The following is a 70,818-nucleotide window of genomic DNA, read 5'->3' as shown; positions in this document are numbered from 1 at the left end:
GTTCCTTTGCCACTTTGGTGGCTCTCCCTGTTACTTCATTTCTGAACAGTAGCAGGGGTTTATATTCTTGTGGAAAGACTGAAAAATCCACAGCTGCCAACAGCTTGGGGCATGTCAAAGCACAAAACAAGAACACACAAACCCCAGGCAGAATTTATTTCCCTTTCTCCATGTGTATTCTCTGCCCTCCTGCATCACTTAGAGTGAAAACCCAGTAATTTCTGTACTCCCCAACTGATTTGCCATTAAAAACATCACTATCAGCAGTTGAATAAATGCCTTTGGGGAATTAAATCTCACAGTGCCTAATTTCTGATGGATTTCTGCACTTCTCAGCCACACCCCACAGGAATTGAGCCGTTTAACATTTACCAACCCCGTTGGCAGCAGCCATTTGGACAATCAGTTCCACTGCAGACTTATTGAGGTACCTCCCATCACCTCCAACCACCAGAGAGGCTCCTTGGCGATCTCTTAGGTCTATGGAAAAAAATATACTCTGGATAAAATTCTGCAAATAGTTCAGCTTGGATTCAAAGTAAAAGGTCTTCCTCCGTAATCCGCTGGTTCCCGGTTTCTGGTCGCTGTAAGGAGCTGTTGGCACCGTCAGCAGAGGCAGGGGAGCGTCTTCCATGTCCATTTTTCACACAAGTGCATTTAAAAAGTAAAATATGGCAAAATTAACCCCCAGCCTTGGCACAGCAATGGCCCACCTATGAGACAGGAGTTCAGGGGAGCTGCTGAACACCCAAAAATAGCTCCTTGCACCTTCTGTAACCAAAGCCGTGTCCTCGCACTTGCGGTGGGGGATCAATGTCACGGAGAACGCACAATTCCACGCTGCTGGCCCTCACTGCAAGGCTGGGAAAGGATTCCTGTCTTCTCTGTCATCTCCTGGTTGCCACAGGCACTGCTCCCGGCCATCCCATGGAGCTCAGCAGTGTCAATCCGTGTGGATCTCCCTCGGACAGGGAGGTGGGAGCACCCCAGCCCCGCTCGGATGCGCCGCTCTGGCGTTTTCCCAGATCTGCAGGGCAATGCCAGGCCCGGCTGCACGCTGGGGCTCCGGAGGAAAACTTCCAGCAGGATTCTGCTGCAGCTATTTTGCAAAGTCTGGTGAGTTAAAGGTCACTCTTAAAATGGAAGGGAACAGATCCGTTACCTCCCGTTTGCTCATGCGACTCCTGCCCTACAACCTGACTTCCCACAGGCTCCCTCAAACACAGGGAGATCTTCCAGCAGGAACAGCGGGTCAGCCTTTGGCTGGAAAGCCTCATGAGCCTCAACTGAACACCCGCAGCAAGTCTCACCCAGATTAAAACCACAAAAAACTATCAAATGTTTGGGAAAGCTGCATCCCATAACGCTGTTCATTGTGGGAAAGCCTAAGTGCAAACAGAAGAGACTCAGATATCAAGAAACTTCTGTGAAGCCTCATCTTCCCAAGCATGGGGAAGGTCAATGAAGGAAGGGAAGATTGTGGACTCCCCATCCCTGGAAATGTTCAAGGTCAGGGTAAACAGAGCTTGGAGCAACCAGGAATAGTGGAAGGTGTCCCTGCTCATGGCAGGGGGTGGAATAGGATGGGTTTTAGGGTCCCTTCCCACCCAAATCTTTCCAAGATTCTAAATCAGCCTTTTCTCCAAGCCTCTTTAGCAATGCTCAAAGTCCTCTGCCTGAGCTGCTGGAAACAATTTATAGATATTACTGGAGCAATTAAAGAGCTTGGTAATGACTCTGTGTCCTGCTATTAAAAGCAGAAAAAGGAGATGTGCACACAGCTGAATTGTGACAGGTATGAAGGCGCTCAGGGACTCTTTCCTGCCATGCTGATTCTGTCATTGCTCCAATAATTGCTGTATTTTCTTCCAAGGGAGATCACAGAATCATAAAGGTTGGAAAAGTCCTCTGAGATAATCCAGATAAACCCTGCCAAGGCCATCACTATCCATGTCCCCAAGATCCTGATTTATCCACCAGCACATTAAAATGGAGTTGGATGATCTGTGTGAACCAACACATCTTTTGCCCCAACAGTGAGACCGCCTGGGATACACAGCCAGGAACAACTGGTTTGGGTTTTATCCACCCACACTATTCCAGCATCCTGCAGCTCTCTTTATTCCCATGCAAAGGCCCAGGTTTCCCTCTAGTGGCACAGAACCCAAAATCCAGCTCCCAAAATTACACCTGGCAGGAAAAGGCCTAAGCAAGCTCTTTCCCTTCTTGCTGCCCTGGGAAATGCCATGGCATTAAGTGACAGGAGGAGGGTACAGGACACCCACCAGCTCCTGTGACTGCACATGAATTTACTGGCAGGGAAAAGGCCTAGGGAGCGTTGGAATTAGTGTGTGATTCAGTGCATGTTGAGTAGACAGAGGAATTAAACTAAATTAATCATTAATGCAATGTTTATGTACATAAAGTGAAACACATTCTGTTATTAAATGAAATATAAAATAGTGCATAAAAGGCACAGGGACAGACACACCAACACTCTTGGGGTGTTCACCTACTCCCAGGGCTTTCCTGCAACACCTGCACCACCACTTGGGACAAACTGAATCACCAATAACTGGCCAACCAGGACTGGTCAGGGGCTGGGGATCACACGGCTGTCAGAGCACCCAGAGGTGCAAAATGTCACCAAAGGTGGGTGCTGAGCACATTTGCACTGGGGCAAGGTCATCTCATCTGTGACGTGGGAGGCGTTGCTGGGGTGACTGATCATTACCAATCACTCAGCAGGCCAGAGCTGGTGCAGGATCAACTGCACCCAGGTTTCCTCCTGGAAGTTGATAAAACTTATTCTTGGAATCTTTTTCTCCAGGTAAGCCCTGCCAGTACATAATTAGCCTTGCAGCTGGAAGTGCTTCCCTACAATCTGCTGGACATCTCCCTCGCTTGTGGTTTAAGCTGAGCTGACACAGCAAGCGAAGAGATCATAATCCTCTTCCTGACAACTCCTCACTGAAAAATCCTTTAGCATTAGGCTCTGAGTGCCCTCTCTGCTACAGCAAACAGCCCCAATCTCCTGAGCTTTTCCTTGTGTTCCTGAGTCCCTTATTCCCCATGGCAGGTGGAGGCTGGTGAGGGAATCTCCCTCCCCCAACAGCCAACCTGGCACAGACAGGGATATTTGCTAACCCAGCTCCCCTTTTCCTGACCTGCACTGAAACATACAAGAACTATGAACTAAACTATTGATTTTAATGATAGAAAGACAAACAAGACTATTCTGAGAGGGCTTGAATTCAGTAAAACATTGCAGAGCCACAGCTCCAACCTTGGCTTAATTAACCCACCATGGAAAGGCCAGACTGAACAGTAATTCCCTGTTCCCATCCTCTGCTACACTCTTGGGTCAGGCTTCTCCAAGCTCCAGGATGCCCTCTCCTCCTCTTCTCCTTTCCTTCCCATTCCTCCCGCAGGTCTCTGTCCCAGTTCTGAGGGCAGATAAAGCCAATGTCCCCTCTGGGGCTGTGTTTAGCTGCAGGGATTTTTGACAGCAAGCAGCTGGTGACAGGCATCTCCTTCTGCTCCTTTTCTGTACTCAGTCAAGAAGACACTCAGCACAGAATGGGCAACAAATGGAGTAAAAACACTTTACACTTCATCTGTGACTCTCCTATAAGACAGAATCCCATTCCCTTCACTCCTGCCCTCAAGAAAGGTCCAGAGTCGGTGCTGTCCCTGCATGTTGGCCATAAGAGGGTGCCAAGAGCCCTGGAAAAGCCCCCTGAGCAGCTGCCAAAACCTGGCACTTTCTGCCGAGGATGACTCTGGTCCAGGCAGCCACTGCATTTGAAAATGCCAGGACAAGTGGAGCCCAAGAAAAAGAAACAGACTGCAAGTGTGTTATTAGTCATACAAGGAGTGCTGCCCCCACTGCAAAACGCTCTGTTTCTATTAAGAATTTGAGTTTGGAAGTCACTGTAGAGATTCCAGAGGGACAAAAAGATACTTGGCACCATCTCAAGTGCACTCACGTATGAATCATTCCGGAATTAAGAGACACTGTTCTGTTCCTCCCACAGCTGGAGAGAAAAGTTGGGTGGCAGAGACAGGGTCTGGCAGGGCTGGGAATGAATCCCCATCTCCAGGTTTGTCCCCCCAGCAGGGGCTGAGCCTTCCTTTACCAGGGAAGTGCACACTAGCCAGCAGCATTGAGAAACTTTCTGTTCAAAGGTCAGCTCCTCAAAGCACACCCAAATCTGCATTTTATCTCTGCTGTCCTGCCCCTGCACCAGGAAAAGGGGAGGGATTCCAGCTGGATTTCCTCAGTGCTCCAGGATTTCTGGCCACAGCCTGCTGAGATAGAACCCCTGGCCCTGGATCCTCTTGGAAACCTGTACCTGAACCCAAAAAACACCTTCCACTATCCCACATTGCGGGACCAAGGTGTGGCCATGCAGAACAGCTCCGGGAAAAGTTTGAATATGCACAAAAAACAGACAGTAAAAATGGTCTAAAAAGGACTCACCTTGAGCATCAGGTGTGCTCTTTCACTCTGCTGTCTCCTGATTGTCCCTTTTATTAAACTTTCCTTCAACTTTTACAAAGAGTGAAGCTCGTTTTTCACAGAACCAAGGGCACAGTAAATTTGGGGAACAGCAGGTGACAATGGCACTGAATCAGCCTGGGGCTGGTTCTATGATCACACCTGGATTTACACTTTCTGTCATTTTGGACATAAAATTATTGCCCGGCCACGATTCTACTGCTCAGTGATGCTCCAACAGGACCCGTGAAGATCTTATTGGTGCCATTAAAGAGTCAGACTCACCCTGTGGCAATAATGCCAAGGAAAGCTGGCCCACAGACCAAAACAAAGCTGGTAGGCTACACTGGATGTCAAATGGGACTGGCAAATATTCTCCATTTCAGTTTACTTACAGAAACGCAAACTTAAAAATAAGAGAAACACCCCTTAATCTCACAACTACAAACGGAGCTGTTGCTAGTCAAAAAGAAAGACTTCACTGCAGCATACAAACCATTCCAGGTGGAGACAAAATTCAAACTCATTTTAGCATCCTTTCCTTTCACGTTGTAAAACTAAAGATCATCAGCTGTGGTGCTCAGGTCTCTCCCGTGGCTGGAGAGCACCATTCAATCAGATCTTAACACCCCGTGATCTTAGAGCATTCCTCAATCCCATCATAACCCCCAGCACCAGAAATGCACTTTTCCAGCACTTTTCTTGGCATTATTCAGCTTTTCTCAGGATGAGGCCACTGAGGTTTCCCCCAGACCTGGCTGCAATCATGAGATGTTCAAGAGTCCCAGCACTTGGACAAACCCACAGTTGCAGCAGACAAGTTTCCATGTGCTGTTCCTGTTCTGCAGGGCACTTTCTTACCAGGAATGAAGTTGTCCATCCTTCTCTTTGAAGGACAGGGAACTTTCAGTCACTTCATATTCACTACGAAGAAAGAGGATTTTCAGAGACTTTTACTCAACTACACTGTGGTAACCACCAGGGAACTGATACTTGCAATTACAGAAAAACCCCACAAACCAAGCATCCCTTAAGCACTCCAAAACAAGGCAAACACATCAAAATTTATTAAAATCCTGGTTTGCATTTGCTAAAGAAACCCTCTGGTTTTAGTCACCTCCTTTCTTGGGACCAGAGGATTTTGCTACTCGGGATTTTGGCAATGCAGTTCTTGCACTGCTTTCTTTAGGGCAGCACTGCTAAAATGTAGCAAATGTCTGGAATCAAGTTTCCAGGGGCTTTGCTCTGTAGATCAACCCCCTGGATCTCGGGTTACATAGCCAGGCTTTACCTGCTGCTCATTTACTACCCACATCTTCTTCCACACGTTTCTCTCCTCCACCTCCCATTTTCCCTGCCTTTTCAGAACATTTTCTGACTTGAGAGCCAATTCTGTCCTAGCACTTGGAATTCCCGTGGACAAAATGCTCCAAGGCAAGTTCCTGCTGGCAAGGGCAGCCCTTGGGACCCGCTGCTGCAGCTCTGGCAGCGAGCTCAGCTCTGCATGGACGTGAGGGACTGCACGAGCCAGGGCAGGATCCGAGACATTCCCGGCCCTCCACGCTTCCCAAAACACCTCATCAGAGCCCAGCACGGCTTTACCCCCAGGCCTCTGCTTCTGGGATGGAGCTGAAGTGTCAGCGATGGAGAACTCGGCGCTGGAATGCTGCCACATCCCACCAGGCCCTGGGTGCACACCCAAAAACCTGCACAAACTTTCACTTCGTCCCAGGGAACAAGTTTCCCAGGCTGCTTATTCACAGGGATCCGCAGGGATCCTGTTGTGTGTGAACTCAGGAATGCTGCGTATTCCAACTCCAACCCCTTCCTAGAACAAATTAATAAACCAATGCCTGCTGCTTTTCCATCAGGGAAGGCTGCTCTCTCCATCACTTTCAGAGGTGCACACAGCGTTCAGGGATGCTGGCAGATGGAATCAAAGTTGAACAGCTGCCACACATCACAAAAGACAAATTTCTACATGGCTTTTAAAAAATCCCAAACCAGTTCTTTGCTCCTTTATGCCCTAAGAAGGCAGCAATCCCAAATGATCGGCTTTTTTTCCAAAGAAGTTAAGATATTTACAGGCATTGGGGCACCTCAGAATTTGAAATAGCTTACTCTGAGGTTCTACCCTAAGCACCAAGCACCCTCAGCCCCTCTCTCCTTCATGGTCCATGAGGAAGAACGTTTGCTACTGGTGGTGGTGTCCCAGGGGAAGAGAATATTTGACATTTGGAAAAGAGCAGATGTAGGGAAAAGCCTCCCTTTGCAAACTCGACTTCAGCACACCTCTTCCGACCAACATCACATTCCCTGCTGGGATTGCCTTGGGCTACCAAGTGACAGGAGCAGGACGAACGCACGGAGGAATCCCCCAGCAGTGAGATGCACTCCAGTGCTGTGGAAGGGAGCGCTGCTCCCCCCCAACACCTCACCGCCTCCACGCTGTGCCCTTGCTTTGCGGTTTAGCTGGAAAAGCCAGGGACGGGCAGAAGGAAGAAGAAGGAAGTAGAGCAAAGTCGTGTTTGCTTCCATCCCTCCGCCCTCGCCAATATCCACCCGCTCCCGCAGGCAGCGAAAGGCTCCCGGGGGGCTTTTCCTACCTGCAGCGGGAGCTGTCCCCCGCCAGCCCCGTCAGCTCATCGGTCCCTCCCCGCGTTCCTTCCCCGCCGAGCGCCAGCGATTTCCGCCGCCGCTGCGCGGCCCCGCTGCCGGCGGCCGGGGAGGGCATCCCGGAGCCGCGGAGCGCCCGCTGCTCACCCCGTTGGCGGCGGCGATGCGGACGATGAGCTGGATGGCCTCCTTCATGTAGAAGCGGCCGTCGCCCCCCACCACGAGCGTGGCGTCCTGGCGCTCGGCGGGCGGCACGGTGGCCAGCGTGCTCTGGATGAAGTTCTCGCTGTAGTTGGCATTGCTCTGGAACACCGTCACCCGCTTGCGCAGCCCGCTGGTGCCCGGCTTCTGGTCGCCGTAGGGCTTCGTCTGCACGGTCACGATCCGCACCATGGCCGGCGCCGGGCGAGTTCCGGGAGCCGGGGGGCGACCGCGGCCGCCCGGCCCCGCCGCCGCCACCGCCCCTTAAAGGCACCGCCCGCGCTCCCGGCCGGGCACGCAGCGGCCGCAGGCGACAGCAGCCGTGTGCTGCTCTGCCCTGGCCTGCTCTGCCCTGCCCTGCTGGCACTGCCCCGCCCTGCCCTGTGCTGCCCATGCTGCCCTGCCACAGCCCCGAGCACCTCCGTGTCCTGCTGCTCTGCTCCATCCGAGCCACCGCCACGGAACTATGGAAAGGTTTAGGTTGGGAAAGAGCTTCAAGATTGCCAAGTCCAACCGTTCCCCAGCACTGCCAAGGCCACCACTGCCCCATGTCTCCAAGTGCCACACCCGCACGGCTTTGAAATCTCTCCAGGGATGGGGACGCCACCACTGTGCCAGGACCGGACACTTTCCCTGAGATCCAATTCAAACCTCCCCTGGCCCAGCCTGAGGCCGTTCCCTCTCCTCCTGTCCCTGTTCCCTGCCAGCAGAGCCTGACCCCCCCGGCTGCCCCCTCCTGTCAGGGACTTGTGCAGAGCCACAAGGTCCCCCTGGAGCCTCCTTTGCTCCAGGCTGAGCCACACCAGCTGCCCCTGGTGCTCCAGACCCTGCCTGTCCCTATGGCCACCAGCAGGATGTCCCCACAGGCCTTACAGACAGGCCCTGACCTCAAGTGACCACCCCACACAAGCAGGAGCCCCCCAGTGCTCCAGTAGCGGGGTCAGGGAAGGTCAGCATTAGCAGTGCCTTGAAGAAGCTGAATTTTGGCACAGCTCTAGTTCTCAAATGAATGGGAACGTTCCAGAAATTCAAATTACCTCTCACAGATATTTCTTCTCCTAAATGTCTCCCCTCCAAGAAAAGAAGCTGCTACCTCTGTTCATACCCCTGTTAAAAAGAGAAGCTGGAATTTTTCTGTCTTGGTGATACTTGGATTTGGAGCAAAATGGAAAAGACTCTGCACATACAACCAAGATCTCTAATCTCACCTCGTCCAGGGCAGGAAAGGTAGAACCTGCTATGGAGAGTTTGCCTACAAAGTCCCCGCTTAAAAAACTGCATCATGAAACCCTTCCTAGCAGCAGCAGGATCAGAAAATAAAGGAGGTTCTCTGTGTATTGCTGTGCCACGTTTTTTACCTGCAGCAAACCCAACTCTTTCCACGCGCAGCGATTTCTCAGCTAAGCCCTCCTCTCAGCTTTAACCATTCCTTTCCTAAAATTGTGAATTCCTGCCACATCTACAAAGGCTGATTTTACAAACAAAAGAAACCTAAATAATGCACTGCTCGGTTTGTAGTGTCTATTCCACACGGAGTGTCTCATTATTTCCCAACTCCTTCTTAGGCAAGGAGCTGGGAATTTCTGAGTTACCAACACCTTGCCTGAGGCAGCACTGGCAGAGCTCAGTCAGAGCTAAAAATCACCAAATATATTTTAGGGCCTCCACTTCTTTTAGACTGTTCTGAAAATGAAAATAATACCTGTGGTACTCGCTAAGGAAAAAATATGGAAAGCTAGAAGCTCCCCAGGAATCCTGCCCCAGCACCAATGGCTGCAGTGTGTAAATCAGAGCCCAGCTCTCATTTTGCCACTGACATTTACTTGCCCAGTGTAAGATGACAGCAGAGGAACAGCAGAGAGCAGCAGTTAGGGCAGATAAAAATAGCTTTGCAACACTACTTGCTGCCCTCACACATGAGCTCTCATACATTTCATGGCTATTTTAAACTCAAACAACTTTTTAAGCATCCAGTGGCCAGGGTGGCCACATTTTTTTCCACATTAACAGATATTTAGAGAAACCAGAAAAATAGAATCAGCTGAACGGTTTTAGTACCTCAAAGCTGGTTTTCCTTGCTGTTGCAGCCTAAACTTGGGGCACTTCAGTCTTCTTCTTTCAGCCACCTGGGAAGAATTAATTGCTGTTAACAGTCAAGAGCCCAAGACAAACCTCTGTTTTTCTCAAATGATGTTATTTCCCTATTGCATATGAAAAGGCAGACTTTATTGTATATAAAAGAGTATAAAACCAGGCAGTCATTACAGAACAAGTGGAAGATGAGGATTATCAGCAAATGACAAAAACAAAGGGAAAGAAACAAATCCTTTCTCAGGTGACAAAATCAAATGAGCCTCACCCCTTTACACTTCTCACATCCAAACCACAAGAATGTTTAATGAGGAACCCATTCAACAAAGTTTTTCCTCAGTCAGGCAGTTCCAGCCTGCGATGGAACTCCAACCCATGGTATGGAAAACAAGAGCAGATCTAGGGAGAGCAGCCTTTATGAAGCACAGTTCTATTACATCTGGATTACTGAACAGCACTCATTTTTATTGGGCCTCAGTGTTTTCGTGCCAAGATCATCAACAAGTATAAAGCCAGTATGCCAGCTTCTCGAGAAGGACAAGACTATAAATTGCCTAAAAGCTGCCTAAAGCCCTTCCTGGTTCAGCGTGGCTGCTCCCAAGCCTGGCACTGGCGGGTTTAACATACGAGGGAGTGCACACAGCTGTAAATCCACTCTTCCTGCTCCTTGAGGGGCATCATGTGCTGAGAGACCTGGCACAAGAGAAAGCAGAGGTGAAAGAGAGTTCTCTTTCTTGGAAAACTCTTACCCAATGTCCTGTGCAGGCAAAATGTTCAGTACTTGTAGCACTAAATGATAAACATTCATCAGATACACTGACAGCTGATATTTAAAAACTACTGTTGAACTTAACAGCAAAATATCCCTGAGGATTGAGCCTACAGTTTATACTGAATGAAGCAGAAATTCAAATTTAAAACCACCTTACAGGATGAGACTATGGATATCTAAAGTGTCAGCAGCAATTTAAATAGGGCCCAGCCTTGCCTGTGTCATGGGACTGCTCTGTTGACAACAGGTTTGAATGAATCCACCCTGGAAAGCTGGGAAATATAAAAGAGCTTGGATGCCTCTGCTTTTAAACAAAGAGAGTGTTTCCGAGGTGACAGGTTCTGCTGTGCTGGGAATGCAGCACAAAACACAAAAATCCTACTGCAACTCCTGGATCCCGCAGCAGGAAGGACATGGAGATTCCCAGTGGGAATCAGGGATGCAGCACTCGGCTGTGTTCCCATCACTCCCTCAGGAATAGCCAGGCTTAGCTCATTCTGTCTGCCCAGAGAAGGGGGATTTGCCCCTGGATCCCCTGGAATGTTCCAGGCCAGGCTGCACACTGGGGCTGGGAGCAGCCCGGGACAGTGGGAGGTGTCCCTGCCCGTGGCAGCGCTGGCACTGGATGAGCTTTAAGGTCCTTCCAAGTCCAAATCGTTCTGTGAGTCTTAGAGCCCTGAAATTCTCATGACAGAGGTGGAACTGCAAGAGCTTAAGGTCCCTTCCCAAAGAAACCCCATTGCACGACTCTGCAGCTTCTGGAGCCCTGGGTCCATGGAAATGCAGTTTCAGAGGAGCTCCGAGGAAATGGGTGTTTTGGGGAGAGCAGAGTGGCTGGAACAGAGGAACAGGAAAAGTCTCCTCGAGCAAGCCCTTGTGTCTCAGGGAGCGGGATCGGCTCGCTCCTAACGCACCTGGTGACTCCCAGAGCGGGGGATGGAAATGCAGCCCTGGTCCGAAAGAAACCCTGCCCGGGAAGGCGGGCTGGGATTGTGAGCTGGCTGCGGGAGCTCGCTGTTAAAGGCGATCTTTTGGCTGTAAAGGTGCGCCTTTGGCTCTGTGCGAAGCACCCGCCCGTAGCGCCCTTTGTGCTGCTGTCTCCTGATTTCCTTAAACTTTTATTAAACGATCCCTTTTCTTCAACTTTCCTTCAAATTCTACAAAGTGAAGCTCGTTTTGGCAGCTGCGCGTGCGCAGATGGCCGGGGGCGCGCGGATCAGTGCGCATGCGCGGACGCAGCACCGCTGATGCCTCCGCGGGCAGGGCCGCATCACAAATAGTCCCTCCTGGCGGATCACTCCGCCTGCGCATGCGCAGAGCCGCGGATCCCTCTGTTCCGAACGCTATTGGGATGTTGGCTTTTCGCATGTCCCGGAATTGTTATGGATGCATTGTGATGTTGTTTTTTTCATGTTCCTTAATGTGAGAAAAGCTTTGCCTGGGTTCTGTAATGTAACGCTGTAGAATGGCCGCAGTTTGTGTGGCCAGTTTGGTAAGGATGCGGGGGGGGGGGGGGTCTTCACATTCCTGGAAAACCTTATCAAAAGAAAAGAACCCGAAAGCAGACGGATTGAAGCCAAGGAAAAGATCAGGCTGATAAGATGATACTCAGCAACTCCAAAGAATTAATGAATGGTGCGTGACGGCGATGAATAGGAAATAAGCGATGGACTTTTAAAGCCGATCTTTTGGATGTAGAGTTGTGCCTTTGGCTCTCTGCCCAAGTTTGTGCTGTTGTCTCCTGATTGTCCCTTTTATTAAACTTTCCTTCAACTTTTACAAAGAGTGAAGCTCGTTTTTCACAGAACCAAGGGCACAGTAAATTTGGGGAACAGCAGGTGACAATGGCACTGAATCAGCCTGGGGCTGGTTCTATGATCACACCTGGATTTACACTTTCTGTCATTTTGGACATAAAATTATTGCCCGGCCACGATTCTACTGCTCAGTGATGCTCCAACAGGACCCGTGAAGATCTTATTGGTGCCATTAAAGAGTCAGACTCACCCTGTGGCAATAATGCCAAGGAAAGCTGGCCCACAGACCAGACAAAGCTGGTAGGCTACACTGGATGTCAAATGGGACTGGCAAATATTCTCCATTTCAGTTTACTTACAGAAACGCAAACTTAAAAATAAGAGAAACACCCCTTAATCTCACAACTACAAACTGAGCTGTTGCTAGTCAAAAAGAAAGACTTCACTGCAGCATACAAACCATTCCAGGTGGAGACAAAATTCAAACTCGTTTTAGCATCCTTTCCTTTCACGTTGTAAAACTAAAGATCATCAGCTGTGGTGCTCAGGTCTCTCCCGTGGCTGGAGAGCACCATTCAATCAGATCTTAACACCCCGTGATCTTAGAGCATTCCTCAATCCCATCGTAACCCCCAGCACCAGAAATGCACTTTTCCAGCACTTTTCTTGGCATTATTCAGCTTTTCTCAGGATGAGGCCACTGAGGTTTCCCCCAGACCTGGCTGCAATCATGAGATGTTCAAGAGTCCCAGCACTTGGACAAACCCACAGTTGCAGCAGACAAGTTTCCATGTGCTGTTCCTGTTCTGCAGGGCACTTTCTTACCAGGAATGAAGTTGTCCATCCTTCTCTTTGAAGGACAGGGAACTTTCAGTCACTTCATATTCACTACGAAGAAAGAGGATTTTCAGAGACTTTTACTCAACTACACTGTGGTAACCACCAGGGAACTGATACTTGCAATTACAGAGAAACCCCACAAACCAAGCATCCCTTAAGCACTCCAAAACAAGGCAAACACATCAAAATTTATTAAAATCCAGTGGTTTGCATTTGTTAAAGAAACCCTCTGGTTTTAGTCACCTTATTTCATGTGGTACTTAGAACTGCTTGCCTCAGTATAATAATCTGTCCCTTCCAGGAACACTGATCCAGGCTCTTCTGAAGTCCCAAGGAGCACAAGCACATCAGGAAGGTTTTTTAATGAAACAGACACAAACCCCTGAGTTCAGGAGAAGTAATTCTCAACTATGACCCAAGGAAGGAGAAGGAACAATAACAACAGACATAAACACAAAGTACCTTATGGAAGTCCCAGGCCATCCCTTCTTTTCAATCACAGAGCTGATCCTGCTGCCTGATTTGTAAGTGTGCCTGATGATGTTCTCAGAGCCATCCAGCACTGTGGCCTCTCCTTTATTAAGCACAGACCTGCAGACAGCCCTGCTCAGCCGGGAGCCCCCTGCCTCCAGAGAAAGGCTTTCATTCTGCCTTTGCACCTCTCTGCACACGTCAATGACAAAGGGCCACACCTGCAAGGGAGAATAGGAGTTTTAGCATCACTGCAGCTGTAGTTTTTCCCCTCAGATTTTCCCCCACAGCTCCTAAGTATTTTCTTATCTAAACTAGAGTTACCCAGATAGAAGTATTTTCTTGAATATTAAATATTCCAAACCTGAGAGCTGTGGCAGTCTCTTACACCAATGAAAGCTCAGGACAACTGGCATTTTTAGGCCATTCACAGTACACCTGACATGCAGTTCAACACAGCAAACCCTTCCTTGGACAGCAAAATGGCCAGGAATAAGGATGAAAAATGAATGTATTCCAGCGGCTGAAAGAAACCTTTCTCCTCTCCCTGTCACACTGTTGCTGTTTGTGCCACTTCACACAGATTTAACACCTCTGCAATGTTGCATTGAGCACTCTGGGAGTATCTTGGCTACATTTTATTCCTGGTGTAACAACCTGGAGTTTGCATTTTCTTAGACTCCGTCACAGCACCTCAGCTCCTTTCTAAAGCTGTTGGAATCCAGCAGAAATGATTTCTCAAGCTCTCTTTCAGTGCTCCCAAAACATCAATCTTCAATTATTTGAAATCAAGGAATTAAAGAGGCAAGTGAGAGACACAAGTTAACGGCTGGAGATTTTTAGTTTAATTACTGAAGCGTTTGGAGAGCTGTGCTGTCCTTTGGAAAGCAAAGGCTGGAGCCAGAACCCACAGCTGCAATAAGGCACAACACAGCTTCCTGAAATTCCTAACTGGAGAAAAACCTCCCCAAAATGCTCTTTCTTGGAGCAGGGCTCTCTCTTGTGGCTGAAATGCAGAAAAACAGCCTTGCAGGGGCTCTGCCAACCGCAGCAGCTCGGAGGAAAAGGCAAACTGCTCATCCTTAAATCCCTCACCACCATCCCAAGATTTTCACTGACAGACAACTGATATCTCTCATACTGACTATTTTTAGGTCTTCCTATATTTTATATAGTGACTACACTGACCCGTTTAACAAAGTTAAATACCATTATCACACTGTGATCCTAAAAAATCAGCTTTTCCTAGGAATTAAATTATTTATCTGCATATTTAATGCTTTAATTTTTTTCTCTTCATTAATGACATCCTCTTTCCTTAGAGAGAACTATTAACATCAGAAGTAATATTATTTCTATAAAAATAAAGAAGATAATAAAATAAAATCTGTAAGTGCACAGAAACATCGGAGAAATAATCCCTGGTCCTGTAAAGTGAACAGTGTGTGACCCAAACCCAAAAACTTTAATGAAGCATTAAAATTTCATGTTGAACACCTTCAGACACTGTTGTGAAAGGCAACAGTAACAGAAATAGTTCTGTCTGGAAACTAGGAATTTTAAATCATGTGGAAAAAAATTATCTTTGTCCACTTCTGTTGTGGTTAGGGCCACAAAAGTGACTTTTTTTAAGGAGAAAAAGTCCTGTATTTTCTACATTTGCTGACAGTCATGGTTTACCATCCTTATCCTCCTATCACTCCCCACCAGCAGAGTGCATGGATTCTTCCAACAGACAGAATCCAACATTCCTTCCTCTACAGCCCCACAAAATCCTGCTTTTCTCTAAAGCAAAGGAAAATTCCCTCTTTCAAGGATCCAAGTGCTATCTTAAGAATGAGGAGAATGACAGTGGCAGTGGATCCCTGCCCTCCTGCAATCAGTCTGTGGCAGACACAAAGAGTGCAGCAGAAAAATGTGCAGTGATTTTTGCTCTGTGACTCTCCTACCTCTGCCATTTCTAAGGCTTTGTTGTGGCCCAGGGACAACAAAGTGACCCAAAGGTCCCGAGGATCCCCATCCCGCTCATTGGCTTCCATGAGATTCAAATCCATCAATCCTTGTCTTGTTAGTTCATTTCTCTTCATCTCAAAATTCTTTGTTTCAAAGGAACAGAAAGAGCACTTCAAAGTCTCTTCTCTCTGCAAACACCTTTATCCTTCCAAAGGCAAAAATCCCACTCCTGTTAACAAGGTCTAAAAGATGGAGCCAGCTTGCAGCCTCGGGGTGGCCAATATCATTTGGGAAAGAATCTCCATGACCAGGCATATTCTGTTTGCAGAGCTTCCCTGTGGATTTGGGATAATGCCTACAAACAGCTGGCCCCTTGGATAACCCAGAAAAGGGGGAGATTTCAAAACACAAAGAGTTCATCTTGATTTCTTTTTTCTAAAAGTCTGGGGCTAAGCTTTGCAGAATGGGGTATTGTAGGAATGGGAAATGAAAATCAGCTGGAGACAGCACCTTTAAATGCTTCAGGTCCTTGATACAGAAGTGATTTACTTAGTTCCTAAAAAGCAATACAATTCCAGTAATCCTAACATCCCTCTCTAGAGAGAATATCATAGATCCACCACTCTAATGGCAGCAAACACATAATTGAAATGTCCTCGTGTCAGGGACTTTTAAAAATGGTTTTCTCATCTTCATAACAATGCTAAATCTTTACTATATATTATTAAAAAGGGATTACCAATTTAATAAATCTATCCAAGGCTACAAATGCTGTAATAAATGGCTTGAACTTTGGTGTCTGATGATATTCATGTGAACCCTTCCACTGATTGATGACCTGGTGAAACATTCCCCAGCTTTCTCCTCTTCCCTCTCTTATTTATTCACACATTTCCACCCCTCCTACTTGTGTGGAGATCAGAGGCATCACCCTGACAACACCATCAAGTGTGGAAAAGCACATGCAGGGGTGAAACAGAGGGGAAATTCAGTTATAGAAATGCATTTTTGTAGGAGTTTTCCATAAGTTAGGAAAAATTCTGATACCTCAGAAGTACTATTAATAGGGCTTGCCAGATCCAAAGTATTTTGGCCAACGTGCCACAACCTCCAAAGGAATGATGTCAAACCTGATATGTATTGTACAATGAGACACTGGCAACCCACCTAAACTCTGGATGCCATTTTATAGCACCAGATGCACACTAATTAAATGTCCCTCTCCACACTTTGTGAGATAAAAAAAGCAGCACCAGCCCAATCTGCACAAAGGAGATCGATTCAACAAATACCTGTGACAGTTTCCTTCCCCATATGATCCAGGATTACAAACCCTGTAGGTTTTGGCAGCTACAGAACAATTAGGAAGGGGAAGAATTCTCTCAGCAGAAGGTCAGTGCCACACACACCAGAATGAAGCAAAGCAAAGGACAGGAGACTGGAAAAAAAGAAAAAGAAAGGAGGAAGAGAACAATATCTACACATGTTCTTGGAATAGGCTACAGAATACCCAGTTCTATCCAGCTGGAAAATTAACTGATAGTCTTAATTAGTTTTAGGCCTAATTACTACAGTAATGAACTTACCCTTACACACAGCCCAGGCTTCCTGATCACACTTCTCCCCACTAGTCCTCAGCTCAAAGAAGTTGTATTCCTCCAGACTCAGGAGGCCATTCCCATCCAAATCAATTGTTTCAAATACATCCAACAAAGCAGCTCTGAGGGATGAAAAAGGCCAAACTATTTCCAAAGGCTTCCATTTCCTTTTACTGGCTCACAATATTGCCAAGAACTGTTCAGTCTATTTGAGAATATTCTCTACAAATAGTACTTTAGGAACATCCAGATTTAAAAAGCCACATTTTAGCTGGAAAAGAGATTTTTATAGAGGTTATCATGTTTGGGAATAAAACTCACCAGAATTCTTTGGTGAGAGCCAGCTCTCCATCTTCATCTCTCCACACCAGTTTGGCTTCTCCAGGAATTTGGGTTTTTACCTTCCTTAGCCTACAGCCAGTTGTAAAAGGGAGCAGCCAGTAAACCCCAGATCCAGGCTCCCCGCTCCATCCAAACATCTGCTCTTAAAGGAAGACAGAAAAGTTTGGAACAACTTCTCAAATGATGCTGTTCTTTGTTGCCAGTAATATTCATATAGACCAGATGAATTACTTGAAAACACTGGCAATGCTGGGTTCTCTCCTTAAAAAAAAAATTGGCTGTGTGATGCCATTTGAAGGTTAAGAAATAGTGAATCTCTTAGAATGAAATTTAGAAAAACATGCAGGAGAGAGATGAGGGGAGAAGGGGACAATAAGTTTGTGCTGCCTTATTTCTGCCACAGAATAAGAATATTCTGTGCACTATGAAGTTCAAATGGCAAGGAGAAAGAAAATAAAAGGAAATGTAAACAAATTTTGCCTTGGAAATGTTGTGTTTGAAGGTGAAGAAATACAACTGAGTTTCTACAGAGTAGCTGTAAATACACCCAGCAACTCATCAATACTGGGCACAGCTGGAATTCTTTCCAAACACATGGAATTCACACCCCCAGCATTAACACACACATGAAAAAATAACAATTAAACCAGAAATACACCAAAAATCTCTAACCTCTTTGTGTTGGAGTTCAGTAAAGATCACAAGCTGTAGATTCTCTTGGGATTCATTTTCCTTCAGAATAAACAAATCTGTATCCACTGACAACAAGCGACAAGATTTTCCTAAAAGGAAAAATATCCCCCAAAAATGCTTAATAATGACACAAAACTCTTTTTATTTGTGGGTCAAAATAGTTATTCCCATGGTATTTATTGATGCCTGCTGATGAAAAATGGGAAAAAAGAATCTATTCTATGCTATTGGGATTTCCTTCCTGTTTAGGCCAAGCAGATAAATTGTTCCAAGCCTTGTGATTGTCTCAAAGATAATGACTACTGTTAATAATTTTATCATTAAGAACTACTGATAAAATAGTTCTATCATTAAGGGTCAAGAATGCCAAGGAATGGCTACACAACACAAAAATTTGTTTCAAAAAAGCCAGCCCAGCTGACTTTAAAATAACTTTGGGGTCTAAAGGCTCCCATTTTATGGGATTAAAAAGGAAATAACCTACTTGGGGAAAAAAATAATTCCAATGTAGCAACTGGATGAAGCCCCATGGTAAATCACCAAGCCACCACCTCTTTTGAAGAGGAAAATGAAATAGAAACACACTAACCTTCTGCCTGGGCAATAGTTAAAGGTTTGATGGTGATACAAACTGCAGATCTTTGGGGTAAGTGCAGCCTGTACTTGTGACTGATGATTTCCCCATCTTCTTCCAGGTAGAAGCATCCTTTGGATTGTACACATTGCCATTCCTGGAAACCAAGCAAATATTAGGTGTTGTTTTCATTTTGGATGAAGATCAAAGTGCCTTCTCTGAAATATGAATTAATTTGGTTATTTAATAAACCCTGCCTAAAATGCACCACAACATACAGCATCAATATACTTTTATTAAAAACAAAACCCCAAATAGTCCTTCTTTGTAGTCAATTTTTGGAAAGTAACATTGCTTCACTTGTGAAAATGCCTGAAAAACACAGATTACCCCAATGCTCCAATAGTTGAAAATTAAATTGGAATTGCCACGAAGATTCTCATAATTATATTTGCAAACAGCTGGCAGCATGGACTAATTTAAACATAAATATTATATACTTTGCAACTCCCTTTCTGCTGTTCTTTGAAGGTTTGGATTCTTTTTTAAAACTTAAGATTTTGCTAAAGAAGTTCTAAAATACTTTCAAAGTAATTTGGCTGTGGAAAAGACAAAGATTTAATAAGTTATTTAAAATCAAGTGAGATGTCCAGTCCCTGGCAGACACTGCTATCCAAGTCCCTCCCCTCCTATAATCTCCCAGAATCTTTTCCTTGTGGGCACAACCTGCTGGAGAAGGTTTTAGGGATAATCCTTATGGAAGTGCAGCTACTTCTGGACCATGGAGCCAGAGATCAGCAGCCCCTGGTCACCTTTTATGGAGCAGAATAAACCTCATTAACAAATCCATCCAATAATTTTATACTCCTCTTTATCCATTAAACTGGATTTGTAGTGACAGGACGAGGAAAAAGGGGACCAATCATAAAAAATAATTAGGAAAGAAGTGAACAGAGACAAAACATTCCTGGGACTTAATGGTGAGGGTTAAATATGGAGCAACAGCTGGGGTTGTGTCAGTCAAAAAATGGATAATGGGAGCTGGGATTAACAGGGGGGTCAACATAAGTCAGCAACAGAATTCCAACATGGAGTTCAGCCTGTTGGGTCATTTCCACTACTACTCCTAAACTGTTTATTCCAATACTTCCAGGACTCCTGACTTCAGCTAAAAGGAGGTTTAAAAATGGAGGTTTTTTCTTAAAATTTGACACATTGGAAATAACTGGTTGTTTGCTGCAAGCTTAATACCTGCCAAAACTGTTGGACAAAAACCTTACCCATGTTTTAGGAAATCAAACCCTGTTATTCTGGCAGAGAGCATAAGGTGGTGCTAGAAGTCCTAGATTACCAAATTCCAAGCAGGTATGTAAAATTGGGAAGCTAAAAGAGGATTTCCTGGCTGGATTTTCCTCTGTCACTTCAAAGCAGAACAGAAGTTGTCAAAAAAGAGCCAAAGTGGGAAACATTTGTGTTAGAAATGTTAACTGGAAAGAAATGTGAGGCACTACCTGCTGCTGGCCACTGACACTGAAATTTAAGTTCTTATTGAAATTATAATATAAATTAATATATAAATATATTAATGCATAATTCCTAATAAAAAGCAATGATTGAGAGGAATTTTCTAAGGGTCTTTTAATTTAGACATTCACCATGTTCTGACTTCCACTGTTTTCCTCTGTCAGAAATGTAAAGTTGGTGTTGCTCCAACATCCTGAGGGCAGTATTTTCTTACTTGTACAAAAAGACAGGTGAACAGCAAAAAAAAAAATATTCTTGGATATAAGATGAATAAGAAGAATTTTTGGGTGCTGGATTCTGATTCACACCACAAATGAATCCCTGGGCATTTATTCACTGACTCTGGCAGAGCTTGCATTGTACAAAATAAAAGTTTTAAAAAAATTAATAGCTCTACTTACACCTTCCCATGTTTATTGATTGATTTCAGTTTTTGGATGATGCCAATCAATACTAATCAATATCTGCAGCTGCTTTTTTTTAGTCAGTTCTTACTGGCTTATATAAAGGAAAAAGAACCTGATCTTGGGTAAGTGTGTGCTGGTTTCATACACTCCACATCATGTTTGAACAAGGTGAGATTGCAGGTTAAATTGCATGGAGGTCCAGATACCTAAACAGACTGCCAAAAATCCCTGGGAGATGATGCTTTGAAATTTTAATATAGAACAAATGTCACTGTACAGCAATGGGGAAGACATAAAGGACTTCAGAGTTCAATAACAAACCCAGAGTTGTTATTTGAAACAAAAATGTAGCTCCTGAGGACAATCAGTTCTGTTTTCCAGCAGCACTTACACTGTGTGGTCAGAACCATTTGTTCCCTTCTATACAGGAGTCTCCAGGTGCACATTTTTAATGGATCCCAGCAGTTTCCAGTTAATGTTTTCTATTTCTACAGCTATTATTTTCTGTTGAAAGAAAACTAGGAAAGGTCCAGTCAAGAAAGGGAAAACAAAGGGAAAAAGATCAATATTAACACTCTACAAATATTGACTTAGCAAAGTGACTTTGGTGTCTCTCTCCCCCAGGAATTTATATTGAATGAGTGATTTATTTAAAAGAAAATACTGATAGGACATATTAGTCTAACTAAAAATCAATATTTTCAGGTTACAGCATGTATTTACCAAGCAATGCCCAAGAAACTGAATATGCTCACAGATCTGTTATTTATTTCCAATTACCTTTCATGCACAGGTTTATGATACACAATCTTTCAGACTACTTAAGCATTTAAAGTTCTCACCAACCTAATAAATTATTAAATTTTAAATTTCTCAAGAAGTCATTACATGTTTTCTCCAACAGTGGTTTCATTTATAAAAAACACATTTTGTTCTATGAAACCTTCACACCTGAAAAATTATTTCCAATAACTTGTTGTCAGCAAAACCAACAGTATATAAAAATGTTCATAATAATACCTATCAGGAAAGCTCTCAGTAGTTTATAGCTGCCCTTGACAAACTATTAATAAAACATAAGACACCATTTTTCTCTGATTTTTAGCTTATTTAAAATGCAATAACACAGGTGCCTAGAGGAAAACACCATCATTTCAGTGTGATACCTTCATTGTGTCAGGCTCAATAATGAGCTTTGTGTTCCTGTTGCTGCTGCTGGCACCCACAGTGACAGTGGTGGAGGTGGAAGCTTTGCCACTTTGAGCTGATGAAGGTCTTGAAGGAGCTCTGCTGTCACCTACAAACAGAGATATTTAATTACAGTTACATTATTACAACCCTCTCCTAGTGCTATTTATCATAAAGCTTGCATTTAGAAGCACAAAGAAAACTGGATGACAAGAACTCAGTCAGAGAACTTCCCTTCAGCACTCTCCTGTCACTTTTGCTCCTCTTTGGTATTGCCCAGATTTGAAGCAACTTGGAACAGCACAAACTACATCCTAATATTTCAGACTTGGTGCCTCTGCACTCTGTTCTCCATGGACTTTTTCCAGTTTGGGAAGGTTTGGAAGCAGCTTTGTAACTTCAGCAAGGACCTTAAACTCTCCTATTGATTGTGCTTGAAAAGCAGCCTCAAGAATTGAAACAAACACACAGTTCATTGATAAATGTTTAAGGTTTCATGTCTGATCTGGGAAGGAAATAAATAACTTGCCTATGTTGCAATATCTGAGCATTCACCTCCTCTCTTCCCTTTGGACTGTGTCACATCACAATCAACAAAATCCACCCTTAGGAATGTGAGAGCTTCATAGATGCAGCCATTTGAACATATTTTACTGACACATTGATGGGATTGCTACAGTAGAGATTATATTCATCACTAAAATCCTCACTAATCTGAGAAAAATTAAACAAAAACTCAACTGCTCATTGAGCCAGAGCTTCATCTCCAACAGAAAAAAAAATCAAATAGAAGAAATAGAAACACCATTAGCCAGTTTGTGATGGCTTTTCCTGGAGATCCTCGGGGATGCTTTGGACACCAGCACTGGGATCCCTTCAGAGGAATTCTCAGTTTCATTCCCAAACTGCTGCTGCCTCAAACTTCCAGCCTGTCCCTTGCAGCCTTGCAGCACTGCTCACTGGTGCTCAGCTACAGCTCACACAACTTGAGATAAAAAAAGAATATTTCACCTACCAGGTTCTTTTTCTCATGGTTTGAAGGAGTAAAATGTAGCATTAGAAAAGGAAAGGATGGGGCAGCAGAATTTTCTCTTCAAGACCAGCATTAATTTAAATTTTCATTAATAAGAACAACCACTCAAGTATCACAGTAAAATGTAGCCATGATTCAACAAGGAGGACCAAATATTGAATAAATACTAAGTGTGACTTTCAACTCTTTCTTTCTAGGTATTTGAAGACTGATTTTTAACATAGGATTCTTACCAGTTTTCCTCCAGTGAAACTATATTTATGTACAAATTTTTGTGGGCTGTTTTTTCAGTCCAAATTTAGAATCCTGGGGTAAGATCATCACTAACACTCGTATTGTCAATAACACTAGAACAAATTTCACTCTAGGCCTTACCTTGTTGTAGTCAAGTTTGCCACTGCAGTTAAAAGCAGCTTGTTTAGTAATGCTGGTCACTTCCTCCCAGGTCATTTTAGCACCTCTCTGCAAGAAAAAAACCAGCTCAGTTTGGGTTCCTAATCAAGAATCCTGGTCACCTACAGTGAAATTTGATAAACAAACAAAGAGTCTTTTAATATTCTTTCAGGAAAACTTATCTTGCAATAGATTTCAATGGATTTTCATTTGAATCATGAAAACAGAGGTCAAACCATTAGAAATTATGTCCTTACAATGCTACTAAACACTGAAGAGATAAATTGTATCAGTTTATGTAATTCTGTGCTGTCTTCTGGAAACCCACCACAAAAAACTTCCATAAAATGGGGAATCCCAGCTCTCAGGCATTCTTGCTTATCTTGTTTTACCATCTAATTTCCAAAATCTCTACTAATTAAAGATGGATAATTAAGTTTCTAGTGATACTCACAGTTGTAAGAATTTTATAAAGTTCATCATGGAAAATATATCCAGCTTTATCTGTGTCTATTTTTCCAAATGCTTCGAGCAGTTCATTTTTTGTAGCTGGCTTTTCTTTTTTTAAAATAGCACAAAAATCATCAAAATTCAGTGAAGTTGTTTGTGAAGTCCAGTATTTATTAATGGTGGTCTGAGAAGGATTTCTTCCAGCCTGCTGAAGTACTGCACAACAAAACACAATATTAAATATATATTCCAGCTGTTAGGAAAGGAGTTTTCTCCAAACATCTTTGAGTCACTTTCCATGTTCAGATTTTTTTAAAGCCAAATCACTCCAACAGAAAAGTGGGTCTGAAGGACAGTTTTGGTTATGATCTTAACCAAAATATCCATGAACTCAGACAGCCTCAAGTGTAAAATTCAGCCAAAATCCAGTGTCTTAATATCAAGAACATATTCTTTTTAAACCTGCACATTATTGGATCCTATTTCTATGAAGATCAACATCATCTTTGCACTTCCTTTGCTAAGAACTGAGATCTAGAATAGAATTCATCTGAGACAATATTTTGTGTCACACCTGTATATTTGAACATATCAATTCAAATTATACAACATGAATTTTAAAAGAAAAATGACACCACCAGGCAGCCAGTGCCACACATGCAACCAGTGCCATGGATGTTACACCTGGCATTCTCCAAAACGATTTTGCTGCATCTATTTGCCTCTTCAAGGTCTTTACTGAAAACATCCTTTCACCAGTTTTTACTGTGATGAAGGTATTACATTAAATGGAAATTAAATTCAAATTACATTCTATCTGAAATTAGAGGGATGCTTTTATGTCTTCCCAAATAATCAAGTATCTTAGGGAAGCACAGGAGATCCTCCATCTCTACCTGGGCTGGCATTTGATTTTGAGCCAGCTGAGCAGTGACCAAGCCTGTGCTGGGAACTGCTCAGGAGCATCTGTGAAATGAGGCGGTGGCATCGTTACAACGCTCAGTGGGAACTGTGTCAGCAGCAAACCAAACAAACAAACCAGGCACCTTTGTTGTTCATCCCTGCCTCAACACCAAGCACTAAATAAAGATCTGTGCCCTGTCACCTCTGCTGCAGGAGCCAGGAGAACAGAGCAGGGCTCACGTCTTTATCCAAGCCACGCCTGGGCATGGAGCAATGCTTTGGGGATTTCAGTGTCAAGGGCAGCCACGGAAGGGCTGTGACTCTGTGGGTTTGTTTCCATGGATAGCAGAGGTCCTTGGAATGTCAATACATGACTAGATTTAACAGATATCCTTCCAATATACAATCCTGTATTTTTGTATCTCCAGGGAGATCAGCACTTGCCACTCCCTACGTGCCTCCCAGCTTATATTTGTGAAAGTTCAATCAGACTGCACACCTTTTATTTAGATTTCTCTATGGTCTGATTCTGCTAAATCACTTCACTAATACATCAACAGAAGGAAGTGAAGCTACTATTCGTGGATAAGCAGAACTCCTACAAATAAAATTTCACAGGGCCAATCTCTCAGTGAGACTTTAGTTTAGAATATCAGCCAAACTTGATGAAGCAAGAGATGCTTAAACATTGGCACCACTCGTCTGAGAAATGCTAAAATTGACTTCAGATGAAATATAGGTCTCTAACTCTCAACAATTACAAATTCTAAAATAAATTCTTAAATGTCTCTGAAATGACTGGGAGTCTAAACAACTAACTGCCCTCTCTAAGATGACCTTGAAAGCAAATTGCCCAAACACTTGCTGTGTAGCCAAGCGGCATATGGATAGAGATGAAAGCCAAAGCATTTATTAAAGAGATGACATTTGTTCACACCACCCCTCTGTTAAAATCCAGATTATCCCAAACAATCATTAGGATGTCATCAAGGCCCTTTTATTGCAGCTGACAAAGCCTGGAGAGCACCAAGTCACAAGCTGTAGGAATGTCCTTGCTAATGGGTAGAATTTCATGTTCTCATGTAGGGAAAGAAGCTACAATCAGTGCAACAGAGAAGTGCACTCAGCTTTTACAGTGGTGGTTTCCATGAAAAACCTTTTCATAAAGAACAAAAATGCTCTAAGAAAAAGAAAAACCACCACCCAAACAGAGCACACAATCCTACAACTCCAAGAAGCTGCAAAGTTGAAATGGTATTTGCTTGAGAAATTTTTTCTGGGGGAGTGAAACCTCTTTCAAAACTGAAACAGGTTGTATTCATTACTCAGTCTTATCTTACTCCTTCCTTATCTTACCTGGTCACTAAGATATATTATTAAGAAACCAACTTCCATTTTTCAGGTGAATTTTTCTCACTCCCCTTGGAAATTCCTTAAGTTTTTAAAGCAAAGCCCCACAGCTTTCAGTATCTACCAGCACCCTTCTTTAGTGCAGCTGAAGCAGCCAGAGGTATTTTTTTCCTATGGTACTGCTGACAACACCACCACTTATACACAAATACAGTCTGGATGAAAAATAAGAACTTTGGATTCCAGTCTATGGAAGTGTCATTCAGCAGGAGATGAGATAAGGAGCAAGAATTCTTATGGAACACCAGTTGTGGTGATTTTCTGTGCCAGGGCAATGGCCCACTCTAAACTGAACTGAGACCCTTCATACTGGTGATTTACAGAAAAAAACCTCTGTCTGCTATTCCCACTTCCAGCAGGCATCCAAAACTACTCTCAATTCCTTAAACCACTTACTGAGTTCCTGCACTGGGATACTCTCACTGTAATCATCCCGTGTAAGAATTCAAGGGGAAAAGATCCAATCGTTACCTGAACTGAGTTGTTCCTTGGATTTAATATTTTCTAAGCTGCTTTTAAGACACTCAGGTAAGCTGCTCTGCAGTTCATGTAAAAAATGGCTTCTTCTGCATGCTGGGACTTCTTCCCTTGGGAATTTTCCGAGTGTGTAGCTTTCTGATTCCCAGGAATGCTGGCTATCCTGTGAGGGATACAATTCCAGTTAGAATTTGGAACTCTCTTAATAATTACTCTGTTTATCCTCTGAAACACAGACTAGCCCCAATTATCCAAATATCTACGTCATATTCTTTCTATCCTCTCAATCTGGGATGGCAATAATAATTATCTACACTTGTAGGTAAGGACCACGAGATCCACAAACAGAAATGAGCTTGAGCTCTACTTATGATTCACAGTTTATCCTTCATTGGCAGTAAAAAGTTTAATTTCACTGTATTTTATTTAGTTTCAGACATTTGATAATACAATTATTATATAATATAAAAATTATATAGTCTTGAATTCTGAAAGCATAAAAACACATTTTCACGTTATCTGTGAAACAAGGCTTTGCCATCCATATTTTCTCTTTTTACAACTCAACAAAACATATGGATAAGAATAAAATTGGTCAAAATTGAATCCCTTAATCTTCAAAAATGCCAAGTTAAGCACAGAATTCTATTTCTAAGTGTTACCTAAATATAAATAATAGAAATAAATGTGCATAAGACGTTAAAAATAAGTGTGCCTAAAACTCTGAGCAACTCAGGCCTTTTCAGTTCAAGGCCCATACAGTTATAAATGAATGGAAAAAACCAGAAACTCATCTTTTCCTCAATTATTAAAACAACTCAAAGAAGTAACTAATGCTGTTTGCTCACCAATGGTCAGCAAACTCTGACAGCAGCTTTCTGCTTCCACCAGGGGTGATTAAGGTTTTTAGAAGGCCATCACAGAGGGACACTAAATCCTGTTGTGCTCTTGCTTTAACAGCCTCTTGTATTATTTTACCCAGTGCTGACTTCAGGAAATATATTCCAGTATAACAAATGGAATATCTCAGGTTCAGCAACAACACTGGCCCAGGGTCCCCTTCAGGACTCATTGCATTTTTACTCAGGAGGCCTCAAACACTGGCACCTTGTTGAGTTATACAGGTCTTTCACACTTGGGAAAGGCAGATAATAATCGCTTATCAAGGATGAAGCACCCAATTTGTAACAGCCTGACACTTTAATATTACACAGGTACCAGAAGGACCCCACAGGGACCCCCTGACACAGTCTGGCTCCTGCAAACGGGTGTCACTATAATTAAGCACCAGTGTTACACACACCAAATGCAACTGAGGGTAAAGGCAAGGAGGAGAAGAAGAAATGTTCATTTTCCAGTAACCAGTTTATAAAATGTGAACTCTTGTTTGTACTCCTTGGGCTTCCCATTACTGAGAGATTTCTTATGTGGGCCAGGAAGTGCTGCCAATCCATCGCTGGGAAATCCAGTGAGCAATGGCTCAGTGACAGCACTGCCAGCAGCCCCATGGCTTACGCTGGCACATTTTACTGGAGAAATGACACTTTAGAAAAATAGACAGAGGGCAGCAATCCGGCCCAGGCTTCCAAACAGGGACAGAGTAGGTTTAGATTAGAGACTGGGAAGGAATTGTTCCCTGAGAGGGTGGGCAGGCCCTGGCACAGGGTGCCCAGAGCAGCTGGGGCTGCCCCTGGATCCCTGGCAGTGCCCAAGGCCAGGCTGGACATTGGGGCTGGGAGCAACCTGGGATAGTGGAAGGTGTCCCCGCCCGTGGAACTGGATGAGTTTTAAGGTCCCTTCCAAACCAAACCAGTGTCGTACTCTCAGCCCAGAGCACTCAGTGCCACGTCCAGTCCTTCCTTGGACACCTCCAGGGATGCCCTCCCTGGGCAGCCCCTTCCAATGTCTAATCACCCTTTCTGTGAAGAAACTCCTCCTGATGCCCAAAGGCAGACCCTCCGTGCCAACACTGACCTTCATGTCCGAGCCTCATCCACACACAACCCACATTCGCACAGGGAAGCTTCGCCCTGCTCCCACCTCGTTCACCTCAAACCAGGAAACTTGTCCCCACATGGATCTCATCACCTCCCTCCCCGCTGGCTGCACGGAGCTTCAAGGGCTAAATTTGCCACCCACCGTAAAAAAAAAAAAAAAAAAAAGAATTACAACCCCCTTCCCCCAGCCCTGAGGGGAATCAGCCCTCCCTCAGCCCTGCTCGGCGATCCCTGAGGGACTCCTGAGGCGCGTTTGGCCGCCCTGAACCCGCCGCCCGAAACCCCCGGCCCCGGCCCGGCTCCTACCGCGCCCAGCGGGATCCGACGAGCGCACAGCGACAGCGACACCGACACCGACACCGACACCGACACCGACACCGACACCGCTCTCGGCCCCGCCGGCCTCCCCGGCCCCGCCCCGGCCCGGCCCGCCCTCGGCGCCGTTTCCAGCCGGCGGCGTTTGGCGGGCGCACGGCGGGAGCTCTGAACGGGAGGCGGCGGGAACGGCTCCGGGATGTCGTAGGTGTCTGGGGAGCGGCGCAGCGCTGCTCTCCCTCTCCGTCCGCTCTCTCTCCCCTTCCTCTTCTCCCTCTCCCCTCTTCTTCCTCCTCTGTTCTCTTTCCTTCCCCTCTTCTCTTCCTTCCCTTCTCCTCTCTCTCCCCTCTCTTCTCCTCTCCCACCCCTCCCCTCACAGCAGCGGGTCGGTTCCCGCGGGCTTGGCGGGGCGCCGTGAGGGGAGCGCTTCTCCCGGCGGGCTGCGGCTCCCGAGCGCGTTCCGTGAGGGGAAGAGCGAGCCCAGAGTCGGCCCGGGGAGGGGAGGAGCGGCCAGCGAGGGGGCGGGATTTGTTTCCAAATGAAAACAGAGGCCGGGAAATGCTCGCCATGGTGGTTCCTGGGGCAGCGCTGCGGGCGCGGCTGGGTGGGCGGTGCTGCTGGGGGTGATCCTCTCTGTATTCTGCATTTCTGAGGGAGCGGGGGCAATTCTGTTCAGAGGTGCCCAGCGACAGGACAAGGATCAATGGCTGTAAACTAAAACACAACGAATTCCACCTCGACATCAAGAACAACTTCTGAACACTGAGGGTGGCAGAGCTGTGGAACAGCTGCCCAGGGAGGGCGCGGAGTCTCCGTCTCTGGAGACATTCCAAAGCCTGTGTCACCTGCTCCGGGTGACCCTGCCTTGGCAAGGGGCTTTGGACTGGATGATCTCTGGAGATCCCTTCCAACCCCAGTTATTCTGTGATTCTGTATCTCTGTACATCCCATGGATAACACCTGTGGGGCTGTGTGGAGAGGGGCAAGAAGAAGGATCACAGGGTGATTCAGCTTGGAAGGGACCACAGTGGGTCATCCAGTCCAGCCTTCTCAAGCAGGGTCATCCCCTGCACATGGCACAGGATTGCATCCAGGCAGTTCTGGAATATCTCCAGTGAGGGAGACTCCGCACCATCTCTGGACAATCTGTTCCAGTGCTCTGTCACTGCTCAGGAGAGAATTTCATCCTCATATCCAGGTGGAACTTCCTGGGCATCAGTTTCTGCCCATTGCATCTTGACCCATTGCTGGGCACCACCAGGCAGAGCCTGGTCCATCCTCTGACCCCTCCCTTGGCCATCACTGAAGGGATTGACAAAAAAAGCAGGTTTTGATATGAATTTGGGAAAGAGTGACTTCAACAGAGTTTGATGGCAAGGTTCACTCTATTGCTTACTACACAGATGGAGCATACACAGAAAAATGGGATCAGAATCAATTTAGAATGATTTACAGGGAGACCAGGGATGCAAAACGGTCAAGGGGACAATGAGGTGGATACAAAAGATCCAGTGCAAAAGAGTTTAGCAGCACTTAATCACTGCCTGATTTAATACTTCTAAAGTGATTCAACAGGATTTACTACAATTACAACAGCGACTAAATTATAGATTCACACACACACTCAGATGTGGGAAGGAATTACAGGCCTGTGGAGATGAGGGCATGACACCCCTGGTGCCCATTTTCCATCAGGCTGTATCTCTTCATATTGTCTCCAATGGGAATAAATCCTGCTCATTTTTCTCCTATATTTTGCAATGTATCAGGCAGTAAGTAATTAATCAAGTCATGTAAGTCTGGTGCTGCTCTTGTGTATCTCTGCTCATCATGGGCTTCTGGAGATCAATAAAGAAAGTTCTTTAACCCAATAAATATTGGGCACAAAATAATCACTGCAGGTTGCACATCTGGCTGTAAACATGTGCCATCATACTCTGCATGGTTAAGAAAATAAATTAAGCCTTGTCAGGCTAACTCAGGGGTAGGAAACTCTGGTTAAATACTCTCACCACATGTGCCTCATCTTTCTGCCTCCTTTTCTTGTTCCACTCTGGCATTTGGTTCTACACCACAGTCAAAGTGAGCCATAGAAAAAAAAAATAAACCAAACTAAAAGTGGTGCTCTTCATGTTGTTTCCTAAAATACTTTTCTTTGGATGTGTTTTTTCACCCCATTCTTCTTTTGGAAGATCTGAGAGACAACAATTTGGCCAACAGGGTTTTCATGTGAGTTGTCAGGATAAATTTGGTTTCAGGGATCCAAGCCAGGGTCTGTGTGTAGACTTAGAGCATAAATTTTAAATAATTCTGATTTAACTTCTCACATCATGGCTTTGGAAAGACAATCATTAAAAACAAGCCCCCAAGCAAGCCGGGCTGTTGGGTGACACGAGGCAAGGTTGACCTTCTAAATAAAGCTAAAATTGTGTCTTCCAATACAATATTCCAGTGCTTTCCAACGTTGAGGTGCTTGGAATGAGGCTCCATCTCTGTTCCCATAGTTCAGGGTGCTTGCAGAGAGAAATTTGGGCAGTTGCTGCTCTGTTGCTGTACACAATATTTGACAGACTTCGGAGAACGTAGCTTTGATCAGTGCACAACTTTCCCCCTAAGAAATGTTCTGTGTTTATAACTTAGTGGGATTTTCATGTAGTTTCTCATTTATTTCATCCTGCAGCTGTGCCAACTCCCGATCCTGCTTTCCTTTGGCTTTCAGCTTCTTTTGAAGTCTGTCATAAAAACTTCCATCAGAACATGCCTTAGTGTGACATGCAAATGCATTGGCCCCCAGAGCATCCTTCCAGTGTGGATGCATTAATAAATGGAATATTTCTCTGCTGCCATGAGCTGGAATGTGTAATGGAGTCAGGATTCCTTGAGCAATATGGGGTTCTCTTTAAAAAAGAAATACATTGTAAAGAATTCCATCAAACTGTTACAGCTTTGGCTGCCCTTTGGCCAGAATTTCAGAGGCATTTTTAATTTAAATGTTACCTGTTTACTTGGCTTTCTTAAGATAGGATATTTCTTTTCTCTATTTTGTAATAGAGATAGCTGTAAACCAGTTTTCATGTAAGACCCTTGGCTGAGTTACATATCAAAGATGTGTTTCCATTCTATTTTCCCAATCCTTTAATTTACAGTTTTGGAATAGCAACATAAATTTTAAAAGGATGTGTTTGGAATGAGGTCATCTAAATTCCTTACAAGGCAAAACATTCTTTCTCTGAGATGAAAACTGAACTAAGTTCTTGAAATATGATGTATATTCCAAACCCTGTTTAATTCAATGTAATATATATGTTTCTTGGGGACTGTTCTTAAAAAGATTTTTTTTTTCTCATCGTTTTATATCATGCTTTAAACTATTGTTAAGATTTAGGAATGTGCTTAAAAGTTTCAGTTGTCTCTGGGAAAAATAGTCTTAATTTATGTTGACCTTTCTTTCCTTGGAGCATTTAGCCTGCATTCAATAAAATGTTGATGACTGCTCTTTAGAAGACAGCTGTACCATATAAAGTATTATAAATATTCAGCTTTCCTCTTCCAGTGTTGCCATTAACAGCTGGGCATCCAGTTCAGAGGAGCAGATTTTGCAGAGAGAGCTTGGCATGTTCCTGAATCAGGAGAGGGAAGAAGGGAAGCAAAGAGTTTCTTATGGTTTGGGGACCTGTAAAGACATAGAGCATCTGTTCCCCAGTTAAGTCATAGTCTGGTAGCACTGAATCATGTTAAGAGCTAAAATGATGGGCAAAACTACTTTTTTCACCTTGGCTGTACCTGTCTTAAATGTCTTAAACATTATTTCTACTAAAGGCAAAATAATTTCAAGCCTTGCTCAGAAGGTATGTAAATGAAAATGCTTTTGTGGGGGGTTTTGTTGTTTATAGTTTTATGAAGAAAAAGATAAATACTCAGCATGATTTCACTTCAGTGCCTTGATTTTATCTCTGGTATAAAATGGAGAATCAGATTTTCTTAGGCAAACACTTTGTCCTTCTAAACAAGCAACATTCGTGGTGCAGGGAATGGATTTGCTTTGGATGCCATCAGTTTTCCTGTGTAAATGTGAAAGCAAAAAAGAAACTGTCTTTAACATTATCAATTATAGACCTTACTAACAGAAATCTTTGTGCCTAGATGACCATAAAACCTGTCCATATTTTTCTCTTGCAGGGTTAAGAGAGCATTAAATTTGGACACAGTTAAAAAAGATAACGTACGTATTTTTTGGTGTATGGAGCCATTTGGGCTGTATAAATATATATGTATGTGTGTGTATCTATATCTGTGTGCAAAAATAAATGTGGATATAAACAATCTATTTCATTTTAGCTGCCTTTAAATTGTTACAGATTGGATGTTGTCTGGGCAAATCTTAAAGCACAAAATTACTGCTGCAAATATTAGTATAAAATTTATTGTATTTCATTTGTCACAGAGCTGCCTGGCTTTAAGTAATGTACATCTGCATGAATCACTTGAAAAATGTGCGTATTGTTATTGCCATCACTATTTACCCAAGAACTGAATGAGTTAAGATCCTTGCTGAAATCATTTATTAGAAATTAGCTCCATTATCCTGGGAAGCAAATGTTCTGCCATGGAATTGTACATGTGACAATATGGAATTATGATAATGCTGTAATCTGCATATTATAAACTGCAAAATTGAAATGCAAACATTAAAGGCATTTTTATGTCAGGGCTGTAATTACCTCCCTCAGCTAATCTGGCATAATGAATCAATAAACTACTAACGCTGCCATAAATTTCACCGCAGTTATCACAATAAAAATAAAATTGTACTGTTGCTATTATTTTTTGTAAATGCAGCTCCAGCATCCTCCCAGCCACCAGCATGTCGTGACATATGTCAGTTTATTATCTCTTCACAGTGGGTGTTGCTGCAGCCAGCAGTGCACAGGAGCTTGGGAGGATGGCAGGGTGGAAAGGAAGGAAAATTTTGGAAAAGTACAAAGAGCAAGAGCTGGCCAGCAAACGAGCTCCCAATAAATCTCCATGCCTGTGTGATTTTGAAGAGGGTTTTTTAATACGCAGAGTGTATTTAGAGGCCTCACTGGTATTAAACAAGGTAGAAATTTGCCATTTCAAAATTTTCTAGATACTTATTTTTTTGAAATTTAAACAGAGATGGCAAAATACCGCAGTGGCACTAAAAAAAAAAATCATTAGCAGTTTAATTAGCAGCTTAGTGTACCATTACCCAACTTGTTCTGCTCAGAATGCAGCTGTGACTATAATTTTGCATCTGTTTCTTGGGCTGTAGTAACATTTTTGTCGATGAGTGGTCCAGCTGAAATTCCATGGAATGCTTTTCCTGCCCTAAAGCCGTTCCTTCCCATGAGATAAAAAGAGTTACTCGATGCTTACCTGCAGTCAGGTTCTTGTGCAGCAAAAAGCTGGTGAAAAGCCCATTTGAATGATAGAAACTTTTAGTGGAGGCTCAGTGATGTGGCTTTACACGGAGTTTTAGTTCACACAATGTCTCTAATAGATACATGTCAAAGATTTAAATTAAATAACTTTATAGAAGGTAAGAAGGAACAGAAAGTAGTAAACACACTGGAGTTTGGGTGGAGTATCTGTTTCGTCTTTGCTGTTTCTATCATTCCTTCCCTGTTTATCAAGAGTCCCTCATTCCATGGATCAAAATATTCATGAACTAACCAGATCAGGAATGAGTATTTTTAGATTTTTGGAATGTTAGCATGGTACTGTTAAAAAAAAATGCATAACTAGAGTAAAACTCTTCTTCCTGGAAGAGAAAAATTGACAAATAAACATTGTTGTTTTAAGTGCTGCAGGAATTTTCTCCAGGTAATTGTTTGAAATCACCTTATCCATATCCAGAAATGGGTGAGGTGACTGCTGTTCAAGCAGGAAAAATAACCTGAAATGTTTGGAGATTCTCCCTGTTGAAGAGGAAATTGGATGATGTATAAATCCCTACACTGGCATTGATACTTCAATTAATACTTCATTTAAAGATGATTGGAAACATTTCTTCAACCTGCTTGAATGTGGCAAGACAGACTGAGGATTTCCATCAGGTGTAGTTGAAATACTGATAGACTGCACCAAGAGTAGAAATGAGTGGTGTGAAATTATTTAGGTTATTTGAGACTAAAACCACGCAGAGGCAAGTGGGCAGCAAATGAAATCCTTTAAAATCTGGTGGAAGTCCCACTACTGGTGACCAGCACTAGCACTGGTGGGTAGTAAAGTTTTGGGCTGGTTTTTTTTTTATTTCTGTACATGAGTAGAGCACTGAAATCCCAGTTTCTCATCCTTGCAATTCAGTATCCATGCTGGAGCATGTCCCAGATAATCCCAGTTCATATTCCAGCATTGCAGACTTGTTCTTCTGAAAACTTCTCTGCACAAATCCTTTAATGTCATTAAATAACTCCTCTTGTATCATTAGACATATTGAAACCTGAACCAGAGACAAAATTTGGATTTAAGGGACTTACTTTGGATTTTTTAAATTAACATTTGTTTAAAAAATGGTTAGAAATAACTTTTGATACAATTAAAATATAAAAATATTTGTGTCTTAAATTCTCATTACTGGAAGGAAAATAATACCAGGGTTTGGCTCCTTAAAAAAGCCCCCAACCATCCAGGTGATCATGCCAGAATACCTAAATCCCTGGAAAACACATAGTTTTTCTTTATGGAAACTGAGAGACAAAGAGTTTGAAGGGATTTTTTACTTTTTAGAGTCAAACTAATCTTATTGAGCAGGGCGAGTGATAGAGAAGCTTGACGAGCACAAAGTCACCCCCACCACGACATTTAACATGGGCTTTCCATAATGGGAACACATAAGGTCAGGAATTACTTAGGAAAGTCTTACCAGGTAGTAAAAGTCCAGAGAGGTTTTGTCAATATTCATCTGGATTTTTTTATATTTTGCTGCATTTCAGCCACCTGATGCAACCCCTCAGAAGGCCAAAAGGAGCAATCTGAGCTCCTACTCCCCGACCACAGGCACGCGCCAGATGAGTCCCTTTTCCTCTCCCATGAGCCACAGTGCACAAATTCCCAGGAAACCCCCAGCAGAGGGTGAGCAGAACGTTCCATCTTTCTTACTGCAACATTTTCCTGCTTATTGGCTGGATTTAGTGACTTCTCTCTCATCTGTTATATTTGATACATTTTTCCTCTCGAAGAATTTTCATCTCTTCTGGAAAAGCTGATGTTGGGTTTTAAAGCTTGAGTTTTTTCAGAGTAAATCTTGGGGCTGTTTATGAAACAACTGAGTGAGGCAATTTTTAATTAACATAACACTGAATGTCATCAGCTCTCAGAAAATGCACATTTGTGTGATTATAATAATTATATTATTTCCAGTTCACTTTAAGATAGACATCCACTTAGTTACAGAGTCACAATTTTTGATGCAAACTGATTGCTCAAGGGGCAGATTTTCAGTAGACTGACCTGCTTTTATGGCTGTATAAAAAAAAATTGTGGTTGTGGCCTCTCTAAGTGTTAAGTAACCCTCAGGTCACCTGGTGTAACTTTTTTATTTTAGAAAGAAGAATACAAAGGGATCTTTGGTCACCTTCCCCTATAGAACTTTTATTTCCTTGCAGTACAACTCCTAAAAAAGATGGTTAAGTCCTGATTTGAAGACTACAAATTATTTAAATAATAGTAATTTTAAAAAATGCATCACTTCCCTAGCAAATTCCTTGTTCAATTACTTGAGTTATTAAGAAAAAATCCCCTGTCTGATTTTGAATTTGTCTGGTTTTCATTTTCAGCCACTGGTTCTTTTTGGGTTACAGAGCTTTTTGTGCCCCAGAGATCTTGGAATTTATGTGCAGTAACTGAGGCCTCACCAACTTAATGAATTATGATGAGTAAAAATACTCTGAGCAAGGTGAAACAACCACTGTTGGAAATTTATCTGGGTGTCTGCAGATTTTAGCTACTGCACCAAGTCTTCTTCTGATGGATCTGCAAAAGTGGAGCTTCCCTCCGGGATTTTATATTTTATCCTAATTCTTTATCCTGCTGCCAGTCTTCATTTGGACCTGGCTCTGTGTCCTCATTCCCTGTTTGTCAAACACCTTTAACACATCCCAGGTTTTGATGAGCACTGGGAACATCCATAACTTCCCCACCAAGTTCTCTGCTGATTCCACTTCTCCCCAGGGCAGCTGTTCCTCTCTGCCAGTTCAATTTGCTTCTTGGAATTCAACCCCACTGGGTTCCAACTTCCTTCTTGCTGTGGAAAGGAACTCTTCCAGTGAGCAGCATTCTGACTCTGTTAGGGAACTTAGGTCTTTGGCCTGTAAATTTATCTACTCTTTTTCTACAGAGATAAAGGTATTTTCAGAGTATTCCCAGACCACATTTCCATGGCTGATCACATGATCACTGTGGATGGGTGGAATTATTCATCACAGCTGATGGATAATTATTCATTAATATAACTCTAACCATCTCTTTATTTCCTGTGTCCATATAGCTAGCTACAAAATGGTGGTGTGTAATTATTCAATCCCAGGTTCCAGGTTGTCCATTTAAACCCACAATTTCTGTTCTCCTTCTAAAAGCACAGTGCTGGTCTAAAAGAATGACCTGTTTGATAATTGATGATTGATTTAAGTCCAAGTTCTATTGACTACTTAGATTTTAAATGAAATCTTTGAGGGTCTTAACTTTTAGCTGCTGTATTAAAGCTTAAACTTTTATAGCACTTTGTCATTCTGAAGTGTTTCTAAATGTTTTACAAAATATTAAAATTAAAAGTTAATTTATCCTTGAGTGCTGAGACTTGTATGTAATAATTTAGATCTAACAAGAAGAAATCAAAGTGTTTAATGCTGAGTGTGGTCTCTCTTTTTTAGTCTGATGGCAGGAAGGAGATTTATTACACTGAAGTGTGGAAAGCACCTCATTCCGCAGGGTCTGTCTGGGATCTGTACACTTGTTAAATCCGTGGTAAATTCCAAATCTTTCACTTAAAGGCGAATTTACAAAATCTCCACGTTTTGTGATGTCTTCAACTTCAGCCACAATTAAATCATTTCTGATAGTCATATATGACTTTTTTATTGCTGGAACAAGTATTGATAGGCAAGATAAAATTTTAATCTGGTTTTGTTCTGATCTGATTCCTGTGGGAATTGTCTAAGTCATGTAAATTCAGGAAGTCTTTTGTGGTCAGAGGTCACATTTATCCTGCCCCATCCATCATATGCCAAGCTGGAATATTATATTGTCACTAGAGCACATTTGGAGCCTTTGGAAGCAATTTCCAGTATCTTTGTGGTTGTTTATGAAATGGACTTGGGGCCAGGCAGGTTTTATAAAGGGAAATGGGAGTTTCATTGCTCAGTTATTCCAGCATTTTTAGGATAATGCTCCATGTTAATCTGCTGTATTTAGGCAGTTAATAGGATAAAAAGCTCCTGAGAAGAGCACAGTAAATATCTGCCAGGGTGATTCTAACTTCCAGTTGTTAATGCTGTAATCCCAGTGTTTCCAGGAACTGAGGAGAGGTCAAATTCCAGAAGTGTTAATTATAAATAATTTAGTGTGGTTCAATCCAAGTCCTGCTTTCCAAGTGAGCTTTGGGGTTTTTCCTCTTCCTAAAAGATCGTTCAGCACCAACATCTTCTTCAGGTGCTTCAAATACTTCAAATCTTATTTTTATCTTTTTTGTGTCTCTTCTTCCTTGTGACCCTCTGAGAAGATGGGAACGAGCAGAGCAATTCCAAGAGCAGATTATCCAGGAGAGGGCAGCCTCAAACAGAGCATGATGTGTAAGTGGATTCAATTCTCAAGTTTGTTATGGGTGCAGGGCTGTGGTTGCATCTCTTTTTCACCACCAGACAATAATTGTGACATTTATTCAACTAAATATTATGGTTGAAGTTGTAGCTCTTCCTTTTCATTATTGCACTTGAACTCACAATTTGTTTCCAGGTGTTTTTCCCTCTAATGGATGTTTTCCCACACCGTTAGGCTGAAATTCCTTCAGGCTAGGACAGTGTCTTCCAATTGATGGAGCTGGACAGAATTGTTGGGATGGCATTTAAACAGTGAAAAATAAAATATTAACATTATATCAGTGTAAAACTGTAAATTGATTAATTTGGGGTTTTTTTTGTGGCTCAGTAAATCCCTTGGTCAACACATCCAGCCTCATTTCTTAGTGACAGGAACCTGGAATTACAGAACAATTGGAGTAATTAGAGGCCTCATTGACATGGAAATGTTTGCATTCAATAATTCAGAATGTTTTAAAAAGGTTTGCAGGAGACCAGCAGTGACATTCAAATAACAACATGTATAAACCAACACCTACATTTCATATTCATGTGCACTTCCATACACTTAATTTTACAGTTGGAAAATACATTGTTCAATACACTGATATAAATCCTCCCAGCTGAGCTGGATCCATTCCCATTTCAATGGGAAGAAACTCTGGGGAACATTGCAAACATGGATTTTCAGTGAGTGGGGACATGGATAATTGGAACTGTTTTCCTTTTTTACACAGGTTCCTGGAGCTGCAGTCCCAAGTGAGAAGTTCCTTGCCCAGAGTCCTGAAAATAAGAGCAAATCTGACAAGCCTGAAGGTCTGGTTTACACTGATTTGTTTTTTAAACTACTTCTAATATAGGGTTTGAAAGCAAAATTAAGATTTTATATGCAACGTTTGAGTTTTAAGGGGCAGGGAAGCAAATAAAAGACTTGAAACCAGGCAAATTTGACTTGGAAATCCAGAAAATGCAAAAAACCTCAAAACTTTTTTTTAAACTAGAAGAGTTGCTTTTCCAGGTCCTCTGTTTTTAATTTGTACACAAATAAAACTGTATGAAGTAGTTCTCATTATTATTTATAACTTGAAATATGAATTAACTGTATAGATTTTTCTTTGAAGATTAAAGATCCCTTTGTGTTGAAGCGATTGTACCATTTAATTTACCACTAATGTATCATTATTTAATAGTCCAATACATGTTAAAATGCAAATCACTGACCTGTTTTATTCCCATTTTGTTTCCTGACTAAATTGTACATCAACAGCTGAGAAATAATTCAGTGTACTCAGAGAGCTGCGTTGATTTATTTTATGTGGACACGATTTACAAAAAAAAAAAAAAAAAGCTGATACGAATTGAATATGTTTTAATTGAAATGTTTATTTAGAAAAGGCAGCATTTAGAACTTATGAACAATTTCCAAATTGGTTTTGGTACGTTGTAAACATGGAGTAGGTATCGGGAATGGGAGTTAACAATGATTTTAATTGTTGTTTTCCAGGCTTTGGAGGGCAGTAGAGAGCTGGAAAATATCATCGGAGTCTCACACTCGTCTTGTGTCCTGAGTGCTGAGCTGCAGAAAACCCAAGCGCTGGGTGAGGAAGGGGTTCAGTGCATTTATCCCTTTAGAACGTTTACCAAGGGTCACTCCAGCCATTCCCTCTGGTACTCCCCAGGACTCGTGTTTGGCTCAGGAAAAATGCCCCTGAGGTGTCCCTGTGCATCCAACCAGGGACATAAAAGCCAGGCACACTGGGGAGGGAAAAGCTGGAAAAGCAACACCTTTTCTTATGGAAATAGTCGGTAAATAGTTAGATACTTAGTGGGTAGTTAGGTGAGGATTAGGCTAAACGTTTGCACTTGGATTGCTTGGCCTTTCTTCTCCCCTTCCGAGGAAGTTGGTTTGTTTGTTTGCCTGTCAGTAGGATTAGGCTGAATATAAATTTCCAGGCTTTAAAAATCGCTATTCATGTGTCTTGAAATGATGGACATTCCAGATGCTTATTGTGTTGGGATATGGGCACTTCACAGCTGGGGCATCTGGAATACTTTTCCAAAGGATCCCAGAAAGCAAACCTGAAGTGCCTGAACTGCTGCTTTCTGTAGTTGGAAACAGGTGGACACTAAAGCCCCAGGTACTAGAGTTTTTCTTGCCAAACAGTGGAATTCATGCATCACATGCTGTTGTTTAAATTACCAGGTCTTCCCTGACTTGTATTCCAAAGCTCATTCCATTTTCCTTTCGCATGTGCGTGCGCTGCACTGTTCCCACTGTAGTGCCAGATCCTTTCTTAGACAGGATGAGGTTACCTGGGAATAGTCTGGGTTTCCATCGGGGTGGGACAGACAGCCCAAAGGACAGCTCAGACCTCTTGCTGACACTCCTGTGTCCACTCTTTCCCTCAGCTCCTTGGGAAAGAAGCATCTTTTCCCCCATGTTTGAATTAGGAACCGTGTCAGCACTACAAGAAAAAAAAAAAGGCAGCAAAATGTGGGATGAGGCTTGGAAGCAATAGTTGTCAGAATTATCTGAATTTTGAAAATTTTTGTTAATTTTTATGAGCACAGTTACATAGGCAGGAGAGTTTTTTTCCTTGAAATACTTTGGAAGTGAAGGAGGCAGCAGAGGTATTATTTTCTTTGAAAGCTCTGGGGCAACATTTGTTGATTTTGGATTTATTTCTTCACTAGTGAGTCAAGCAGAAAAACTGCAGCTGTTGAAAGCAAACCATGGAGAAGTCTCTGCCCGAGGTAAGAAACTCTCCATAACTCCTGTGTAACAGATGTTTTGATTCCTTTTGCTTGATTTCTTCTTAGTTCTTTTCACTTAAAATAAGTTGGGTAACCTTTAGGATATGAAAATGATGATAATCAAATGTGTTTCTTCAAAATACTATGCAAATATAAATTGAATATTTGCTGCTATTTTGATTGTATTGGGTATTTTCCTGTGAAACTGTGCACAGAGAAGGAATCATTCATGGCCTTGCACTTGTGGCATGGTCCAGAAGACTTTCTCTACTTTTTATGTGTCCCAATTAGCCTTGTTCTGCCTCATCCTCCTCCCTCCCACTGTGTTTTCAGTATCACAACCTTGCAGCAGAACCTTTTTCACTTTGTCTATTTTGTGGGGTATTTCACCCACTCCAGGGGGCTGTGAAATCCCAGCTCTGAGGTTTCTTCATAACCAGTGCTGTGAAAATATTTGAAGCTGGTGGCATTTCATCCACAGCTGCTTCAGTGCCTTGGCAGGAGGGAAGGGGACACACAGAGGATTGTTTAATTCCCTCTCACACAGTAAAATCAACAACCCTTCCCCAGGGATAGTCTGATATTTCTGTTATCTTCACACTTTCTATCTTGGAGCAGAGTAAACCCAGAATCAGGAGCAGTGGTGGCATCTCTGCTGTGGGGAATTCTCTTAAAGGACAGAAAATTGATCAAGCTTAGATTTGCTGGGCTGCAGCAGATTAGCTGGAAATGAAAAGGAGTGACAGCACTTTGGAAGGAATTGGGCTGATTTGTGCAGTTTGTGATTTACAGCTCCCTGTGTCCTCCTGCTGCAGCAATCCCTGCTCCTGCCTCGCAGGGATGGGAATGCTGGGCTGGCACAGACTGGAACAGTCGCTGCTTCCTTTGTGCTCTGCTCTGTGCTGCTCACCAGGACACGTTTAGAGTTCCATCTTTGCTCCAGGAACCAGCCCCTAACACCCAACACACAGCCAGGCTGCTTAGATGAGAAATATCTTGTGAAGGTAGGGTGGAAAAGAGAATTCTGAGTTTAAGCTGACCGATTTTGATGAAGTTCCAGTGTCAGTTTGGCTTTCACAAAGAATAAATCAATTTTGCAGTCTTGAAAATGCAGTAGCAGGAGAGGCAGAGAAGTTTGTGATCAAAGAGAAGCATCTGGAGATGTTTTGCTTTGCCTTTTAGTTTCAGATGTAGGTTTTTCATGATTATTTTTAATTAGTTATGGCTGGGCTTCAAACTTATGACTGTTCTGTGGCTTGGTGCAGATGGAATGTCACATTGTCATCACATGGTGAGGCATGAAATTTATTTACTTTACATAAACAACCTCCTCTTAAAACAACTTCATACAAAACATTCCTGGCTCAATGGGCAGCGTTGTACAGAGCTCAGTTTATCATTTTGGGTGATCAGCATGGAAAAAAGGGCATCATTGTTTGGCCATGACTCGAATTTACAGTAAACAAAATGTTTTTGAATAGAAAGTAAGCAAATTGTAAAACAACTGCCAAGAGATGAATCGAGCCGGTGTCTGGGAGTCCAAAATGTGCTTTCTGTGTGCTGGGAATGGATGTGTAGGTTGGGGGATGCATATTTGAAAGGAAAATTTCGTAGGTTTCGAGATTCCAGGAGTGAAGGTTCTAAAAGGGGAAGCTGCTCCAGTGGATTGTTACAAAGGACAGGGATACTTTGCTTCCCCAAAACCCTGACACAAACCATAGTCATGGCTAACTGCTGGCTGTGAGAGTGTTCCAGAGATCAAATACTTGCAGTGTTGAGGAAGACTCTTTCCAGGCTGTGATGAAATCAAAAACACTTCTGTGGGGCTGTTCATCCTGCCAAGCCCATGGGCAAATCTGATCCTCACTGAGTTCTGTTCATTCCCAACTTCCACTGTGGGGTTAATACAAGTGACAGGTTTGTGCTCTTGGGACAGCAGTGGTGGCTTTCCAAGAGACTGGGTCAGGGTTATCTGGATGGATTTTGTTCTGTGCCACTTGAAATCACTGATGAAAGCAAAGCTGGAGAGATGAGAGACCAAAACTCCTGAGTTTCCACCTGCCAGTCCACTTTTGAAGGCTGCATTTATGGTAGAACATAAATGCCATTTCACAGCCACTGCAAAATATAAACACCTCCTTAATAATCAGAGCTCCTCCTCAAACCAGGTAAAAAGGTAAAAATACAGAATACCACCATTTATCCCATTTTGTGTCAGCTTGAATTTGGAATTTGGGTGTCCTAAGATTAAATCACTTGGCCCTGGTGATTGCTGTGATTATTTTCACATCTTTCTCAAATAAAGTAAAACAAATTTGTTGACCTTTAGATGTACTTGGGTGTCTGTCCCACCTTTCCTTCCTCCTGCTTGGAGATCTGAGGAAAAGGGGATGCACAGCAGTGGATTGTTCCAATTGTAAAACCCTAACCTAAAAACTACATTTATTTTCCTCAGCCCAATTTTGTATTTCATTGCAGGGAAGAAATGTCATTATCCCTTTGCTGGGAAAAATCTGGGAACTGGCTGAGCAGAAATTTTAATGCTGGAGGGATCTGGCCTTGTTCATCTGCCCTTCCCTGAGGAAGAATATCCCTGTTTGTGCTCCTGAGCCTTCCCTACCATCACACCTGGGGCAGGGCTGATCTCAGTTCCTCACCGAGTGGGGATTGCCCCAGAGGAGTGTGCTTTGCCCCCGTTTTTGTCCTGGGGATGAAAAGCTGTTGTTGCTCAGGCTGAACCTGAATTGATGGCTCCTCATTCTGTGCACATGGGTTGGTTTTAGTTTGGGAGCATGGGAGTCCCTTCCAGTGGAGGAGAGGGAACAGATCCCACTCAGCCCAGTACCCCCAGCCTGCTTTTCCCAGCACAGGTGAGGAATCCTGCCCACTGACAGCTCCAGGAGCTGGGTGAGCTTCCCACTGCTCCTTCCCTGCAGGATTTGGGGCTGTTGGATTGTACCCACACCTGTATTTTACAACAGCTGGAGACTGGAGGAGTCTCTGGGTCTGGGTCCAGCAGCATGAGGAGTTTTGGGGATGGAAGGAAGGAAAGGGGCAGCTCCAAGGCTCCGCAGTGATTGAACAGCCTGTGCTATGTAGATGAAATATTAAGCCATTAACTGCAGTGGCAGATACAGAAATGCACATGAGACATATGACTGGAGGCCCCAGACGAGTACACAGAGAACTGTCAACCTGCATTGTACATTTAGGTGTCAGCCCCATTTATTCTGCAATTTCACCCTTGTTTTTACACTCTATTTTCCTACATACCTTTTTAGAGATGCAACAGCTATTAATTTTTAATTCTGGTGGATCTAGTTTAGAGTATTAAGCTTAATGAAAAATTCAAAAGAATTGTAGTTCTTCCAACATGTAGCAACTCCTACATGAGAATAAATACTGCTTTCTCCCATGAATATAATTATTTTAAATAAAAAAGAAAAGAAACATTAGTTTGGACTCACTTAGTAGCAATTATATGTTTAAGAGGTGTAAATAACTTGCTATCCAGACATTACAAATATCCAGGTGCTCTGTATGTGCTGATGACAACAAAATTGAAAAGAAAGACTGTAATAATTCTGACTGGTTTTCTCTGCAGAAGATATTGATTATTTGTGTGTGGTGAGAGATTTGGAAAATTCAATTAAAGGAGTTGTGCAAAGGTTTCATAAATTTCCCCGGTACAGCGTGTACACAGACATTGCTGCGTATTAAATCAATGCAGCACTTCACAATATATTTTCTTTGAAACATAAAAATAAATAACATTTAAACAGTTCTGCTTACTACAGAAACAAATTTTATTTTCTGTGAAGCATTTAGTCATGTGCTATCACTGACTCATACACATTTGCCAGCTGTAACAAATTTTATAGACGTTTTCTCCAGAGACATAGCTCATATACTATGAATTTTTAAATGAGCAAATGGTGAAGAAGGGATGTCAGCAATATAAAAATTGATCAGTTAAAAGATAAAAGCATAAGTAAAGAGATTTGTATGGTAGTCTTAATAGGTTTTATTAAATAAAAATACTATAAAAAGACAGTAATGAATAGACTGAAGGTTTTAACTGTGGTTGAGGTGGAGAAAAATTATTCTGGCACATTTAGTAGAAGATTGGTTTTATATCACCCGACAGGTGAACATTTTTTTTCTCTCAGCTTTTTAGATCTGGAAATGTTTTAGAGCAGTCAAAGTTGGGAGAGGATGGTGGGGGAACTTGGAGGGGAAAGGAAACTTAGGAACATTCAGCTCTTTTAGTGCCTGTATGGGCCAGGGCTGGAAGAGGCCGTGTCCAAGGGCAGGGATGGCTGTGCCAACCCTCTGGAGCAGGTTTGGGGGGACTCCAGACACTGTTGACCCTGGGAGTCCTAAAATTGGAGCTGAGGAGAGAAGCAGGCTGGGCCTGCACCAGCCACCCCTTCTGCAAGAGCCCAGGCACCTTCTGGTCCCCTCCCCTGATCCCTTTTCCAGCTGCTCTGCTCACAGCCATCCTCATCCAGGAGTTCCCTGAATGTTCTCTTTGGTTTGATGGAGCTGAACTTACTCAGGTGCTCTGCATGTAAAACTACTGAGAGAGAGAAGAGTTGTTGGGGCTTTTGTGTCTGTTTTGTTGGGGCTTTTAAGAACAGCTCTCTCAGAGTTGAGTCAGGGTTAGATGGGATCTTGGGAAGGAATTGTTCCCTGGGAGGGTGGGCAGGCCCTGGCACAGGGTGCCCAGAGCAGCTGGGGCTGCCCCTGGATCCCTGGCAGTGCCCAAGGCCAGGCTGGACATTGGGGCTGGGAGCATCCTGGGACAGTGGGAGGTGTCCCTGCCATGGCAGGGGTGGAATGGATGGGCTTTAAGGTCCCTTCCAACCCAAACCATTCCATGATTCTTTGTTTGGAAAACAAAGCTGAGTCTGTGATATTTTTTGTGAATCTGGGCAGCTTCTGGTTTTTAGGAGAGCTCAGAGTGCAGGACAGAGCTCAGCAGAGTGGTCTTGGCATGTTTGGGTTCTTTACTCATCCTGCAGTCCAAATGCTGCAATTCATGCTTAAAGGGAAATCAGACCATAAAGGAATTGCATTTAGCACAAGTAAACCAGCTTGTATTAAATTAAATAAGAATTAAATCTTTTTTCTGTTATTTGCCATACAAGATCGGACAGTTTCCTGTTGTGAGCAATTGTGGGTTTTTTTTGTTGATAATTTGTGTAAACTAATGATGTTTATTAGGAATAAAGCTAAAGAGTGGTACCTGAGGCCAAGTCGGATTGGATTCCTTTTTCTGGAGTAGCCTTGTGAATCCTGGCTTAGGACAGAACCTGGGGTTGGTCTGGGTCAGCTGCAGGTAACGTTGTCCAGTCCAGGGCCAGGTGTTGGTGTGGAGTCACATCCTGGCCGTGTGAGATCCCCATGGAATCACAGTGTGCCAAGGGAGGAGAAATGAGGAGGCCCTGCCCCAGCAGCCCCATGGCCGTGGGGTTTGGTGCCCTCCCCAGCTGGGTTTCTGTGCAGCTGAGAGGCTCAAGCTGCTGGAAATCCCCCTTTGTATGTTCAGTATAAACTCTGAATTCTCCCTTCACCCCTCTGTGGTGGGGGAACCAAACACCCCAGAGCCACCAGCCCTCGGGGTGCTGGGACAGAGCTGCTCATCTGCTGTGGGGACCATTTGGCAGCGTTGGCACTCACATGCACCTGCTTCTAGACCCTTTCCCACATGTTCTCATTCCCTGAGTTCCTTTCTGCCCTTGCACACTTTTCCTTTGCTTGTCTCAGCCACCTGCTCACCCCCACCCGGCCCTCCCCTGCCTGGCTGGGACTCAGGTGTGGGTGTCTCCAGGGATGGGTGTTCCTCTGGTGCAATCCCTGATTGAGTTCTGCTGACGTGGCCCTTGGGGATTATTCATTCTTTTATTGCTGTTAGCAAAAAGCAGCACCAGCTTCTCATACTCAGAGCACATTCTGTTCTGCTTTGCCATCCCTGCTGATGATGTGACACACGTGCAGCCACTGACCAGGACAAGCTCTGAAATCCCTGCTGAGACACCATGTTTGAAGGAAAAGGGATGCCAGGTTCTTTAACCACCACAGCAACTTACTTAACTCATGTTTGAGGCAGGATTTGCACAAATTCTGCCATCACACCACTGTTGTTTATCTCTGTGTTGTTTCCTCATTCACAGGGCACATCCAGAGTGCTGGGAGTGCTGCATTCCTGAACTCACTTCTGGACAGAAGGAAGGAGCCCCTGGGCCTGCTCCCAGCCTTGCCCAGCACCAGGGCACTGCCAGAGTGACTAGGACCAAGGTCCTTCTTGTAAACCATGTGCAGAGAGCTCTGGGATGTCCTGCAGGCTGCAAGGGCCTAAGGGCAATCAGTTATTTCTCTGCACGAGGCATTTGTTCCTGGTTTGTTGAGCTCCATGACAAAGTGACTGTAGAAACTCTGCTCCCCCACTAAAACATCCTATGGTGTTTCTCCTCATATTGTTGTTGCTTTGGTTGCTTGTCCTTGTTCCAGCATTTCTCCTCACCAGTTTGTTCCTCCTTTCATTACTTGTCCTTGTTCCTTAAAACATCCCAAAATGTTCCTGCAGCCCAGGGCAGAGGGGCTGCTGCCCTCCTTGCCTTAGGCTGTATGTGTGTTTACTGGACATCAGATCCATAACCCCAAACAGATCCCATGAACGATGATCCTGCTGTCTAATTGCTATTTATTTTAGTCATTCCTCATCTCCCCACAGGCATTATGTGAAAAATGCATTCCACATCAACCCAAACTTCTCCATCTGCTGGACTGGACTTAAAAGGAGCGAAGAACTGAGTGTAAACCAATCTCCCCAGCAAATCCCAGCTGGGGAGTGCTCGCTGCGCCGGGCAGGTGCACGTCCAGATAACATTTCTGGCATCTATTTCAACTTAACAATGTGCACAACCAGATAATCTCAATGTAAATAATCCACCCTGGGTGGCTGTGCAGCCCTGTGTCGGTGGGGTTGGTGCTGTGTGGAAATTAACTGGGGGTTCTGGAGGGCCTTCTCCAGCACTGCCTGGGCGCTAAGGCTGGAGGGAGCTCTGCAGTGCAAGGAATTAATTATTCCAACCCTGGATGCGTTTTAGCTGTTTGCAGACACTTTCCCTGGTGGTGCTGCCATGGCTGGGGAGAGATTTGTCATCCACACGAGGGTTCCTCTAAAGTCAACCCCAGCCCCAGGATAAAAAGGCCTCAGCTTCCAACCCAGCAGTAACACACGGGGCTCTGGTAACATTGGCTTTTAGGTCAACGTTTGAGTTTAGTTTTGGCATTTAATGCTGTAGGAGCAGAGCTGTTTTATATAAACCAGCTGCTTTTCTCTTTCCTTCTCCTCAAACTCACCCCTCCAGCTGAGTGAATCCCCTGCATCTCAAATCCTTGCAAGTAGGCTGAAAAAGTGCCGTAAAATGATTTGTACTTTTTTATCAAAGTCCAGCATAAACACAAACACTTGAATGTCCTTTCTACCACTGCAAAGTCCCATCCTCAAATAAACTGGTTTTTATAATAGAAAACTCTGAGCACCAGCACGATAAATGTGTTCAGGGTGTGGCTGAACACACACACACTCAGGCTTTAGGAGTTTTTAATTAATAAAAACGGGTTTGCACTTCACTGCCTGTGCAGTCAGACTGCGAAGAAGGTTAGGAGCTGTTTGAGGGAATTGTCAGTTGTTCTCATTTCCCCCCTGGTGTCTCAGGCTTTCAGAGCTGGGGGTTGTTGTGGGTGTAAGGTGCCCCAGCCCTGGCTTTGTAGGCTGAGGGTACCTGAACCAGGCAGTTTCTCTAACCTGGCTGTAACCTCTGGAGCTGGAAATTAAATAATTACTGATCTGAGTCTGGAACTGACTGTGCTGGTGTAAATTGAGCTGTTCTGGGCAGTCCTGGAAGAACAGCATCAAACGTGTACAGGAACCAACAGCGCAGGTGGTGATGGACAGCAGAGTCACAGCAGAGCTCACCCCAGGGCAGTTATAAACTGGGCATTTTTAGGCAGTGGGAGTTTACACCGAGCTCCTGCTGCTCATGCCCCTCATCCACACCCAGCTATTGAGCACTCGCTGTGTCTCTGACCTCCTGCTGTAGCAGGCTTTGGCCTCTGAAGCAGCTGGGGCTGTTAAGAACCATTTCCAGTTCCACACAAGGTGGATCGGGTGACTCTCACTTTATCACCCCCCGAGGCCACCTCAAGGACAAAGGAAAGGGATACACTCAAAACTAATGTTTGGGTACGGGGGAAGGATGGGCCTGGGCTCTGCTGGGCACGGCTGGGCTAATGAGACCCTGGGCTCCCTCTGCTTCCATCCACCTTCATGTTCCTGTAATGCAGCCCTTCCTCAGGCTGACAAGGTTCAGGCAACCGTTCCTTGGGGGAAACACGGTGGTTTTGGGATTTCACAGCCTCTGGAGACAAAGATTCCTATTTTGTGTCCTGACACCCATCCGTGCCACTCAGCCTACACTTCCAGAAAGGCCGTGCTGTGGGCAGAGCTCTTGCATGCCACAGTTAAGAGTCACCCACAGAAAATCCTAAATACTTGTGAAAAGATGGAACTTCTGTTGTTTCATAGCAAACTTACAGTGCAGGGAAATTGAACTGTGCTCACCCCCAATATCCTTCTGGTTCCTACTCCAGAGCCCCTTTTCCATTCTCTCTGAGCTGCCAGGGGGGCAGTGTTGGCTGGGGGTACATTTTCCACAACAAATAAGCCTGGAAAACCTGCACAAATCCACTGAGCTTGAGGGACTCCATTGCCAGGGCTCAGAAGTGGCCCAGCTGGAAGTTCCCAGAACAGCTGATTCACACACTGAGGCTGAGGGCAGTGACAGCCTGGAATGTGACAGGGGAAGCCTTTAAACAAGGGGGTGGGGGGGGGCTTTCTTATATTTATATATAGATACAGAAAAAAAGAATAGACTGACTCCTAATTAAACTATATGACCCTAAATTGCTTTATGATTTATTTTCTTCCTCCATGCTTTGTTATGTTTATAATTACTCAATCAATTTGTATTCTCTGAATTATTGGCTTTGGAGGCTGAGCTGTGCCCAGGGAGAAATTGCAGAGTTGAGTTCAGTTTACATCTGCAAATTGCTGTGCAATTTAATAAGGGGTTTGGGTATTTTCTTTTCAAACTGCACTGCAGCACCTCAGCTTTTATTGCAGTAGAACCAAAAGCTGTGGCTTTTCAGTCCTGTTAGAGAGAGAGCTGCAGCAGCTTTAGACATCAGAGCTGCTGACCCCCAGCAAAGGGGGACAGTGACTGATGCCACAAACCAGGTTTGTGTCATGAAGCAGTTCAGCACCACAGCTTCAGTGCTGCCAGGCACGAGTTTCTACTTTCCCTGCACTTCCTTATGCTTTTTATGCTGGGAAAGGAGAAAACTTAATGCTACTTTTGCTAATACAGTATTTTAGCATTAATTCAAAATTTGGTCCTTTATTAGGCATTTTAGGTTTACAAATGGTAACAAAAGTGTGACACTTCCAGAGAAAACAAACCAAATCCCATTCCCAATGCTCTTCAAAATATTTCTCCTTTAGAACAGTCTTTGATTGTTTTGTGTTCAAATAAGCAAAAGGCGTTTCCTGGCTTTCCTGGGGTTCCAGCAGTTGTGTCCATCACACACAGGCTCCTCTGCAGTGCTGGCACCTCTCACTGAGCACACTCAGTCCTGGAGCTTCAGCTTCATTAACTCATTTTCTTCTGCCCTCTATTCTTGGAGTCCCAGAGTATCACAACGTTAAAATACACCAAGAACAGCAGGAAGTGCAGGCAGGAAACAACGGCCACAGCCACGGGGAATAAATCTGGGAGGCTCTGGGGAGGAGGCACTGCAGCACTCAGGACAGACAGGACTCCTATCAGGGACATGGACAGAAGGAACTGGAAGACAAGGAATGATGGAACACCTCAGACAGGTCAGCTGTCACTTCGTTGCTTGGGTGCTCTGCACTGTTCCACACGGCACAAAGAAATGACAGCCCCCCTCCACGGGTACTTCAGCGCTGGGGAAAGCTGCACGTAAGAGGTAAAGGAATAAAATTTGCTTACCAGGCTCCTGACAATCCTAGGAAAGGACTTAAACCAGGACACGTAACCCTTGAGGGAAAGGGAGAAGGCCTTGAGCTGCAGGTCCTCTGCTGAAGTCTTCTCCAGGATGGAGAAGGAGGCCAGGCACACGGCCAGGAACGCGGGCGTGGTCACGGCGTAGGCCAGGAGCAGCCCGTCCTTCAGCAGCAGGGGCAGCAGGCTGGGTGGCATCAGCCAGGGCCAGCAGCGTTCCAGGGGGGATTCAGAGAATGCAGAAAAGAGGGGAAAGCAGTAAATATATTTATCCTTACCAGAACTAGGGAAGAACAGGGTTATCATGGAATTGCAGATGGGTTTGGGTTGGAAGGGATCCTAAAGCCCATCCATCCCACCCCTGCCATGGCAGGGACACCTCCCACTGTCCCAGGCTGCTCCAAGCCCCAATGTCCAGCCTGGCCTTGGGCACTGCCAGGGATCCAGGGGCAGCCCCAGCTGCTCTGGGCACCCTGTGCCAGGGCCTGCCCACCCTCCCAGGGAACAATTCCTTCCCAATCTCCCATCCAGCCCTGCCCTCTGGCAGTGGGAAGCCATTCCCTGTGTCCTGTCTGTCCATCCCTTGTCCAAAATCCCCTCTGTTAATAGTTTCCGACTCACCTGAAAGTTGACACAAGTAGAAACCACGTGGCCATAAAGGGGATTTCATTTATGATTAAGCAGACTGGGCTGGGATGAAAAGAAGAAAAAGGGTTATCAAATATTCCCATATCCAACAGCACTCCCAGGTCCATGTAGGACATCCCCATGGAACAGCAGTGCTGGTGACTGTCCCCACAGCCACCACTGAAAGGACAGACCAGCCTGGCTGTACTTGCACACCTTGATTTACAAATTTACATTAGAAAAGCAAATGTGCAGGGTTGTTACAATCTGATGTATTTCTAAGTGAAAGCAGCATGCAGTAAGAAGATGAGGAAAAGATCAAAATATATCTACAGGAAAACAATTTACTTACACTGACACAAGAAGAATAGATTTTTCATGGACTTGAAAGGAGAACAGGAAAAATGACAAGGCACAGCTGACCTTAGGAGGGAGAGCAGAGATGTGTCAGTCCGTGTGACTGCAAAGCAAAGCCCTCTGTGGTGTCTGCTGGCACAGGCTCTGTGACAGGCAGCAGCTAAACGAGCTGAGTTTTCTAATTAACTGCTGCATTTCCTCCAGGGCAGCTCCTGGAACCACCCTCGTGTACCAAAACCACCTTGTTTGAAAGTTTATCCAGAATTAGTCACAAAAGTCCTTCAGGCAGAGCCTCCCTCTTGCTCAACTTCCCTGACAAGAGCATTCCCAGCAGAGAATCACAACATTCCCACACACAGGCACTGGCAAATCCCACTCATGGTAAGAATTACCCCCATTTTTGACACAACATTTTGCTCCTCACTGTGACCAGCCAATATAAAAAGTAAACAAATTGTCTTTTCATTCCCCCACCAAACAAAAACAGGCTGTAAAACCAAGCAGTTCTTAGGATAGATATTCGTTTTAGGCAATGTTGTGATAAAATTAAAAAGAGAAATTAGTTTGTAACTCTGAAACTTAGGACCCAGCTCCCTGTAATGTTGATTTCAAGGAGAACTGTTTTTGCATGGAAGTCATGGCAATGTGCTTCAATTCAATGACGTGACTAAGAGAAGGCAAACATTTTGGAAAATAGGATCATTATATTTTCAAACCACTAATGAGCTCACAATGTCCATTTGGGGACTTTTTAATTGAATTTTGCAGCCAGTGAAGGAAGAAAAACTGGCACTTTGGAAGCCAAACAAAAAGGAGAAATCCCAATTCTATCTGAGGTTTAAATGTGTGTGGCATCTTCTAAAGGCTCTTCAGAGGAAGGTAATAAAAATATGGGGTTAAATAAAGAAAACTGAACTTAAGGAACAAATCTGGGTTTAAAGGACAGGTCAGAGCCCTGGATTTGTGGGAGCAAAACCCTTTTTAACCAATTCCTTCAGCATTTCATGGCTCCCACCCTCTGTGCCCTGCACAACTGCTGTTGGCACTGCTGGTTGCACTCCAGTGCTTGTGGTGGATATCAAACAGGGAGCAGTGAAAAGCAAACACTCACCAAGGCAAATTTAAACCCTCGCAGGGAAGGCTGGACAGTGAGCTTGATACAGGCAGGGAGCAGGCTCAGGAATGTTACAGCAAAACTAAAGGATTGGGGAAGAAAAACAGATTTAATACGCGAGTGACTACAGCCATTAACACTTCACTCTGCAGAGCCAGACCCGAATTCTTCACTGAGTCAAGGAGCAGAACTGGGAGCCCTGACTTCTAAAAGCTTTGAAAGATAGTTGAATTCTTTGAATTTGCAAATTTTAACTCAGTTTTAATCACGCAACTTAAATCACTATATAAACAAGCAGGGAATTTTTCAGTCATATATCTTCCTAACATTTCTCCCTCATCACTTGGGAGAAATATACAGTATAGGAAAGAATGCAATTCGAGAAAATTTACTCCTCTTGGAAAAAACGGTGCAGATAAAAATTGCCTAAAGCACTCCAGTTATGTCTTACCTGAGTTTCAGCTGAGTTCGAGGGGATATTACATTCTTTATCTTTATAAGGACACTTAGACTGCACCAAATATTGGCTACTTTATCCTGGAAGGAAATAAAAAGGTAATCAGTGATAATTATATATAATTACACTCATGTCTGTGGGAACAATGGGGCTTGGGAGGTGGGTATTGTTGGGTTTCTACCATGAGAGTGCAAATAACACTTCTAAGTGTACATCACATTCTTAGATGTACTGGAGATGATTCTGCACTTCAAAACCAGAAAGTTTCAAGAGACCCAATTAAAACATGCTCTAAAGTAAGTGAGAAATAGCTCTTCAGCACAAGAGACAATGATTTAACCCATGAGACCAGACATTTTGTGGAATTAAGGCTCTGACACTGTCCCTGAGTAAACCCTGGCACGTGTGAATCCTTTCTCACTCTGTGCTGTCATACCTGCCCGTGCCTGTGCTCGCTGCTCGCTAGCACTGACAGAGTTAACCTCCAATAAATCAAGAACTCTAAAGACATTAGCAGTTGTGCTAGGATCACTTTCAAAATTAAATTTGTAACTGCAGCTCTCCTGCTGGTGAAACTCATCCCCAGACAGCTGCTGGGGGCACAGCTGTGTAGACACAACCCCACGGAGGCGACTCCCACCAGCAACTGAGCCCCCTCCGTCCCTGCTGCCAGCGCCCGGAATCTGCTGGGGATTCCGGGGAACACAGCTCTGGCAGCACCAGCGACTCCTCCTCGCAGCCAGGCTGATTTTCCAGCCATCAGCAAGTGTTCCCGGGCTGCAAATGGGAGCTGTCACACCCTGGGCTGCAAATGGGAACTGCACAGAACCTGTCACACCCCAGGCCAAGTTACTGAGCGCTGCTTACGTGGACAAATTCTCATTTTATCTCCATCAGCATCCAGCAAGTCACTGCCCTGAGCAGCTCAGAAAATATTTGGGCTAATATTAGACTAAAATCCTCCAGCTCTTCTGGACTCATTGGTTATTGTCATTTACAGATTTTATTTTTAAACTTGGTACTGAATAAAAGGTGTGGTGAGCAAAATGATTCCTTTATAAATTCCAAATCATTCTCAAGGAAAAGGGTCATTGTTTTTTTTGGGGGGGGGTGTCTTTTCTGGAGGGGTTGTTTGGTGTTTGTTGGGGATTTTAAAACAAACTAGCAGAGAATACACTAAGAACACCTCCACTGCCTTTGGTACATCAGCATTAACTTTTGAAGAAATAAGTGCCAGCTGTGATATTATTTACATCTAAAAAAGAATAATTAAGATTAATCAAACTACATGAGAATTTGCTTTAATCCCTGTGACAACCTGGAAATTCAAAGCTTCATTTTCTGGGTTAAGCTTGAAGTTGAGAATCTGCTGTAAAAAGTGTAATATTGACTCGTGCCCCAATTAAAACACCAACAACTCCCTGTGACTTGGGAGATGAAGAACCCTTTATCCCAAATTCCTGTGGCACTGCCATTCGGTAAATGAGGAATTGAGGGACTGGATTAAGGGTCAGCACCTTCAGCATAGGCGTGTCCACAACCTGAGCAAAACCAAAAGCAGAAGCGGCCTAAAACTTTTGGAAAACATTGTGGAAACTGCACAGGGTGGGGAAAAAAGGAAGTTCTAGGCTGTATCTAAAACACCATTTTAAAATTATTTTAAAAAAATAATTAATCCCATTGAAAAGAGGGGAGCAGAACCCCAGAGGCTGAGGCTGTTGACCGTCAAGGTTATACATCTTCTGACACTGTCAATTACTATGGAATCTATTTCAATGGAAAAATGTATGGATTGAAGTATGGGTTTGATGATGGGATAAGTGTTGTCTACTGGTATAATATCCTGGAAGATGCCAGCTGAGCTGGGGTTAAACACTGGATTAAATAACTGGCAAGAAACGACTGCTGAAGAAACCATCTCGAGTTACTCGCCCTGCGCCGTGTCTCCCCCATGAAATCCTAAAGGTCAGGCTGAAGGTTTCTCCAGGGATCTAAGAATACAGGACAGGGCAGTGGGTGGGAGAAGAAAACATGCATGCCTCAAACAAGCCTCTGTCAATGGGAAAGAGTCTTCTGAGTACTTGCATGATTTGTTCCATGTCGGTGCCGAACGGGAGCCAGCAGGCAGCGAAGGACAACAGCACTGTCCCTGCCAGTTTAGCCAACAGCACCAACCTGCAACAGGACAGCACATCACCAGAGAAATCCAGGAATGCTGGACAGAAGTCAAGAGCAATCCTCACTGTGCAGCACAGGAACATGTTACACCAGGTATCTCGCACACAATGAACTCAGGAGTGCCCACATGCACACAAGGACAATCCCATTCCCCACGCCAGGCTGATTCCTGAGGAAGATAAAACACTTTAAAGCCACTTACCCCTTTCCTTTCAGTCCCTTCTTGAAGCACTTTCCAAGTAAATAGCAAAAAAAGGGCAGGGAATGGTAGAGCTCCATTTGCTTATAATTTAAGGCCAAGCAAAACGCCACAGAGCCCAGGAGGTCCCAGTCACGGGACAAACAAAGGACAGCCCACAAGGCCAAGCCAAGGCTCACTGAGTTGTATATGGTTTTTTATGTCAAGGACAAGATACACGTCTCACTTCTGGAAGGCAGCAATTAATGCCCTGAGGGGAAGCAGAAATAGCTTATAAAATGAGTTTTGCCAAGTTAGTTTTAAGGACACACTGCCAGTTGTGACTCTGTTGCCCCCACAGATAAAAAATTTTACTTCCATTGAAAGTGTAATTTCTGTATTTCCAAGGTTTGATTCAGAGCTTGCCCAGACAAAACCAAGGGCAAATTCTGTGTGTGTTAATTACACGTGTAATGTCTATTCAGCCAACCCAGCTTTTGGTGGCAGTGACAGTTCTCTGCAACAACCAACACTTTCTTCTTGGCGTTTACATGATTAAAGATAAAGCTCTCACAGGCTTCCCCTTCCAGCTCCCACAAGATATGTGCAGAATATTCAAATATGTCAGTGTTTAAATTATGTATAATTTAGTTCAAGGACTTCTGAGGGGTTTGTGATTCTCTTACACTCACAAGGCACCCTCATCCATGACCAGTTCCGTGCGCTGCTAATTCTGCTCAAACAATGAGTAATAGTTGCTAAAAACAAGGTTACTGCCTTGTGACTTTGAAAAGAGCTTCCCAGGCTCAGGATATTTAGAAGAGACTAAGCTACACTTACTATTGAATTGCAACAAAGTATTAGCTTTGGGTTTGTTTCTTAAAAAACTTAGATAAACCAGTAAGACACAGAATCCCAGAATGGTTTGAATTGGAAGGGACCCTAAAGCCCATCCAGTGCCACCCCCTGCCATGGGCAGGGACACCTTCCACCATCCCAAACTGCTCCAACCTAACCTTGGACACTTCCTGGCATCCAGGGGCAGCCACAGCTGCTCTGGGCACCCTGTGCCAGGGCCTGCCCACCCTCACAGGGAGGAATTTCTCCCTAATATCCAATCCAAACCCATCCTCTGGCAGTGGAAAGCCACTCCCTCCTGTCCTGTCACTCCATCCCCTTGTATTTCTTGTATTGTCAGAAATGTCACAATATTTTGTTTTCCCTCTGTCAGCCTAAGTAGCTGTGACAACACATCCAGACTGCCCACGGAGCTCTCGGCCCACTCACATTTCCCACTCCACATCACCAGGTACATTTGACACCTCATTGATTTCACATCAGCAAACTCACACTGAGAGGCCCTGATCTTACAAAGGTGCAGCAGCTCAGGGTAAACAAATCTCTGCATTCCTGGAGCTGCTCAGAGGATGGCGTTGGTCACATCAGAGTGGCAGGGCTGGCACAGAAATCTGCAGTAAATCCCTGCCTCCACAGCAGCTGCTACACCTCCACCACCCCAGCACGGGGTGAGCTGACAGCACTGGCCTGTTTGTGTACAAAACCAGAACAAAACCAGAATTGTTACTAACACAGACCCACCTGAGAAGGTGTCCACCACCACTGTGGACCAGTCAGCCCTGAACTCACCTCCCTGAGCTGTGAAGCCCAGGCAGAAGGGGAGGTTTTATAGAGCTGAACATTTCACACAGCTCCACCTGACACTGCTCTGCCATCCCAGGAAGATCTAAGGGGATTCCCTCTGCACACACAAATCACAGGAGCACAACCCATCACTCTCCTTACTGTCACAGCACCAGTGATGCTGTCTGCAGGGAAGTGACTGACAGGGAGATGAGCTGGAGGCATGGGAAGAATGATATTCATGTTCGGATTGATTTGTGCCAATATCAATAATTTTTATCTCCAATATGTTTCAGACTTACAGCTTCCTTTGATATCTCTGTTTGGGGTGGGCAGAACCCTATCAAGTGCTAAGGAACAGTGATTCCATAAACAGAAATTCATTTCCATGCAGAACAAGGATACTGGAAGTGCCCATGGTCAATAAGGATGAGGCCTGGATAAAGCAGGATGCAGAGAGCACTGGAAACCTGGAAAAAAAGGATGAAAAAAAGAGAGAGGAAAAAGAATCAGTCCCAAATTAGGCATCGGACAGAGGAACTTCTCCTTCTCCAGGACAAAATGTGCCCCTCCATGATGCATCCTGTATGTAGCAATCTTATTCTCCACAAGTAATCATCTGTCAGTAAGATTTTGAAGAAATAAAAAAGGATAAAGATTTGCCATAAATGAGAAAATATTGAATATTTCCTGCCCTTTACAATAGCTCAAAGGTCACCCACACCTATCTTAAACTACTCCAAAAATCAGACTTATTATTCCAAAGTCTACTGTATGGAGTGTTCAAGACAAAGCAGTTCCCACATCTCCTCCTGCCACACCACAAATTATTTTTTTACTATTCAAGTAATAAATTCAAGGAAAAACATCATTCAGAAGTTCATGGCTACTAAACTTAAGAGCATCTTGTTATTGAAAGCATTAAAATAATTGCTATGAGATAAAATAATGGCTTTTTGAATCTTTTTAAGTGAAAAGCCTATAATATGAGCTATAGTGATTGTCATCAGTTTTACATGGGAGCCATCAGGGCGTTCTAGGTGTTAATTAACTTAGGGTTACATTTCTACCCTGTTCTAACAGTGTTTTCTTTGTTTAATTTACACACACCAGGTACTTGCCTTTTTTTTTGCAGATGTTTCTTTCAAGGAAAAACAATATAAAATAACTGCAGGGATATAAACCAGCAAATCAGCAACAAACACTGAAAAATAAAGATTAATTTTCCATTAGAATCCTCCCACAAGGAGGAGACAAAGAAAAAACACAGGCAAATAAACATCAAAATATCAGAAATAAACTGGGCAGTTCTACTTCAAAGGACAAAAAGAAACAGGTCTACAGAATTTGATCTTGTTAATGTTTCTGAGGCTCACTTCTGATGTCCCAAAGCTGCTGCTTCCACGTGTTCAGCTGTCCTGGCTCCTGGCACAGCCTCAGTCACACTGTAGTTCCTCACATGCCAAAAGCAGGGCAGGCATTCGGGAATGCCCCAAAGAAATCAGCCCTGACTGGACCCAGGTTGTGGGATAGGACAGAGAAGGCTGGGGGCACAATAAAGCAACTCCAGATGATCCCAATCTCTGTGTGAATTACCAGTGATGGGGATAAAGACACTGAAAGCAGGGATTTGGCTTTGATCACCTGCCTACAGCAAGGATTTGTAAGAGAGGGAACAAGAAAACGGAGCCAGCAGGTTCCCCTGCCCAGGGTATGTTCAGCAGGTGAATTCTTCTTGAGTGTTGTCTTAAAAACTCAAGAAAATACTCAGATTATTTCTACAAACCACTTTCAGCAAATGTGCAGTGCTTCCAAGAGGGAAAGCATATGTTTAAATATTTCAGTTATCCAGGGATAAATTGTTTTGTCAGCTTAAGCCACAACTAAACAAATATACCCAAGGTGTTAGCAAAACAAATACACTGATGCTTAAAATAAAGCTGCCATTGACCACCCTGAATTATTTTAATGCATTCTTCTAATGGCTCCTGTTAAAAAGTGTTTATCAGCTCTCCAGATCCATCAGTGTTGTGTCAAGTGACTTGATTTCAAAATTAATAAAGACCATTTCAAGGATAATTAAATTCTAGTGATTTTTATTTTTTTTTCAATTCAATCAATTACCAGAGAGCAGACTGAGAGGTTTGTGAAGTACAGAAAAGCTATTGATGAATAACAAATTCTGCTGTTGCAATCAGAAAGCATTTTGTGTTAGAAAAAGCAAAAGACATTTCAAATGAAAGAAACAGTAACATGAAACAAGAGTTCATTGGCCACATTCTTTGCTGTCCTACTGCTACAGCTACCAAATTATGGTACAAATCTTTTTCTGCATTTGTTTGCAGTTCAAAACAATCAAATGGTGTAAGACAAATTTAGAATACAAGCAGTAAAATAAATTATTACTTTGTTGCTCACAGTAATAATATCAAATATCTCTGCCTTTGAGCTCCTAATGAAGATCTCTGACACCTCCAGAGGTTGGTAAGTCAGTAAATGCCAGGCTACATGTAAAATAATATTACAATAAAAACCAAGTGAAGCTAAAAATAAAAAGGGTCTTTGTCAGAATGGAAGGGAAAACAAGAATATTATTTTCAAAATTTAAAAATAGGTCTATGCTACAAAGAGTAGCTGTGTTTTAGAGTTTTTAATTAATTAATTGGATTGAAAACTTGTTTCTGTATTTTATATTTGTCAGCTTCACAAATGATGGCAGAAGAGGAAATAATGCAGGAATTTGGCTCAGAAACAGACCTGCAAAGCCACCCAATTAAAAAACTGAGAATAAACCAGTAAAGACAGAGAAGCTGCATATTAAACATGCTGAATTAGTAAGCAAGACAAATGTGCAGGATGATCCCAAGGAAGTGTAATCTTCCTACCTGTTGTACGCATAAATAACTTATGGGGCTGACTCTCATAGCCCCGAGATGTGTGCAGAGCAACCCAATCAGGATTTATTAACTTTGCACTGTAAAACAAAGTACAGACACATCAAAATGCAGACAGTTCTCATTTCCCTTTACACTCCTTGCAGCAATAAAGATGACATGCACAGGAGCAGATTCCAAGAATTAAGATGAATGAGAAGAAATATTTCAGAGAGCAATAGTGATCAATGAAAGCTTTTCCTCACCACTAGATCAGTTTACACTATAGACTGTTTCACAATTGAAAAAAAATAACGTTTGGAAACAGTAAAAATGGAATACAATATTTATTAGGACAAGATAACCACCTCCAGTCTGGTTCCAGGGACTTTAAAAAAAAACAATTGTAAATACCTTTCATGCTTAAGTATTAAATATAAACCATTTACAGTTCACATAGATGCCCCACATAGCTGTGCCTGTGCACTTTAACCTACATTCTTATTCCATAAGTCTCATTCCAACAGCAGCAAAGCCCTTGTGGAAAAAGTATTCCAATAACAGAATTCTATTTACATGATATCCACTCATCAAATGTCACTTGGGCTCTGCACACACAACAGCTTTCCCAGGCAATGCCCCCTTTTCCTACATCACTTTTCCCTGGGCATCACAGATCCAGCAGTGGCTTCCAGGGAAACCTGAATATCCAAGTCACATCTAAATTTACAGAGCTGGCAGAAAGAAAAGTGTAACACAGGATTGAAAACACTGAACTTACATGTAAGCACACACAAAACTGTGATAGGCAGTGAGAGGTGGGTAATCAAGGCCCCAGTACAGCAGGTTGTTATCACTTGTATTGAAGTACCTAGAAAAAAATAAAATTCAATTTAAAGACTACATTTCCAGCTTGGTTTTGGCCCAAGGAAAAGGCTGAATATTAAATGTATTCCAAATCCAAAACAGAAGGTGGCAACTTCTTTATCTGCTTATTTTTACTTCATATTAAATAAGTCTCAAGCAACAAAATAACAGTAAAAGTGATTCAGAGTTCAAACATTTGTGGTTGCAAAAAGAAGCTGCTAAAGTTTACTTCAGTGGAGAGGGAAACCCCTGGGTCTACCTCCAAACCCAGGTGGAGCACGTGAAAGGAAAGAAAAGGATTTTCCCGTTTGTGATTACGTTGTGCCAGGATTTCTGTGGCAGCAGTTAAAACAAAGCCACCTCTCCCAAATGACAACAGAGGGGTTTGTGCAAGGAAAAGTTCCAGCAGTGAGGACCAGCCCCTTTCCATCTCCCAGTGAAACACTGACTGGCTGCTCCCACTGCCACAGGGCAGGCTCTTGGCTTTTCCACTTCCTCGCCTCAAATGCAGCCAATTTTTGACATTTATTATAGTAAATGATATTTCTTGAATTCTTTATGAGCTGCCTGAAGTGTCTTCTGAACTGATGATAAATCATATTTCTTTGAGTTGCATCTCTGCTTCTTATCCTACAATTCAAGATTGCTCCTGCCAAGGCAGTGCAGATTCCTCATGCAGAATGTCACAGTTTGCAACTTTCAGGGAACTTGCCAGTTTTGGGAGTTTATTTTTTTCATTTTACCTTCCATAAACTCATAGTTTCAATAAGAAAAGAAAAACAATCCTTATATATCCAGTAATTTTTAGTAAGGAAGCTTTCAGAGTTTTAATTGGCAGAGAATAAGAAGGGATGTTCTTAAAGTAGCCTTTAGCAAATAATGTCAAGACTGTAAAGAATAATATAAAACAGAAATATTTAAATTCTAGAATGCAATCCCTTGCATGTCAGCCAAGATGTGCTATTACAAACACCCAAGACTGAATAGGACATTGCTGTATTAGAGAATCAATTTCCAAAGCAGATCCAACTCAAAAGAACCCTTCAATTATAAATAAAATATTATATAAATTATAAAACCAGAAAGCAAATACAAGCCCAAGGTGCCCACGTGGCAGCTAAACTCAGCCTGCAACAGTGTCTGATCTGGCCCCTGGGAATGCCTGGGAATATTGGCTGCTATAACTCCTAATTTTAAGGAGATATAGTTCAGAGTAACAGAGTGGATCAAAGCTGCCAACTCCATTACTGTGTAACACCTCTCGTCCCACCTCTGGCACAGTCAGGGTTTGGATATCCCAGGAAAAAGAGAACAAAAATGATAATATAGGAACTACAGGATGGTCTGAGGTCACTACACAGAGCCATCTGCAGAGTTCAGGTGTATTTACAGAACACAAGTGAATTAATTCTCTATTTTGTCAGATTAGTCTGTTCCCCAACAGACATCCAGGGAAGTTACACCACACACAACACCTCTGTCCTTGCTGGAAGATGACCTGGAATTCCAATATATTCCAATTTGAGTTGTAGCACATATATGGACTACATTTTTACTGTTTCGTGCCAGCTCTAAGGAATATTAGCAATAATGTAAAAAGAAATAAAACATTTAGAATAATTTTCCTTCTGCTTTAAGTGATCTGTACAAATGAAGCTCCAAACCTTTACATTTAGATTCCAGGCACCCACCCATCTAAAAATCTCATGGATCATGGGTGTGAACAATGGGCTCAGAGGTGTAAAATACAGCCAGGATTTCCTTCCATTCTCCCTTTGTAAGCACAACCTACCACTGCCTGATGGGTAAGTTGTAGGTGATTTCTTGCCAGTGCCTCTGAGCCTCGTAGTCTCCATACATGGGTGGTTTTCCTGCCCCTAAAAGGAGAGGACACAGCATTTAGGAAATTACTAAAAACTGGTTGACAGAGATTGCTTTCCCCCAGTTATATACTGCATATTAACATATTACCAATTTTATTCTCCATGCCTCTATATTGAGAGCAAATAGAGACCTCATCATGCAGTCTAACAGAGGGAAAAAAAAAAGTTATGTGTTCTTTTGGCTTCCTGGAGATTTCTGCAATAAGCATTTATCAAGATACTCTGCTGTGAAGAACTCCTTCCTCATCTGACAAAAAAAATCATTTCCAAGTGCAGATGAAAAATGTGGTACTTTCCCTGAGCTAGGAAAATGCACATAATGGACATGTTACAGTGATTTTGTGGGAACTGCTGCACTCCCTTGGTATGTGATAATTGTCAATATTCTCACTTGTGTTTCAGCCATGTCATGGTACCTTACTATCAATATCATTATAATACTATTATTTGCCCTTTTCATGGAAAAGCAAAGCTTTATCAATTCAAATACTTCAGATGTCAAATACTCCCCTCGATGTAAGACTAACTCTGATAATGGCAGCATGCTGAGCATCTTCCCAGATGTTTATTTACTTCTATTAACCTGATCACTGAGAACAGCAACTGGACTGATTGTGCTCCCAGTGAAATATTGACATGAGCCAGACAGAGATTTAAGAGGTTCTTTAAAATATAGGAAAGCCATCTCTAGTTTTTCCCATGATCTATGTTTGTGGGAATCCCACAAGCCCAGGAACGTGCAATTTATTCCCAGAAAGTGGAAAGGAGCTCTTATCTCTGCTAATTTCTTCCTGGGTGGTAGAGAGAGCACATTATCTCCACTCTGTGACACATTCAGCCTCAAGTTTCCCAAGTAAGTGAGGTCACTGGAACACTGGAGTTTTATCAGTGTAAATTCTGTAGCTATAAATCCAGTGGAACAAAGAATCTGCCACCTGATTATTGAAATACAAAATAGATGTTAGCCAAATTTTAGAGTGTGTGTTTGTGTGTCTATCAATTTCTCAATCCCTAGGAGAAAAAAGGAATGAAAAAAATTGTCTTCAGAATGATCAAAAGAGATTTTAATCCAAAGGTTTGATGATAAAAAGCAAAATACAGACTGATCAGTTAGTATGACAATGCAGATTTAGCTTCCATCTACAGCAAGCATCAGATATACAGACAAACTGACTTAAAAATTAATAAAAATGGAATATTTTATTTTAAAAGGGTCACAAATACCTTAAAAGTAGAGATCTTATTCAGTTTTATTGTTAACCTGGAAGCAGGCTTTTTAAGGGTTTGAAGCTTCCTTCCAACACCTGTATTTAGCAGAAGTTTGGCAGTGCACTAAAAAAATTATGCATTAAACTACGAAACCAAATTTTTCCTCAATAATTCTCCAAGACTAGGTCATCACTAATGGTAACCTTTCAAAACCAGGTATGAGCTGCCTGCTTTTTCATTTAATTCCAGAGGCAGATCCAAAAGCAAGCTGGATGGCAAGGAACAGGGTGGGAATGAGACTGAGATCCAAGACTGTACAGTAAACGAGGGTGGAATTAAAAGCTCATCACGTCTGCGTGAAGTCAAAAAGAAGAATAATAATCCAAATGGATTTATGTGTTTGACAGCTCTAACATTGGGATTTGTCTTTTTACAGCTAGCCAATGCTTGAAGTTAAGCTTTAATAATTTGCTGGACTGGATCAGATTCAGCTTTTCCTATTCCAAAAGCAGTTATATGAGCACTGTGGAGGAAATAAGATTTAAAACTTGTTATTTTAGCTCAGGCTTTATTTTAGACTCTCTTTCACAATCTTGATTGATTTGAAATTAAATCAACTTACAAAAACCTAGTTAGCAACGGAATTCTAAATAAATCCTCTTGCAGTGCAAGAGAAATTCAGTGTATGCCTAAAGACAGGGTGTTTCATGCCTAGAGATGGGTAAAACCCTCAGTTACCTACAGATCTCTCAGAAATGGCATTTTGAGAAAGCAAACTCAAAACAACTGGGAATGCAGTTCAGCTTCAAGCAAATTCTTCAAGTAAATGAAACCCAGAATTACCAGTTTAAAATCACCAGAATATTCCTGAGCAGCTCCAGCTACTCGGGGGATGAGGGTCCCCATTGCCTCAAAAAAACAGAGTAGAATTTAACTGAGGTTCTGATTCTTTGGGCTGATGAGGACTGAAAGTAATGGCTCATTTTTTATCTTTTTTTAAATTTGCAGAGGCCAAGCCTTGTGCAAGCTTATTCCAAGTGTAGGAATGGAACTGGGAGGCTTGGAAAGGAACTTGCTAATTCTTTGCAAGCCTTCTGACACAGGGAGGAGAAAAACTCATCCATTAACAGAATGTAGCTCTGGCTCCTGCTGTAAACAAGTTTAAGGAGGTACACCTACAAGCAGAGTAATTGTTCACTCCTTGTCACCTCTACACTGTCTTCATTAGCACTAGGATTAGCTAAATATAAGTTAAGGTTATATCTGCTACAGAATTTAAAGCATAATATTAAAAAAATGTACGATTAGACTGCAATATTCTGCAAATAAAGGCACAGGGGAAAACAGCCAGATAGTCAACCTAAAATATAACTGACCATACCCAGCATCACCCAAAAAAAAAATTTAAGGTGGTTTTTTTCAGTGTTTTGCTCCAAACAGTCATGTTAATCATTACACACTTCAAAAAATAAGAAAAAGGAATCCTGGGGGAAATCAAGAGGAACTAAAAGATAACAACAGTTGAAATAACACATTGCTTCCTATTTATGATTTTATATAAATAAAAGCAAAAAATTAAGCAACAAATAACATTTATTTTCATTTATCACCAGCCCCATAATCCCCCTCCCTGAGGCTGCTGCAGCCTGTGCAGGTGCCTTACCTGAGTAGGACCCCAGGGACACAGCCCAGCGCACGGTGAGTGCCAGCAACACCGTGATTGTCATCAGGCTCCACTTCTCCATGGCTGTGCTTTGGGACACACCAGGGACCTGCAAACACACCAGGAACACTGCTACAGCCCCATCCAGGCTTCTGTCCCTCAGGGATTCCTGCTATGCAATTCCTACACAAATAACTCACTGTATTATTAACAAGCACAGGGGTTTAAAAAGTGAGTAAATGTCCCAGCACCAAGTTATGCCACTTGTTTCCTCAGTTAAGAGCACCACGGCCAGGTTATGCAACGTGCACATCTGGTACAGACACCGCTGCTGGTTTAAACAAAACAGAAGTTATTTAGAAGTTAGTTAGTGTCAGGAGACATTCCCCATCTTTCTGCCCCAAAAAAGCAGCAGAGCTGATGTCCCACCAAGCTTATTTCACCACACTAAGGATCCAGTACAAGTAAGAAATATTGCCAAATCTGTCAAATTGAAGGCCACGTGCATCAAACTCAGAAATCGAGAAACAGGAAAATTATTATGTTGCTCTATGCAAAAAAAAAAAAAACCCAAACAAAACCCCAAACCACTAACTATAGAATATGCAAACTTTGATCCAAAGAATCAAAAATATTTCAGTCTGAACTAGGAAAAAAGTGAGGAAAAACTACTCCAGTCTTAAAGGGTACAACTGTCCCAGACTTTCCTCAAAGAAAAGGCAATATTGAATTCAAGTCACTTTAATACACTTGTAACTGACCAAAAATAAAAATCCCACCCAACAGAAGCACCAAGCTGCAGTTTTAGCAACATACAAGCAACATCTAAGGCATGTTTAGGTTATTCTACTCCGGTTCCACCCGTATTTATTTACTATTCACACAAAGGTATGATCCAACACCACCGCCAAAGGGAAAAAAGAAGTTAATTAATATTATAAATCTGTGGCAGCAGATCTCCATCTATAGGTAGAAAGGTGAACACTGATATTTGCATGTTTTCACCTGTGCCTGAGTCACAGGGGAGCCACTTTTATCCAAATAAAAGATACATCTGTCCTTCTTTTCTATCTTGCCACAACATTAATTAATTATATCTTCTTAATTATTACATTACACCAGCCTCACCTACAGACTCCCCCACCTCTGTTCCACTTGTTTACTTCTGCCATTCCCTACGTTTGGAATAACAGTTGTTTTCTGGGATATTGAGTCTTTCTCAGCTCTCACAAGTGCCTCTTAAAATATTCTTTCCTACTTGTTTTTCACCTTTAATAACTATCCCATACTACCTATAACAAAAAGCCATGCTTTCACGAGATTAGAAAGCACAGAACTCTTAATTCTTGGTATCATGTGGGGAACAATGTTAGACAAGGAATAATTTTTAGGGGATGATAAAGCTGGTTTGGTCAATCCCAAACTTTTCACCTTCTGCCTCTGGACGTGCAACACCTGACAGTCTCTCAAGATCCCACCTGTAAGCAGGAGGTGAAAATCACAGCTAAAAAAACTCCAAAAAAACCACTATCCTTCCACACTGCCTACGATGAAGATTCAAATAAGTAACATCAATACAAACCACCCACTCCTGGCCCAGGGAGACTGACAGAACTCAGCCATAGATGCACGGCCCTGAATATAACTTAGATGTCAGCACACATTTCAGCAGCTGAAAAACGCACACACTGAACGAAGAATTTAATTTGTTGCAGCAATACCTGTCTATAACTCTACCGTTCCTCTAATCCTTGTCAGGAGATGCCTTTATTCCTCGTATCACCCCCCCACTCTCAATACCTCGCTCACCCAGCTGCTCTGGGCCGGCCTCCTCAGAGCCCCCAGGACGGGCTGGCGCTGCGGGGCTCACACCGGGGCCCAGCTGCGAGCCCACCCGGGCTGCCCCCGGCCACCAGCGGACCCTGCTGCCCCTCAGCCCGCCGTCCCTCAGCCTCCTCAGCCCCCTCAGTCTCCTCAGCCCGCTCTCCCTCAGCTCCCTCACCCCTCAGAGTCCCCAGCCCCCACAGCCCGCTAGCAGCCCTCACCTCCCTCAGCCGCTCGGCCCCGCTGCCGCCCTCAGCCCGTCCCGCCCGCGGGCTCTCACCGGGCTCGGGCCGGCGCGCGCGCTTCCGCCTGCGCGGCGCCTTCCGGGCGGGCTCTGCGCGTGCGCGGGGCGGGAGCCGGGAGCGCCTCAGGGACGCTCCGCCGTGCATGGGGCCGGGAGGGGAGAGCTGCCGTCTGCTCCGGGAGAGGGGAGCGCTCCGGAGGGACCTCAGAGCCCCGTGCAGGGCCTAAAGGGGCTCCGGGAGAGATGGAGAGGGACTCTGGATAAGTGACAGGAGAAGGGGGAATGGTTCCCACTGCCAGAGGGCAGGGAGAGATGGGATATCGGGAAGGAATTGTTCCCTGTGAGGCTGGGCAGGCCCTGGCACAGGGTGCCCAGAGCAGCTGTGGCTGCCCCTGGATCCCTGGTAGTGTCCAAGGCCAGGCTGGACACTGGGGCTTGGAGCAGCCTGGGACAGTGGGAGCTGTCCCCGCCCATGGCAGTGGTGGAACAGGATGGGCTTTAAGGTCCCTTCCCACCCAAACCATTCTGGGATTCATGTTCATCTACCATGCCAGGTAGCTGGGAAGCAGCTCCTCAGCTTTTATAACTTTGAGACAATATCTGGGAAGCTATTGGTGCATAAAGCTGATAGCACAGAATCCCAGGATAGGTCAGGCTGGAAGGGACCACAGTGGGGTCATCTGGTGCCACCTCCCTGCTCAGGCAGGGCCATCCCAGAGCACAGGGCACACAGGTGTGTCCAGACAGCCTTGAGTATCTCCAGTGAGGAAGACTCCAGAACCTCTCCATGATGGCCTCACTTTTACAACCTTTCAGTCTCACCCCCTTTCATTCTCTTGAAGGTCTCGACAAAGTACGGAGCATAACAGCAATCAGAGAATCACAGGATGGTCTGGGTTGAAAGAAACCTCAAAGATCATCCCATTCCACCCCTGCCACGGGCAGGGACACCTTCCACTATCCCAGGTTGCTCCAAACCCCATCCAACCTGGCCTTTTCTCCTGACTGAGGTCAGGACATGAAACCGAATAGAAAACTGATCATTCTTCAAGCTAACACCAGATACTGAGGTTCTCGTAGCCACACCTGCCAGGTGAGCTGGTAGCAGTGCTCTCCTTAGACTGGAATCCCAGGGCTGAAAGTTATGATGGATTTAAACACAACTGCTACAAAAAGAGAATTTGGCCAAGAAATGTCTGATCACTTACAACAGGAACATTAAAGTAACCAGACATTACTGGAAAACAAAGTTATTTATAAATTATTTTTCTCAGATGTGCAGATTATTTTTAAAATAAATAAGCACTATAAATATAGTTCTGCGTAACACCAGAGATGGCTTTTCTTCCTTGATGTTTTTCCAATGCAGGATGCTGATTCCCACTATCCCAACCATTTTTGAGTGCAAATTTTTTGGACATCCTGGTCCCTCTTACACCAGCCATAATTTCAGTCTCTTGTGGTGTTGCCTCATGTGGGATGGTGTGAAGAGACTGAAAGCTGTCTTAAACAGATAAAGGTAAAAAAATCACACCGAGCTGGCTTGCCAAGGTGTTTGGAGCCATAATCCTGTGGGAAACAGCAGATTATGACCATGGAATTTTACACAGTTTGCCTAATCTGTTATACTCAGTCATTCATATTTCTGCTAGGTAAAGTGAGTCCATTTCAGGGTTTTTGACAGGATGTCTGGAAATGACAAGTCTGTAAAATAAGGATAATCCTAGAAATTCATCCATTACAAAGTAACTTAGAAGACAGAGTTACACCTCCTGAACCCACGGCAGCTGGGGCTGGTTTGTGGCACTGCAAACACGCGATGCAAAGTGAATTCCCAGCCTAAGCCCGGGGGAGAATCACCAGGGCAGATTCCTGTTTCAGCACCTCTCTCCCAGCCCCTCTCTCCTCTCCTTCTACTCTCCCCTCCAGGATTTTCCATGCCCGGAATTCCCCAAGCAGCAAGGCCGGGAAGCACTGTGATGCTCAGCCACCCCCAAGGCCGTGCGCGTTGCCTGTGGGCTCCTACCGAAACAAAAACAACAACAAAAAAGGAGGTTTTGGGTTTTACCTTGGAGATTGTTGCTAATTCGGTGCTGGAGCCGGGATGGGCGAGCAGGAGCCCACGGCCGCACATTCAAGTGCATTATTTCAATTAGCCGAGCGCTCTTTGTTGCAAGGTGAAATCATTCACTCCCCGGGAAAGCTTTTTTATTGAATGCTTTCTAAATACTCGCATCGGGCACGTCGCCTGGAATTGAGTCTCTGTCACTTGTATTTCTGCGGTGACTTTGACCAGATCAATGACTGGAAAAGGCATTCAGGACACATTGATACCGCGGGGTAGGAGACGAGCGGGCTTTGGTGCTCAGGAGTAAAGAGAAGCCGATAATGAGCAGATAAACGGCTTTTCTTAACCCTTGGCGTTCTCGGGAGGCTTCAGAGCTCCGCTGCCTCCTCTCCTCCACCCCGGCTCTTTGGCTTGATGTCAGCCGAGCAGTGGCAAGGCAAATACCTCGCGGGTATTCCATAAATTT

General features: G+C 43.6%; 4 protein-coding genes across 5 annotated transcripts in view; 1 reads left to right on the top strand and 3 right to left on the bottom strand.

Moving 5' to 3' along the window:
* The window catches only part of PGM1 (phosphoglucomutase 1), a 20,555-nt gene extending 12,940 nt beyond the window's left edge, over window positions 1-7,615 (bottom strand). The window contains exon 1 of one of the 2 annotated variants that reach the window (XM_082287263.1): window positions 7,265-7,615. In XM_082287263.1, the coding sequence (XP_082143389.1) occupies window positions 7,265-7,510 (246 nt within the window). In that variant the 5' untranslated portion in view covers window positions 7,511-7,615. Of the gene's footprint in view, window positions 1-376; window positions 970-7,264 lie in introns of those variants that run through there. The other variant, XM_082287262.1, reaches the window with a different exon arrangement.
* Window positions 7,616-12,692: 5,077 nt separating this feature from the next.
* Window positions 12,693-26,462, bottom strand: EFCAB7 (EF-hand calcium binding domain 7; the record flags this gene model as incomplete). The annotated part of the gene is given in 18 exon segments (XM_082287408.1): window positions 12,693-12,826; window positions 13,241-13,412; window positions 13,415-13,446; window positions 13,448-13,470; window positions 15,199-15,345; window positions 16,775-16,921; window positions 17,124-17,279; window positions 17,815-17,924; window positions 18,425-18,566; window positions 21,507-21,637; window positions 22,334-22,450; window positions 22,453-22,498; window positions 22,502-22,513; window positions 22,937-23,023; window positions 23,409-23,620; window positions 26,189-26,239; window positions 26,242-26,357; window positions 26,458-26,462. Coding segments are annotated over 18 exon segments (1,773 nt in total). The 3' UTR covers window positions 12,693-12,759.
* A 2,187-nt stretch (window positions 26,463-28,649) lies between these two features.
* ITGB3BP (integrin subunit beta 3 binding protein) lies at window positions 28,650-47,730 on the top strand. The gene is made up of 8 exons (XM_082286780.1): window positions 28,650-28,710; window positions 32,686-32,728; window positions 35,463-35,601; window positions 38,246-38,315; window positions 39,059-39,137; window positions 39,826-39,919; window positions 41,016-41,075; window positions 47,252-47,730. Exons 1-8 carry the CDS (start codon window positions 28,706-28,708, stop codon window positions 47,362-47,364), a joined length of 603 nt encoding a protein of 200 aa, XP_082142906.1. The 5' UTR covers window positions 28,650-28,705; the 3' UTR covers window positions 47,365-47,730.
* A 2,885-nt stretch (window positions 47,731-50,615) lies between these two features.
* Window positions 50,616-68,322, bottom strand: ALG6 (ALG6 alpha-1,3-glucosyltransferase). The gene is made up of 15 exons (XM_082287344.1): window positions 68,262-68,322; window positions 66,217-66,325; window positions 63,254-63,338; window positions 61,376-61,465; window positions 60,607-60,695; window positions 58,843-58,925; window positions 58,127-58,191; window positions 56,105-56,290; window positions 55,764-55,899; window positions 53,719-53,804; window positions 53,265-53,349; window positions 52,149-52,219; window positions 51,791-51,859; window positions 51,158-51,356; window positions 50,616-50,989 (listed from the first exon to the last, which is right to left on the bottom strand). Exons 2-15 carry the CDS (start codon window positions 66,296-66,298, stop codon window positions 50,795-50,797), a joined length of 1,521 nt encoding a protein of 506 aa, XP_082143470.1. The 5' UTR covers window positions 66,299-66,325; window positions 68,262-68,322; the 3' UTR covers window positions 50,616-50,794.
* Window positions 68,323-70,818: the final 2,496 nt, after the last annotated feature.

The sequence above is a fragment of the Coloeus monedula genome (assembly GCF_965178545.1).
Source record: "Coloeus monedula genome assembly, chromosome: 9".
Classification (NCBI taxonomy): Eukaryota; Metazoa; Chordata; class Aves; order Passeriformes; family Corvidae; genus Coloeus; species Coloeus monedula.
The sequence above is the reverse complement of the archived record's forward strand: the minus strand, read 5'-3'. Positions and strand labels throughout refer to the sequence as shown.

Excerpts from the sequence above, each read along its gene's own strand:
- ITGB3BP (XM_082286780.1), top strand. Across the intron at positions 32,729-35,462 it reads ACACAGTTAAAAAAGATAAC|CCACCTGATGCAACCCCTCA; the intron begins GTACGTATTTTT and ends GCTGCATTTCAG. Across the intron at positions 39,138-39,825 it reads CAAATCTGACAAGCCTGAAG|GCTTTGGAGGGCAGTAGAGA; the intron begins GTCTGGTTTACA and ends GTTGTTTTCCAG.
- ALG6 (XM_082287344.1), bottom strand. The coding sequence starts at position 66,298 with ATGGAGAAGTGGAGCCTGATGACAATCACGGTGTTGCTGGCACTCACC. Across the intron at positions 60,696-61,375 it reads AGTTTTGTGTGTGCTTACAT|TGCAAAGTTAATAAATCCTG; the intron begins GTAAGTTCAGTG and ends TTTGTTTTACAG. Across the intron at positions 58,192-58,842 it reads AAACATCTGCAAAAAAAAAG|GTTTCCAGTGCTCTCTGCAT; the intron begins GCAAGTACCTGG and ends CTTTTTTTCCAG.